The following is a 60,948-nucleotide window of genomic DNA, read 5'->3' as shown; positions in this document are numbered from 1 at the left end:
AAAGGACGTATTAGAAGGGTCCACGCGGCGGAAGTACGAATTTGGAGATTTGATCCAAAATTCCAATTTACTGGTCCTCGCATATACATGACTTCCAAGCGTAGTCGCGAGAGCACACGGACAGCCGCTCTCACCACTACGCATTCATAACAAGATAACATACCATTTCCCTTTAATAAAATAACATGACATGATGAAAAGTTAATGTTTATGTTAAATGGTTTTACTTTTTTTTTTTTTTAGAATAAAATGATTTTTTTTTAGTTATTATAAAAGTGATGTCCCAGTCTCTCATTAAACTATTTTACTGTTTGTTTATGAAACATACACCTTAAAAACCTTATAAATTATGATGGATAAAATTTACAAACTAGAATTTTATAACACGCTTTTCAAATTTATTAAGCCCATTACTCTTAAAAAAACCTTTGAAATATCACATGAACTGTATATTTCAATCCAAAGTTTAAAATAAGGGAAAAAAAAAATCAAATAAATTGTAAATTACACCCCTAAAATTTGGGAGTGATTGAATTTTACATTCTGAAATTTCAAAATTTGAATTTTACCTCCTGAAATTTGAAGTGTTTGAATTTTACACACTGATATTTCAGAAATTAGATTTTACTCACTAAAGTTTAGAAGTGTTTGAATTTTACACTCACAAATTTTGAAATTTTGGGGTGTGAAATTTAAATTGCTTTAAATTTTAGGAAGTAAAATCCAAATATTTCTAAAATATAGGGGTAAAATCCAAAATTTGAAACATCAGGTGTAAAATTCAAACACCCCAAACGATAGGGGGTAAAATAAAAAATTTGAAATTTCAGAGTGTAAAATCTAATCATCTCCAAACTCTAGATTGTTTAATTTGCAATTTATAAAAAAAAAAAAAAAAGTAAGCAAAAACATAAAATGAACCCAGAGGAGCAGGATAGAAGATATGTATTCACTAATAATCTAATAAACAATTAAGGTAAACAATCCAAAGCGATTAAGATTTATTGTGAATGTTCTTTCCAGTTGTCATACGCTTTGACTTTTCATGAAGTCAATCTAAGAGAAAGTCAGAATTGGTTAGGATGAAAGGAAGAGACTCCAAGGCAGATCTTTTAAACTCTCTCCAATATATAACCAAACCCTGCTTCCAATATTCTCAGAAATCTGTTTGCAACTCTCTCACAAGCTAAAGCCAGCCCGTTCTTCTTCTTCTTCTTCTTCTTCTTCTCTCTCTCTCTGCTCTATCAAACTCGTTTTTTCTGCAAAACAACAAGTTCTTGATGAGTGATTTTGCGTGCATGGAAGACTGGGGTTTGCAAGCAGTAGTAAGAGGGTACATAAATGAAGCCCCTACCACAACCTTGGCCAACCCAAAGTCTTGTTTTGCTCCTTTGAGTGGTGTAGAAGATGACCCTTTTAGCTTTCCTGAAATCAGTGAAACCACAACAGTTTTAGATGAACTGGAAAAACTCTACAACCCTGTGTTGCACCCTCTTTCCTCCCAATCCATGCCTGTGAGTTCCATTTCTGTACCAAAAGAGGCCAAAGAACCAGAAAAGCAGCCAAGTAGAAAAGAAACAGCAACTACATATAAAAGAAGGTCAGTTATTTGGTGTAAAGTCAATAGAGTTCTGTTTAGCAAAAAAAAAAAAAAAAGTCAATAGAGTTCTGCCCTGAGCTTTTCTTTTAGCTTTTTAGCTTAATTATTTTTTTCTCACTAAAGTAAAATTGCTTCTCACATAGGTCAGTGTTCATATATGCAGTTGAAATTTTGTTAACCTATCTTTTTCTATATGTAGCAGGAAGAACCAGCACAAAAGGGTAGTGCAACATGTGACAGCGGAGGGACTTTGTTCAGATATGTGGGCATGGCGTAAATATGGTCAGAAACCCATCAAGGGGTCGCCTTATCCAAGGAGCTACTACAAGTGCAGTAGCTCAAAAGGGTGTCCAGCAAGAAAACAAGTTGAACGGAGCTATTTGGACCCTGAGGTATTCATTATAAATTACAGTTCAGAACACAACCATAGCCACCCGACTCGGCGAAACTCCCTAGCTGGTAGCACCAGGAGCAAGTTCCCAACATCTGGAAAGAAAGGAAAAAGTAGTACTTCTCCAACAACCCCTTTGATGTCATCCTCCATTGAAAATGAGTTTGTGGCAAGTACAAGCATTAAGATCGAGGAATTAGAGCAAACAACGGTGCAAGACAATGAAGGTAAAGATATTGTTATGCCGGATTTGGACAAAGAATTATTTCCATGCCTAGAGGATTTTGATGAACTTAATGAAGAACCTGCCTTGGATGTTTGCTTTTTGGACCAATTATTGGAAATATGTCCACCTTGGTTCATTGATAATTCCATTTCCACAACCACAAGCCATGGTTGCTAACACGAAGAGGGCATGTGGGAAATACATAATTTTTGATTTCTCAATTCTCAACACGAAAGAGTAAACTGTAATTTCTAATTTTTCCACAACCATTTTTGTTTTGTAATTTAGCGTCCGAGTTGTCTGAAATGGTTTCCTGGTATTGGACCAACAAGATACATATGTTGTATGTTAATATCAGTGAAAATATTTGGTGAATTTGGTCTAAGATCCGACTTATTAAAACATTTTAGACCTCATTTTTCTATGATCATTAAATATAATAAGGATTAGGATCACATCATCTCTACTTTTCTATAAGTGGTATTATTATATGAAAATCAATTTGGATTTTCTGAGAGTTTTTTATATGAAGTGGGACATTTATCCACAGCCCGCCCACCGCCCTAACTGTAACTGAAAAGGACAACCAATTAACTTATTTTTTATTTGAACAGGATAAGCTTCATTTAGGACCTTACTTAATGCACAATCTCTAGCTAGCTAGCTACGTATAAGCATTGAAATATACTTTTAAATCATTATTTTTTGTTATTAGGTTTTAGGGCCTGTTAGATCTTTTATTTCCACGTCAAGGGATTGCAGTTTTAATATTTGGAATGGATGGGCTTTCCACTCGTAGAACATACAGTTGAGGACAGGGAATAGCAACTAAGCTCAAGAGTTTGTTTTGTTTTTAGAAAGGTAAATAATTGAAGGTGAGTTTCAAATCAAAGACCCGAGGCATTATAAATTATGCTATTAGCATTATATTATTGCTTGAATCCCTCAACTAAGCTCGAGTTTACGATGAATAAAACTATGAATTCTTCCTACTTCTTGTGATTGGTAATAAAACTAACTAGACGTATTAATTTATAGGACTTATGTAGTAAAACTTGTAATATACTAGTATAACTCTAAATTTTTTGGATATATATAATTTAAAAAAAAAAAAAAAACCTTATTGCTCTCATATTTGGGCCTTTCTATGTAAGGGGGTCTTAGTCCATGATCTAAATGGCCCATACTGATGGCGGGTTTAGTCAAACAATAACACAACAACATTCAAATCCCAAAGTTTTAAGTTGTTTAATTTAAGTCCTAAAAAAATAGCTAAATTGTTAAGCACACAGTTCTTCTAAATAAATAAAAAAATCAAATGAAGTATTTGTTTGAGAACAGCTTATTTAATTTTTTACTTTTTTACTGAAAGTATATTAAAATATAATTGTACTTTGAAATTTTTTTTTAAAAAAGAAAAAGAAAAAATGAGGTATTAAAACGTTGTACATAAAAATTAAAAAGCAAAAAACTAGCTTATAATATAGTGCCAAACACACACAAAAATGATAAACAAATTGATATAGGTAACACTTAAGAATTTGTTACGTAAAACTGGTTTTTTATTTTGTCATTAGTTACAGAAATAGGCTAAATGACCATTTTATTTTTTGAATTTATTGGACAATAATGAATTTTGGGGGAATAGAGCCTAGAAGAATTTTTCACATGGTCCTGACCACGCATAGAATGATACAAAAAGGTCCAATTATTTATGACGCAATTTCTTTGTCTGGAAGACAGGTTTGCAAAATTTGTATTGTTAGAAGTTAGAACAGTATGTTTCAATGTTGGTGAGCTAGACCTTAATAGAAATGGCACAACAATATAATTTGAATCTTTATACTTCTTTTAATTAATTAATTTCATGAACTCGTGCAAGTTACAAAGATCAGACTCTAGATCATTTGAGTCCTCAAGTGTTATTTCTGGTTGAACTCTTTTTCAATATATTTAACTTTTTACTGAAAGTATATTAAAGTATGCTTGTACTTTGAAATTTTTTTTTTAAATAGTAAAAGAAAAAAAAAATGAAGTATTAAAACGTTATACACAAAAACTAAAAAGCAAAAAACTAGGTTATAATTTAGTACCAAACACACACAAAAATGATAAACAAATTGATATGGGTAACACTTAAGAATTTGTTACATAAAACTAGTTTTATTTTGTCATCAGTTACCGAAATAGGCTAAATGACCATTTTATTTTTTGAATTTATTGGACAATATTGAATTTTGGGGGGCTAGAGCCTAGAAGAATTTTTCACATGGTCCTGTCCACGCATAGCATGATACAAAGGCCCAGTTATTTATGACGCAATTTCTTTATCTGGAAGACGTGTTTGCAAAAATTTGTATTGTTAGAAGTTAGAACAGTTTGTTTCAATGTTGGTACAACAATATAATTTGAATCTTTGTACTTCTTAATTAATTTCATGAACCCGTGCAAGTTACAAAGATCAGATTCTAGATCAATTGAGCCCTCAAGTGTTATTTCTGGTTGAACTCTTTTTTAGTATATTTAACTTTTTACTGAAAGTATATTAAAATATACTTGTACTTTGAATTTTTTTTTTAAAGTAAAAAAAAAAAAGAGAAAGTATTAAAACATTGTACATAAAAACTAAAAAGTAAAAAACTAACTTATAATTTAGTGTCAAATACACACAAAAATGATAAACAAATTGATACAGGTATGAGGTAACACCTAAGAATTTGTTACGTAAAACTAGTTTTTATTTCGTCATCAGTTACTAGGATAGGCTAAATGACCATTTTATTTTTTGAATTTATTGGACAATATTGAATTTTGGGGGGCTAGAGCCTAGAAGAATTTTTCACATGGTCCTGTCCACGCATAGAATGATACAAAAAGGTCCAATTATTTATGACGCAATTTCTTTGTCTGGAAGACATGTTTGCAAAATTTGTATTGTTAGAAGTTAGAACAGTATGTTTCAATGTTGGTGAGCTAGACCTTAATAGAAATGGCACAACAATATAATTTGAATCTTTGTACTTCTTAATTAATTTCATGAACTCGTGCAAGTTACAAAGATCAGATTCTAGATCATTTGAGCCCTCAAGTGTTATTTCTAGTTGAACTCTTTTTTAGTATCTATCACACTTTTTTTTTGGATAGAAGTATATATCACACTTCGCTAGCCATATTAGCAGGTTTATTAATCTGTGGCAATTGTAAGCACTCTTCTTTGCTTTCAGCTAGCAGAGCAGCCACTGAACCCACAAAAGCCGCATTAATGTAGGTTGCAGGTTCAGCGTGAGAATAGTCGGATCTCACATCGTTGAAGTGGTCATTTAAATCGGGACCTCCAACTATTGCACCCACATGAGTATTTGGATTTGGTTCGCTGGAAGAGTAATACTTTGAGAAGCCCTCGTTGCAATCCACCTCTGCAGGGTGAACTTTGATTGAGGGGATGGATGAACCTCTATGGTGTAATTGCTTAGGGTATTTGCTGCCAAAGCCCACCATGTAGGACATATTCATGGGGTTATTTCCCAGTATATAGTCCACCTGAAACACACATTACAAATGTGATATCTTCATAATTTACGCAATAACATGATTGACCCTCAGGCTTAAAATTTAAGTTTGTTGCAATACATTGGTTCATTGGATGAAATCAGATATATAAAAAAAGAAAACATTTGATCTTTGATTCTGTCAAAGATATCAAGGCCCAACACTATTCAAGATTTAAGTCTATTCTATAACTCTAATCCAGATTCATTGTATCTAATCTTACTTGAAGCGTAAGTAAAGTAATCTTAATCCTAATTGTAGTGTAAGTATTGTAACATTGAGTTAGTCCATAATTAGTTTAGGATTTAGCCTACTATAAATATCATTCAATAAGATGATTTGCCAAATAGATCATTTGGGTGGTATTTCTTCTTAAATTCTTAAGAAGAAATGGTGGTGCAAACCTGTGATTTTGCGAACTTTTTGATTTTAGAGGCAGAGAAATGCACGGAACCACATTGCACTCCATTAACATGAGATGAAATTAAGGTTTTGGTGTAGATGAATAGCACCGTGGAAGAGCTTAATACATACTGTAGATTACTACTATCTCTAATATACAATAGCCCACCTGCAAACAAAATAGGAATCAGCCTGTCTCAAAAACTTCTCAGCCCCATTGTAGTCAATTATATATAGAATACCCTGGTTCATGTAATAAAATTATTCTTGGATTGTAATAATTGTGTGTACCAGGCGTTGTTCGAATTTGTACAGAGCTACTCCTTGGCATCACTGCACATATAAATGACTCTGCATCACTCTTGAACTTGGTCAAATTTTTCTTCCCACCATAAAATTCCTGAACAAAATCTTAATTATTTCCCCTCTTTGAAGAAAAAATTGCAAATTTGTACCACTAGTTATACCTTTGCTAGTAACGTCTGTGCTCCAACAAATTTGTTATCCCAACTGAACTCAGAGACAGCCTGACTCCACCCTTGGTTGCTTAAGACATAGCTCAAGTACTTCTTTTCTCTACTTGCCCTGTGTAGCCAAGCAGCAGCCCACAGCAGTTCATCCTTGTTGACAAGTTTGAAACCATGAGCTTATTAAATGAATAACAAGTAAGGACCAATCTTTTTTTTAGCCAGATTCACTTATTTACTACCTGATAGCCTGAATATGAGCAATAGAAAGGGCAAGAATCACTGTAAGATTTTCTATACTTGTCTGCAAATTCAAACAGCTGCAAAACATATTTAATGAGTTCGATGGACTTGTGTTAGAGAACTGATTTCAACATGAATTGAAGTTGAATTATGATATTTACTGATTGTGATTGGTTTAGTAGCCTTGTTGAATAATTGGAATTAACCCGTTTGAAGACAATTGAAGCTGCAGAAAGAGCAGCAGCAGCCTCAGCTGCTGCCTCAGTGCCTGGAGATTCTGAGGTGATCTTGTAGAGAGTTCGAGGAGTGTCCATGTCTTCAGGACGCTCCCAACACTGGTGGTCTGAATTACCATCTCCCACCTATGATGAAACCAATATCAATGAGAGAAAATGAGCACAAAAGCCTGAGTGTGCGTTTGGAACCGATTAAAAATTAAAATTATTTTACTATTCAGCTTATTTTTACAATTATTTATGGGCTCTACTACACTTTTTGATACTATTTATGAGTCGTACTGTATCATTTCAATTAACTTTTACCTTTATCTATAGTACTTTCAGCAATAAGTTTTCAGTTTTAACAAAATAAACGGTATCTAAACACACCCTAAATGTTTGAAAGAGTTCATTTTTATTGGTTTATTGTTCTTCAAAAAATAAACTCGATAACAATAAATCAGACACAATCTTTAAAAACTTGAATATAAGTCAAATAATAACAGGATAGTATAATTTAAATGCTCTCCCACCCCTGTTGGGGGAATATGTCTCAGTTCAATCCCTTACATGCACCATTCTTTTACATAAAGTGTAGATGCTCTTGAAAAATGAGGATAAATCTGAAAAATGTGAACATTGTTTGAAGTAGTATAGATTACGGAATGTGGAACAATAATTTCCCCTATTAAATGCCATTCCATGAACACAATCAATGACTTCCCCAAGTTCACGAAATGTCCTTTTAAAGTGGACTAGATACAGGCCCACGCAATACGTGAGACAGTTACAATTTTTTGAGTTTATATATATATATATATATATATATAATTTTTGTTCAGTAAAAAGTTTGGTGTTTCTTCTAACCACACAACAAAGTCTTCAACATAAAAAATTTGCTTTGTGTGGCTTTGTTTTGTCATATTAACTATTTTGAGTGACTGTATGAAAATATATATGATTATTCTTGTTAGAGAATGAAAAGAACAATAAATTTATTTATAAATGAATTCCTACCATGTTATGTTGAACAACTTATACATTGCTAGATGAGCTTCACATGTCAATAGAAAAAAAATTTCATGCGCTCATGGTGAATTATTTAAAAGCTTAAGAGAACCATTGTTATAGCAATATCCTAATTTCTATATGATTTATACTTGTTTACTCATTTTAAGAAGTCAATTAGTGAATCATTGACTATATTTATGAAAAACGCGAAAATAAAATGATATGTAATTGAATAAAATTAGGAACTTCAAAATTTTGAGAACTCCATGCATTCAAATATGCAAATCATACTTTAAATTTTTCAATCATATCCATTATTTTCATGGTCTTTACAATTATATGCAAATCATCCTATTATCATCACTTTTTGAAATAATATAAAAGATGTTGCTAAACTTTTGTGCCTACTTTCTATTTGTTGATATTAAGCAAGGTAAAACACTAAAATTGTGTAATTCACTCAAAAACTAAAATATTAATATCAGCTAAGTGGAAAAAAAAATTAATTAATTCTACAAATAATTAAATTAAAAATAATAATATTACTTTTTGTCACCTTGGACCGAATGAATCAAAGTGGACCGAATTGGACTAAAATAAACTGAAGTAGATGAAAGTAGAAAAATAGACTGAAATAGACCGAATAAACTGAAGTAGACCGAACTAGACCAAATTGGACCGACTTGGAATGATTTCTATTATACAAATCTGTAACTTTAAAGCTGACAATTACTCGATAAACATATGACTAAATGGTTGTGATTTTAGTAGCAGCTAGGTCACACTCTTTGCGCGTATACAAGAAAGAAAAAGCACCTGTGTATACAGCGTGGTGGGTGAAGAGTGAGCTCTCAATATGAGGTCAGTGCCCCAACGAATCGCAGTGCGGAGGTGGTGAAGTTGGTTAGCAGAAGATATCTCTTTCTTATACTCAATTGCAGCCCAACTCAACAAGCTCACACTAAATGCCATCGGCCATCCAAACTTAACGTTGTCACCAGCATCGTAGTATCCTCCGATTAAATTCACCTGTCAAATTCAAAAACACTCACCAAAGTATCAAACACCATGAGCCAGGCACCATATAATTAAACATGAATACCAAGATTAAACACCCTCATGCATAGACACATATATACATGATCATATAATTTTTTTTTTGGCAATATTAAGCATTAAATTTAGATATGTTTGCATTTGCTTTCTTCCTTTTTCCATGCTAACTACTCCATCCAAGTTTCTTGGTTAAATTTCTTTAAAATTATAATATATACTAGTTAATTACCTTCTAATACAAGTTCTAAAATATGAAAAAGCATGTTTTACATTATTTAATCATGTAAGTGTATATGAGCTTCATACTTTTTCAGTGTGCCCATCAGAGAGTGCGGAGTCTCCCCTCCACTTCACTCTCTGCCTTGATGGCAATTTTCCTGAGCGTTGCCCTTCGAAGAATAAGATGGCTTTGCCAAGTGCATCACCATAGTCATAAGCAGAAGAGCTGCACAGCCCTTCTTCCTCCATGGCCAGCCCATTGTGTATAGACAAGACACATCCCAACAATACCAGTACCCTTAACACTACTACACAATGCTTCATTGTGACTCTGGATCTTGTTGCTTGGTTGTTATTGAGCTTGGTATTTATAGAGCCAGTTGCTATAGGAATGCGCACAATAGGGTATGAAAAAAAGGATATTAAGTATATTTTACTAACTGACCTATCATCAATCAGAAAAGTAATTCAATCAAGAATTTATTTTTTATATTTTAAAATCCATCAATCACGTTTATTACCACATAAATATCTTTTGCATTTTTTATAAAAGTCACATGACTTTTAAGTGTTTGGAGTGATGTTAGGATACAAAATTTTACCATATAAATCTTACAAACTAACACATTGTCAATCACAAAAAAAGAAATTACATTGATTATATTGTTAGAAGTGATGCTAGAATTATTTATTATTAAAAAAAATTAGTGATGCTAGAGATATTAGAAAATTTACTATCTTCTAAAAAAAAATAAAAAATAAATACTACATAGGCCTTACAAATTATTGTGTCACTAATTACCAAAAATCAAAAATCAAACATCCCTTTATTATGAAGTGTCACCAATTACATTTCTTAACGCATTAATTTGTATTTTCCCATTTTTGCAGCAGTGGCACTAATCACTTCAATTACCATGTCAATTTATAAATTCTTTTCAAATACATGTTCAAGCATCATTGAACAACTCCTTATCAATTTCGATTCATTTTAAGATAAAAACAATTTAATGAACTCAATTAATTAGAATATCAAAAAGTATGGAACAAGGGAATATTTTAGTACTGGTAATAGATCGAATAAAAGAATTTCATTTCTAGACAAAAAATCTTCAAAGAAAACGGAAGTGAGGGGGAATTGATGTGGTAACATAGAAAAAAGTTTAATTTATACTTTTCTTATTATATTAATAATTCGAAAGATTTATTATTGATAAGGCACGGAGTTCAAATCTTTTGTTTCACTTTCTCTATCCCACTCGATGTTCCATGAATAAAAACTTGACACATGTTAATCTAATTTTATTAATTGCTAATTTTCTGTTTTATTTCAATTACCTAAATTAAATTAAATGAAGAGTAAAAAAGACACAACAGTCAACAAATCTGCACCGTTGGCACGACCACCGTCTCAACACCGCCAAACACAACCATCCATTGCCGCCATTAGGGGTGTTCACCAAACCGCATAAACCGCACAAACCGAAAAAACCGCACCAAAACCGCCCACAAAATGGCATAACAACACCGCACTGCAAGTAATAGTGCACTGTACTGCACCGCATGGTGCAGTGCGGTTTGCGGTTTTATAATAAGAAAACCGCACAAACCGCACCGCACCACACCCTCTCTATATATTAATATATTTATTTATTTTTAATATTAAATATATTATTAATAGTTTAATAACCCTAGTTTTCCCAAAAAAAAAAAAAAATTTAATAACCCTAGCAAGTGTTGACTAGCTAGAAAAGTCAACCCAAAATAAAGAAAAACTAGCTTAATAATTTAAAACTTGGCCCAAAAAAAGGGAAAAATAGTTTTGGGCTGAGTAGGAAAAGCCCAAAATTTGAAAAATATATTGACTTCAAATCGCATCTTATACATTAATACATAGTATCGTACATGTGACCGCAAAAATGAGGTGCGGTGCGGTTATGATTTTGGCTAAACTCTAGACCACACTACACCGCCCATGTGACCGCAAAAATAAAGTGCGGTGCAGTTATGATTTTAGCTAAACCGCACCGCAAAGTGCAGTGTTAAAAATGGCCCAAAACCGCACCGCACCGCACTGTGAACACCCCTAGCCGCCATTACTAGGTATTGGTATTTTTTATAGTTGGTGGATGCCATCATCTCATTATCATCAAAACCTTTCTAGAGATTTGAAGAAGACAAGGGAGTGGTGGGTACCCATCATAGATTTGAAGAAGAAACTTGTTTTTTAGAATATATGAATTTTATTCTCCAATGTCTTTTCCATCGGTAGTGGATGGTATGCAAACTATCGGTTAAGAACGAATAAAGACTTAGAAAATAAAGAATAAAGAAGAAACAAGAGACAAATATTGTTGCTAGTAAGGATTTTTTTTCTCAAGGATTTCTTTGTTCTGCTTCTCTAGCGACCTGTTGCTGGTGACAAGTGGTAGGGGCAAAAGATGGTGGTGGTGCTGGTGGTGGGGTTGTGTTGATTGTTGTCTTTTTTATGTTTCATTTTATTTAATTTAGGTAACTGAAATAACAAAGGCAGAAAATTAGCAATTAATAAAATAAATTGACATGTGTCAAGTTTTTATTTGTAAAACATATAGTGAGATAGAGAGATTGAGATAGAAGATTTGAACTCGTAACTGCGAAGATGGATGGATAGTAACAATACAAGTTTCTCACTTTCAAGTCATAATTGAGGTTGGCACTGCAGTGTGGAGATTGTGTGAGGAGTATAAAGGTGTAGGAAAGTCCAAATAAGTTGTCACAAGTTTCTCACTTTCAAGTCATAAACGAGGTTGGCACTGCAGTGTGGAGATTGTGTGAGGAGTATAAAGGTGTAGGAAAGTCCAAATAAGTTGTCACAGATGATTGCAATAATCGTAACAATAAGATACTAATACCCACTTCTCAACGTCATTACTTATTAGCTTGCAACATTCTCATTTTTAGGTTATTTTATATTTGATACCTTGTACGCGGCTTTTCTTTTTAATAATAATTTTGATAGTTATAAAGGGAAGAGGATTTCAATCTTTGATGTTTCTGCTAGAAATATTAGGGGGTGCTGGTTAAGTTACAAAATTTTTAACGATATTTTGTACAATTAAGTATTTAAGTATAATTACTTTCAAAATGCACACCCTAATCTCCATATTGTTATGATCTTACATCATATATTCAACGGTTTGCCAATTTGGACACGTCAAAGTTAATTTTAAAATAATTGTTTGATTAGAAAAATGATGAAAGAGTAAATCACTTATCTTTTTGAACTTTTTACCTAAGTCTAATTATTTGAATAAGTTTGGTTTGCGTCTAATATTTCGATACATGGACACAACATATGTTCAAAAATGACCACTTATCATTTCCGTGTCTCATGCAATAGACTAGATGGAAGCTTTTCTCTTTTGAATAGTGTATAAAAAATAAAATGATGGCCACAAGATTTGACATGCTAATCTAATACATGGCCGTAAGTACAACCTAACGGTGGGTCTTGAGTAATTTTATGATAAACACCCTCCCCTACAATTCCAAACGAAGATGCCATACATTCCCATTTGTCCATATTGGGAATGGGCACATATATTCTTGATAGCGACTTAGCTTTACGGTTCTTGATGAGTCTATTTACTGATGCCATGATTATTCTCCATCGTGCATATCCCACCCCTACATTTCCAAAAGAAGATGTAAATTCACTCCATTCTTCCACATTGATATTATATCCCATCCTCTAAATTTAGGTCTTGGGAATGGGTATATATATTCTTGTTAGGGTCTTCTTTAGCTACTGCTCTTTTCAGTTTTCACATGGAACCAATACTCGATCTCGATCGTAATCAATGTCTTTCACATGGATCACATTCACATTTCCTTTCCATGGTGCCAAATTCAGTTCATGAAACAATGATTGCTACCTTTCTCTCTTCATAAATTCCTACTTTGCAAATCAAATTAGGTAACTTATTAGATTGGATCGATGGAGACTAGCGGGGAGAGAGAATATCTGCCGTCATGTGCATGTGCATGTGAACAAGCTAAAATAGCCACACACTCTTCTAATAAATATAAAGCAATATAAAGCATACCCTAAATTATCACCTTGCTTCTAAAACTAAAATTCATTTTCAAACCATGCTTCTTTCTTCTTTCATTCTTTATTTATTTTTATTTTAAAGCTTTTGTCTATTGCAATAAGTTAATTATTGTTTTCCACTCTCAGAAATAATATATTTCACATAATGTCCACACTTTCACATTAGTTATTTACATTTTACTCATCTATATATATATAAAACCAAAACCTTTGAATCTCCCACAATTTTCCACGTCATCATTATTTTATTTTTCTTTTTATTTTAGGTTTTATATATTATATATTTATTATTTTTCTTCAACGTGTATTATCCTATCAAGTGTTACAATAGTTTAGTTTAAGTAAAACTCTATTAAATATATGTTTCAAGAGCTTGAAATTCTACTTCAACTAAAATTCTATAAGGACTCACGTTTACAATTTTTCACACCCATAATTACACGGCTTCTGCAAAGAGTAATTTAGATCACATAAACAAATTGAAACACGCCTTTCCCCCCTTGGTTCCTTATTTAATCCGAATTCATTATTCACCACCACACGCTGAAATTTTTAGAACTTAAATCGAAGCAGAAAAATCTAAAACCCACAAACCCAAATCCTTAAACAAAGTTTGTTAGAGAAAATTTCTCAAAAACCAAATGGCTCTCGCTGTTACTTCTTCTTCATCTACTGTAATTTCTAAAGGTAGTTTCTTTTCATAGTTTGAATGGAATTGTTGTTTTTTTTTAAGGATGTTTGGTTGTTCTAATGATGATTGTTTGGCTTTTTAGATAAACTCAATAAATTTATTTATAGTCTTTTATATTGTGATGCATTTATTCTTTATTTAGTATGTTTTCACGTTTTAATATTTGATGAATTTTCTATGTTTGTGTTTTGCAATTCGTATTGTTTTGCAATGTATTGTTATGTGGTAATCAATATGGTTGTATGTTTGACTTCTAGCCAAATACAATAACACACTCCCACCATCCACTACTTCTTTTCTTAGTCTCTTCATATGGTGCATGTCCTCTTCCTCTTTGCTCACATTGGTAAGGTATTGCATTGATTTGGTTTTTGGAGTGCCTTCAAAACTTGGGTTTTGGATTTATTTTGTCAAAAAGGTATATAAGTTTTTTATTAGGTTTAATGTTAATAGAATTAAAGAACTCACAATCTAGAAAAAAAAAAAATAGAAAAGTGATTGTATTAGATTTTTTTTTAATATTTTATTTATTAATTTTTTTTTTTGTGTATGTTTGAAGTCATCACCATAGAATAGTGAAAATGTTGTGAGCCACGCCGATATGTGTTATGTGGAACCAATAATTTGAAAGAAAAAGAATTTTCTAAACCTTTATTTTGAATAAGATTACTTATTTTCATTCAATTTCAATCATTTTCAAGTCATACCTCTTTTAAGCCAAGACATAAACCTTTAAGCAAAATAAATATTTTTAATTTTTGCTCCAAAAAAATAATAACTATTTTTAATTTTTATTTACTTACCCCGTGCATCGCACGGGTTAGGGACTAGTTATATAAAAGAGTGAGGACAATATTATATGTAAAACAATCAAAGCCGGTAGAACACAATAACCAAAGATCAAATGTCAATTTACACACGCATCTATAAGAAAAAAAAAATCTATAATACAATATTATCCACCAGCTATATATGATCCGGAAATTAAGTCCAAATTTTGGTCGAACACCTTTAGCAAGAACTAAGAAATGAATTCCAAATATTAGACAAGTTCATGGGACACACGAAAAGAAGACTTAATGGACATAATACAAATAGTGTTCCAACTTCCAACTACATGCATTATTCAATTACTTTATTTTCCTTAGTTAATTTAATACGAGTTTGGGTGCAGAATTTATTGTTGCTTGTTCTATCTTATATTTATTTATTTTTCTTTTTCTTTTTCTTTTTTTCGTTTTTTGTGTGTGTAAGCTATCCCTTGTACTTTAATAATTATTATATTGGATAAATAATAAATAATTTTCCAATTTGTATTGTATCATTAAAAGACATGATCTTAAAATATCCTATGATTAAATTTACTATTTCTTAATAGTTTAAACTTTTGAAAATAATTAGAAGCTTATAAATGAGAGGGTAAATTTTTTTTTTTTTTTTTAAATTTGGTAGGTTTTGTGTTTTGGAAACTCACATTAACCTGGAAAATAATAACATTCACAAAAAAAAAAAAATAAATAAAACTTTTAGAGTAATAAAGAGGTGTTATATCTCATCAAAAAAAGAAGAAGGGGTGTTGTAATGCATAATAAAGAGTGGCAATCCCACATTTCTAGGTAAAGAAGTAGAGATGTGTGATATTTCTTATAAATAAAGTGGAGCTGTAGATCTTGTGCTGTGACTATTGTGAGAGCCTAGAGCTTATAGCGCCAGTATTGGATTAGTCACCCGGCTAATCCAGCTAAAATTTGGCTAAAAAAACGTAGCATTGGGCTAACCTTGTAACTAACGTCCCAAGCCGAAGTGCATATAGCAAGTTTGGCTAGCACTGTTACTCAGCAAAATGAATATTTTTTGGGCATGGCCATGGTCATGTAACTGTGGTGGACATTTCACAGCCCCTAGCAAGTTTAGGTGACAGCAATGGTCTAACGAGTTTGGCAATGGATTCTCTCATTAATTATCAAGGCGGCCAAATTTGATGGTGGTGAAGGTATTAGTGTTTAAGAATGAGATTGTTGGCTTTGCAACGATGCTCGAATTTTTTTTTTTTTTTTTAAATTTCAATTGGTAGTGAGGTGAGGGTATTAATGTTTAAGAATGAGATTTTTTACTTTGCAGTGATTTTGGCTTGAGATTTTGTTTGTTTTTATTTTAAGTGAAGGTGTGGGTTTTTGGTTAAGAAAGAAAGAGAAAGGGGAATAGAGAATGATTAAATAAATAAGAAATAGTATTTTAATATAATGGAGAAAAGAAAATAGATAGTTAGATATAGGGTGTATTGGTTCTCAAAAAAAAAAATATATATATATATATTTATATAAATATATATATATATATATATATTTGAAAACCATCATTCTAGAGAATCTTGACATCATCATTAACAAAATAAATAGTATAAAAAAAAAATTCAAAATCAAATACATACATAAGGCTGATCACCTACGTAAAATTTTTACAAAAAAGGTTTAATGGATGAGTTGGTCACTTGGTCAGCCAATTGATGGACCAGATTCTGAACTACCACAACAACATTTGATTAGTCTTAACAACACCAAAATCCTGTACTTCAACCCATTCAGAAGCCAATCACATACTATCTTGCACGCATGTGTGTGTATGACTTTGTGAGAGAGAGAGAGAGATTGAGTTCCATCCATTTCTCATTTCTTGCAGGTCTTTTTGCAAACGGACAGTTGAACAGAAGTAGGTGAAGTATAGTTGGCTATATCATTCTCTTAAGCCAGGGTTTCCTAGAAAAGTAAAAGATCTCTAAGACTCTAATAACCCTGAAATGCAAGGGACTGTCCGGCCAACCCCTTTTAACCTTCCATTATCTTTGAGGTCCAAACATATATTATATAAATCCTTAAAACATTCTTAGATTTCATTTCACATACCTAGCTGAGCTGACTTCATGGACGAAGTCCCACTTGTACCACTGACTCTAAACGACATTCAGGCCCTCACATACTCACTTCCATCAACCTCATTGCATCAACCCGGACAAGAAACTATTGATCAAATAGCTTCAGACATTGACTGGGTTAGCTTCCTCTCTGCTTCTCCATTCATATTTGGCAACCAAAAGCCCTCATCAACAAGCGAGTCCCTAACAGCTGAGAATGGAGGAAGAGGTGAAAATAGAACTAGAGACAAAGGAAAAGCTAGCAGGACCAAGAAAGTTAAAACATCAAGGATTGCCTTCCATACTAGGAGCATCGACGATATTCTAGACGATGGATACAGGTGGCGGAAGTACGGGCAGAAGGCTGTGAAGAACAGCAACCATCCCAGGTACTAATTTCATGACCACTGAGTTATTTAGCTGAATAATTTGTGTCCAGCTTTCACTTCTTCCCAATCATATTCTTATTGTATTTGACGAACATATATATATATATATATATATGTATGTATAGGAGCTACTATCGCTGCACGCAACTTACATGCAACGTGAAGAAACAGATCCAACGACTCTCAAAAGATTCAAGCATCGTAGTTACAACATATGAGGGCATCCATAACCATCCTAGTGAAAAATTAATGGAGAGCTTAAGCCCACTGCTGAGACAACTGCAATTCCTCTCAAGAATCTAGACCTGGTCGCTTTATGCATGCATAGGGAAAATTCTTGTGTATATGTAGTCACAGGGGCGGAGCCAGCGGGGTCTAGGGGGGGCTGCCCCACCGGCCCACCCAAAAAAAATCCCTTAGTTTATTACTAATACTTATTAAAAACTCCAATCTAATTTCTTCTTTTGATAGAAATAGTAATTTAGATCAAAGTAATACATCAATTTGGCCTATCTTCCTTATCTTGTGAGGAATTTCATCTAGCCAATAGCTCTACTCACTCACACTTAATGATAATTTACCCAAACAAAACTCTATTCTATTTCTTTAATCTTGAAACAGAGCATAACTCTACCTAAATAAACTAATAAGTAACCACAAGTCCTCCACCAACGTGCCTTCCACATGAGTTTTAGTGTTTTCAATATTATATATTCACATGATCATGTGCATAAAGTGCTTATATCTTATACAAGTTTTGCTCCTCCTCTCAACTCAAATCTTGACTCCGCCACTGTATAGTCAAATTGCACTTCCAAGTTCCATCACTGGTTTATGGCATTAATTGTAAAGAAAGGCAGAGGCGTAAAAGAAAACTTAAAAATAAAAATAAATAAATAAATAAAATAAAGTCAGAACTTTGTAGCTCTATGGCATGGTGCGGGGTCAGAAAATTTAAAAAAGGCCTCATACATCAGCTTTCTTGCTCCTGTTCTTTGCACCAACACCTTGTTTGTTTCAGTGAGCAACTCTTAGCATCGGCTTTATCTGAGGGGATCTTATCATTACAACTCTTTTAAGTAATTGATTTGATTTTACTAGTTCAGGAACTAAAGCCTTCAATTTCAATTGAATTTTATATTTAGAACTCGACTTGGATCTAGTGTATTAGGCCTGTTGCAATGCCCGAGATATTAAACTAGTCCCATTCAAACAAAAAAAAAAAAAAAAAAAAAAACAAAGTTTAGTTACAATTTACAATCTTACTTAATATCTTTTTATTAGGATTGAATTTTGACAAATTCACTATTGGATTATATCTTCTTGTTATATCCTCCATGCTTGCAAAATTTCTAAAAAATTAAAAATCAATAGCTATGTTATCAATAAGTTGTTTAAATTGAAAATTTTTGTAATTTAAAATTATGTATAAAATATAAGCTTATAGATTATATAATAAATAATATCCGATGGACACAAAATTTGACATGTGTTTTATCAGAGTAAAGAACATTCATTGGTTAGATTTTCAGATTTTATAGTTATATTTATTTTATTAAGTAAGGTTGTAATCTTGAGTTACAAGCAATTTTGAAGCTAAACTTTGTCCAACCAAAAAATTTAACATAAAAATCCCCAAATCTCCATTAGGCTAAAAACACCCACCACCAAAGAGGAGTCACACATGTCCAAAAAAGCAACACCCACAACAAAGGAAGCACTGCTTACAACAAAAGGAAGGTGGTGGGTGCTGATTTGGTTAGAGAGGGAGATGGAGAGTGAAGAGTGTGTTTTAGTCTGAAATGCTACTGTCGTTGGTGTATCAGAAACTACCCGAAACTCCTGAAATTAACTAGTATAGTCCGTTATTTTAGGCAACAAGAAACATAAGGTTGAGGTATACTGGTTTTGTTTTTGGCGTTAAAAATATTGGTAAAACGGCTGAATTATCTAAATTAGATATCTTGGCACATGGATTCTCATGACTTTAGTGTTAAAGAAAGATATTGCTTGATAGAGGACAGAGTGCTTGTTGGATAGAAAGTTAAACATGGGAAAATAAGGTGTTAGACCACATGAAAACAGAAAACAATCTAAACAGACAAAGTGAGTATCCATTGATTACCATCCAAGAAAAAAAATTCAATTCTGGGAGATTGTTTTCTGCAATGTCAGCAGAGATAAAGGAAAAAAATTTCCATATACTTTTAAGAGAATTGGAACAAATTTGTTTCACTAATTTGCACTGAATCATATAAATTCATTCATGTGTTGGATGGAGGACTGAAATATAAACTGAAGATAAAATATACAAGACTGTTCAAGTGGGGGAACATTTTGGGATAAACCAAAAAACGGAAAATAAAAAATCTAAGAAGTGAGTATTGGCAAATTGCATTGATTACAGTCCAATAATATTCAGCCCCATCAGCAAAAAGTGGGAAATAAGAGTTCCATGTAAATGAATTAGCATGAATTTATTCCAGTAATATGCATGAAGGATATAATTCAAGCAACAACTTGTATGATCACGAGCCCATTAATGTATTTCTCTTGGTCAGAATCCGATGGTACATGAAATCAAAATCTTTTGATTCATAAGTAAATAACTTGAGCGTTAACTAATAACAAAATATATACAAAAGGAATGGTGCAAATGACTATAACCAACTTTAAATAGCTAGGAGTAAAACTGTGGACTTCTCCACAAATTTAAGCTTGCTGTTACAGGTAAAAATTAAACACTGAAGGAGCTGGTGCACACTTCCCACAACTTTTCCATGCAAACCTCAATTATCGACAATGCCACTGCTATAGAACTTCTGTGTTATGATTGCTCAAATCTTTCACGAATGCCAATTCAGCAGCCAAGGCAATATGATCACTACCCCATTTCTGAAGAACACAGCAAAATACACCTTAAAAGTAGAAGATTAACTACAATACTGTAAACCTATATGCCAAAGTGCACCTATTTGCTGGGATTAACCAATCTGTTATTTATTATAGCAATACTCTTTTAAGTATATAATTCTAAGCTGGGATGGGATAAGGGGACGAACAAACAAGAAAAGCTTAATCTCCCCAGCCAAAGAAAAAGGGACAGTTTTGTCTGAGGAACCACTTCATCTTCCACAATCACTTGATTTACTGTAAAATAGCATACAGGCTTTAAGGTGCAAATTATTAGAATGTTTGTTATTACTATAGTTAATACTTGAACTATCTAATTGACTAATTCCCTTGATCTTTGCTGAATTTCATTGTTCGCATAGCCTTCCACACCTCCAAAGTGAACTCAAATTTAAATGCCAATTACCTTTGTTGGGAATCCTGGAGTCCATTGCATAGCCTGTTTTTGCATTGGAGCAAGCACCCTGACTGTTTGGAGACCTTCAGAGCACCTGGATATCAAATCAAAGTGATTATATGTTTCAATCTATTCAACCTCGTCCAAAAAAAAGAAAAAGAACATAATCTAGTCACAAATTCACATTATGTACCGATAATACTGCTAGACATAACATAAAAGACAGTTATTGTGTGAGCAAATCAGAAAAATAGAAAATATGTTCATCATGTGTGATTAGTCATCTAAATTCCAATTTATAAGCAGCATTTGACAGAAGACAAGACCAGGGACAGCAGAAGACTTGCCATATGTAATCAACTGTGCCAAAAAAACACCTATTGTAACTGGTAACTAAGGGCTCTCCATTTGAGTCTCTGGTTCCCGAACAATCCTGCAAAAATGCAGAAATGTAACCAATTGCAGATCAGTATTGTATAATCAAGAATACATAATATCTAAGAGCTGCAATTTTTCAAACAATATATTTCCCTATCAAAGTTAAGCACTTCAAACAGAGTTCCCAGAGGAAGAGAAAAGGTAAAAGTGTGATCTACCTTAACTTCAACATATGTGCTACTAAGCATTAAAGGGTGTTCCAAAAGGGTGCAGTCTGGACTGCCTGTTGCCGTTTCTATTTCCATTGGAGTCCACAATGATGGATCATACCCATATTTCTCCATGGCTACAGGCTCAGAATCCAAGCCTTGAGATAAATCATCCTCAACTTCATTGCTTAGTGAATTCAAAAGGGACTTGGAAGGAACAGACTCAAGCTCCTTCGAGTGACCTGACACCTCGAGATCTGATTTTAATTGACCAAATTCAGATGGACAGGCATCTCCAATCTCATGCAATGCAGATAAAAATGTACTTTCATCTTCACCGACGTTTCCACCTACCACAGCTTTATCAAGCTCATTTAGAGATAAATTCTCCAGTTTCTCATCTACCAAAAAGTTGACACTAGTAGATGGATCTGAAGCATTGGCTTGATATGGGCTTGAAGAGCTAGCATCATCATCATTCACAATTTGATGGGCTGATAGACTTCCTGAGTCCCCTTGAGGAATGACTTCAACAGCTTTGGAGGAGGTCTGGCAGGATGGCTCAGATGATGAAATTTCAGAATTAAAAGGATCAACACATTCTGAATCAATCTTGGCCCTGGTTGACTGATGATTTCCCAGAAAGGAGATTGTGGGATTATCATGGTTCACACTTTCATTTTCTACATAGTCATTGGACTCGGCATGTCCACTTAATGATCCATTATTAGAATGAGAGGGGGCATTTTCCCCTTCACTGTATCCAGTGTGAGTTGCATTGGAGTAAACCTCTTCAGGATGGGAAGCTACAGGAGCAAATTTATTGATCTCATTATGCACATGCTCAATAGGAAACCCACCTTCAGCGTAAGAAGTACTTGAGTCTCCCTTACATCCATCAACTGGAACAAAATTTGATTCATGTAACTCCCTAAAGCCATCTACAGAATTCTGCTGAGTTTCCTTTTTCACTTCATTAAGCAGTGTGCCATCATCTGTAAAACTTTGCCTATCACTACAAGATTCATCAGACACATCCGGCATAGTGTTTGCACATTGAGGCTGAGTGTTGTTCATTGCAGGAAGACTTTTCATATTGCTGTCTGGATTATTCAATTTCTGCATATGTGAGACAGAATCGCTCAACTTGATGTCAATTTCCTTTCCATCTACCAATGATGGATCTTGAATTGGATTATTTATAGACCCATTCCTGCAATATTTTGAAAGCTTCAACATTCAGGGGCAGGCAATAAACCTACTTGAGCTCACCAAATGAATATTTGATGTGCATGAACCCTACCTGGAATTAGAATTATACGGCCTTGATGAAGGGATTTCTGCAGTAGCTTGTCCAGATACCTTATCTCTACCCACTTCAGACAAATCTAGCTGCAACAGACTATAACATATATTATATATGTAATCCATAGACCATCAATGATCAAACAAAGGAAAGAAAAGGCTTACCTTCTGTTCTGAGATAAAGTTGTATAATGGACTCTGATAACAAAACAATAATGTAATTGTAATGAGACATTATAAAAGAGAGTAAATTCAAACATCACACTACACTAAAACTGAAACTTGGAAGTCCAAATGTGAGAGAAGCTATAACCTTTGGGGTACAATTGAAATCCCCACAAAGAATAACTGGAGCATCATCCCAAAGCTTTGAAACAGAATGAGCCCTATTTAGGAGCATCCTGACCTGTATGAAGGAAGCACATAGCAAGAAGGCAATTACAGGTAGAATTGAAGTAAGTCAAGAATTTAGGATGGGCTTCACAACCAATTAAATCTTTATTTGATTTTTTATACAAATTGGCATGAAACAAGTTTACATGCAATGCGGTGAGTTGCATCTAAGGCAGCACACCTAATAATAACAACAATCAATGATCGTATGCAATAGGGTGCTCTAGTCTCCCAGTGCCCAATTGATCCCGAATGAAAACTATTGACATGACAAAAACTTTTGCTTTTTTGTTATTACACCATTTCCATGATGAATGACAGATACAAGGTTTTTTTTTTTTTTTTTTTGTTGGGGAGGGGGGGGGGGGGTTAAAAATACCAACGGAGAAATATATTAGTCAAAATTATTATGGACTACCTGTGAGGATGGTAGCACAACCATTCAAGAAAAATACTAATCAATAAAGTTGCAAAAATGTCAGTTTCCTTGACAGAACTGCAAGTTTCTTGGTACTTAAAAAAATAAAAATGCAAGTTTCTTGATGAGTAGCTGCAATAACACACATATGAGAGTATGAACCAGGTAATATGAAACATTGTGACAAATTTTGAATAGATGGAGGTAGAGAATGAACAGGGATCAGTGCAGTGATGGTAGTTGTGCATTCTGAAATAATGGCATTAGACGAGTAGAAGGGTGGAAAAATAAATAAACAACGTATAAACAAGTTGTTTCCAGAACACAATTAACAATGTGTCACCAAATATCAACATTTGGGAAACAACCTTTCTATAACAACATTAGGTAGTGATGCAGCAGAATCAAAACAGTATCAACCAAACAAACAGCATCAAAATTTATATGTAAAGTGATTCAATGTCACATGACAAACTAATAATAGTAAAGCATTTTTTATAGGTATAATACAAAAGAAAAAAAAATGGTACATCTGAAAATGAAATTTGGGTTTTATTCTTGTCAGACTGCTCTATGTTTACATCAAGCAGTTACAAATTAAGATTTATGCACAAAGCAGTATGAACATCGCATAAGAAAGAAAAATCTGTATTGGCTGCACCTGAGTCCATAAATACCTGGCCAATCTTAATTTCTCCCCTTTTAGGATTGTAAAGCACATGAATGTTACATATGACAACCTTGCTGGAACCTATTGAGCTGCAGGTACTGATATTAAATACATATTTTGAGCATAATTATTTTTTTTAAGTTTATCTACTACAAAAATTAAAATCACATAATACAAAGAACAAGGGAACAGAAAACCAGCCATTTAAATTGCATACTGTATTACTTATCAAAAAAAATTGCATACAGTATCATTCAGGGAAATATGCTGTAAACATCTAATTACAAATGAAAAAATGTTCACATAGAATTAGAGGATTCAATTTTGTTACTTCAACATCATATTTTATACTTGTCTTTTCTCAAATGAACTTCAAACTGTGGAGATTTTAACATACGACCTTACTTATAATATTAACTTATTCCTATTTCCATTCCAGTAATTCAAGTGAATTGAGTCCTTTTTCTTATTTGTTCTTGGGGCCTGAGAGGTTAGTATTCCAATCCACATAACAAGCAGTGCCATCTAGCATATCTTGATTTCCTTACATATATTAAGCTATAAAGGAAAAGGCAAACACCAAAACAAAAAACCCACAAATGCACTCATAATAACAATTTGTGCAGGAGTTGCCATATGATTGCCTCAAGGTTGCAATCTTTTATACACACACACACACACACAAACGTAATAAAAAATTCATTGAAACAGAAAATCATAGGATGTATTTAGGAAGCACAGGTGCGGATTCGGGTTCGGGTGCAGGTGCGGGTGCGAGTCGCTCGGAAATTTTTGAAAAAGTAAGGTGCAGGTGCAGTGGGATACCGTGTGCTTGTTGAAGTTAGTGGATACTTGGTTTCTTAACAATATGAGGGCCTTGAGGAGAAATAAGACAAGGGTAACACTCCAGCATCTCAATCAGAGTCTTGGGAAACACCCAAGATAACACTGGCAATACAAACACAAAAGGATGTTACTGTTTCCCAAGACTCTGATTGAGATACTGGAGCGTTGGCAAGGCAGATTTCATCATCATAGAGTTTCAAAAATTGGGAAGGCCACCCCTTTGTGTGTTATGTGGACAATTTGGCAAGAGAGAAAAACAGCCCTAACCCATGCTCTCTAGAACAAGTACAATCACTGGTGTTGAAATTTCATTTTAGCCACAGAATTATTATAATCATTATTATAAAAAAGGACTGGAAGAAAAACATAAACTTAAATAACATTAAAAAGCTTCACCATCCATAAAATCAATGTTTTTTTAGTTCATAAGTAGATTAATAATGTCTAATCTAGAAGATACTCAAAATCAAAATTATTATAAATATACATTTTATTGACAACTTAACTATAAATTACCTTGTTGGTAGAGTTGCAGTCTCTTCAGTGCAATTTTGATTCATTAACTGCAACAAAATAGTAATCTTATAATAATTGGCTAGAATGCATGTCAATCAGCGGGTGGGAAGTCAAGATAGAAAAATTCAAAACCATTGTGGGTTAGTGCTTCTATGCAACTCTCTTAGATACAAAGATTTGATGTACCTCCAGCACACATATCTGAGCAACATTATCCCGAAGTCCAAGCTTATTGAACTCAATGCATTCTTCATGGAGCAACTTGAATCTAATATAGAGATTATAATATTAAGTTTTATACATTAACAAGACAAATTTGCTTGAAGGTAATACATGATAGCATGAATATTAAAACAAAGAGACAAAAAAGACAATCCAACTCTAGGCAACACTAGCAACCAAGGAAATAAAACAAATCAATGTTGCTTCTTAAGCACTTAAAACCTTGATTATGCACCAGCACAGAAAAGAAAAAAAAAAAAACTAATACAAAAAATAAATTCAAAATTAGTTACTACAATGAAATCAAGTGGGAGAAGAATCCTCAGAATGTGAAACCACTGCAAGCGCAAGGTAGGACTACTTAAAACAAATTAAGGAATTTTGATATGCTGCATGATTTCCACTTGTTAAACAAATGCCACCACTGGTCTTTCAGTGCACCAAAATGTAGGGATTTCTGCTGTTAATGAACTAATGCACAATCATTTTTTCTTTCTTCAGAAAGAATACAAATTGAGGAAAAATATTGCTTTTTTGCACACTTAAAGACCACCAAACATTACATGACATTCTAAGTACCGGCTGCTTATTTGGAGGTTGGGTAGAATGTGAACATCTGTTTGGTCATTTGAAAGATAGGCATACTATTATCATGATCTAACCTACAACCTACAAGGCACACTCATGGTGCCAAGAAAGTTGAGAGGAGGAAAACCAAACAAAGTGTACAAAAGCAATTTTAGTACTACAATAATGAACTGGACAACCAACTACTTGTTTAAAACTAGCATCTTACAGGAACAGTCATTTCTGGATGAGTACAGGAACAAACACATATATTGATTCATGAGTACACAGTAAATAAGACCTCTTGTGTGCAAATGTGCATGCCCATGCACATAATTTCACATTAAATCTGACCCATTAATGCATACTTATAGGGGATTGCAAAAGCTGTAGATATAATTTACCTTGATGTTCGCCAAAAGATTGCACAGCCATCAACAGAAATGCCAGTACGCATCTATATTTCAACCAACACATTGTTAGACTTGTCTTATCCATAAGAACTTACTTCTTTTTTTCTTTTCTTCTTTTGATAAATAACGTAAGAACTTCTTATTAAAGAATAGCCAACCCATTAGAACTTACTTCTATTTTATAATTAAATAAATAAGGAAGCAAGACAATAACTGTCATGAATCAAAAATAAGTTGGTCGATATCGTAAGTTTGCAACCAGAACCTCAAATTCTGTATATACAAGTATAGACATAAATAAAAATGATCATGTATAATGTTAAAGCATCAAACCCAAAAGCTTAAGCTTGTAGATTGAGAGATCTAACAGATTAATAAACCCACAATAATTGTTGTTTTTTTTTTTTTTTAAATATATAAAATACGTTATTAAAATAAAGAACTAGTTGGATTACACAGGGTGTGTACCAACTAGCCAAACCAATTACAATTTGAAATTCAAAGTATCTAGGAAATCTAAAAAGGACATAGTAGGGCTGTTGCCCAATGCATTTATCCATTAGTACAAGGAACATAGCAAGGATTGTTTAATAATGTGAATAGGATGTTCAACTCACCATATAGTCCACAAGATACTTATATATATTAGTCCACAAGATACATAGAGGAGCAGCCTGCCTTCCAAAAATTTAATGCCCCTGTGATCATGGAACCTTTCTCACCAACAAGCCAGCATCTATACTACCGTCTTTGGCATAAAACCCAAGATACTCCAAATAAAGCAAACTCAAGCAACCACAGATCTCCAGACACAGAACAATGAAGCAAAAGGTGCTCCACCATATCTCCACTGTTCTTACACATGCAAAGTCACAACTATTGTTGTCAAAATTTCAATCTAGATCATAGGATCATACAATCTTATGATTTGAAAGTTGCAGATCAATCCAGATTGGGCAAAAAATTAGTTCTAGGTTCATTGTGGGAATGCTTCTGAGTCATAGGAACATGGGAAATTCCAATCCAGCAACAATTCACGGTAACAGTTGGAGCTTCTGCTGGTGAACAGATTATGCTCTTTATGGGATGCCAGGACTGTTAATTGAGGTCTCTCTATTTCTTCCCAAAACCACAGAGCTGTACCATGTAACATAGAAAATCCTAATTAACATGGTCATAGGCCTTTTCCACATCAAGAATACACAATTCCTCCGAAATGAGAAAAAAGAAATTTAAAATAGAATTGATATCACTAGGACCCAAAACACAAGACCATTCAGACAATGATCCAGTTAAATACGTCTTCAATCAAACCACCGAGTTTTCCACATCTTCAAATCTCCAACAATTCTTCTCCCTCCACAATATCCACAGCCAAAAAGCATAAGGGGCCTAGATTCCAAACAAAAGAAGCATTTTTGCCACATCAATTCCTCGAAGCAGATAGGTCTACAATACTCTTTGGCAAACCCACTAACCCCAAACACAAAGAAAACACAGTCCACAATGCGTATGCAATATTACAATGCAACAGAAAATCTGATCTTACAACTTGATCATACAGTCCAATCCTTTTATTTTTTATTTTTTTTTGATAAGTAAGAAGAAAATATTATTAATAAAGGAATAGCAAGAAAAATACAAAGAGTTCATGGTAGTGAACAAAGAAAAATAAGGAACAAAAGGACACAAGCAGCCACTAAGCTATTCTAATAGATGAAAGAAAATCCAGAAGGATAGAACAATCCGAGAGACCCCAACACCGAGACCAATCAAAGAGGATCCGTTGGCATAAATCTAATAACTGAACCAAAGTTTTCCCATTATCCTCAAAAGAACGCCGATTCTGTTCAATCCAAATAGTCCACATTAAACAGCCTAGAACCAAATTCCAAATATCAGAACTATGTTTCCCAAGCCAATGATACCAACAAAATAATAAGTCCACAACTGAACTTGTCATGACCCAATCGATCCCAAACAACCGAAGCATATACGTCCACAAAGAATGAGCTACGGGACAAAAAACTAACACGTGATCCACAGATTCCGCATTACAACAGCACATACAACAACGATTCGCCAAAGTGCGACCACAAAGCATAAGATTATCCAAAATTAGAATCTGCTAGGTAGGATCCCCAATTTAACCGCTTCACTCACAACTCACAAGCTAAAATCCAACCTATATTGCATTCGCTAACATCCCTTCTTATGTCCAAGTCCAACCAAAACCAAAGCCAAAATAAGTAGGCCAATAACCCAACCAAACCAAAGCAGGCAAACAAGCCTGCATGCAGGTGGACTCCAAACAAATCCAAAACAAATAAAAAGGCTGGACTCCAAACAAATCCAAAACAAATAAAAAGGCTTTGGTACCATGTGAGAGCATCTTACCCAAAAGCTTAAGCTATTATGTAAAGAGGCCCACAAGAACATAAGCCCACAACCAAATTCAATCCCCAATTAATATACGACTTACCAACATATAAGAGATGGAAATTTCCCTTTTGAAAGAAAGAAACTTGTTGTTGATGAAGTTTTGGACATGCACAAATTTGCTAGTCTATCCAAAATATAGATCAATACAGCCTAATAATTTTTTTATTAAATAGGATTGAACTTCAACTTTTGGTGTTCGCTCTATGATGATTGCTTATTATCAGGCTAAGACACAAATTAGTTTTTGGTGTAGGCAGAGTTTGAACTCTATATTTCTTATTCGACAATAAGAGACTTTATCAATTGTACAAACTAGAACCCACAACAACAACAATACACACCCAAAAAAAATAAAATTTATAGATACCTAATAAAAAAAGAAAGAAGAGAAAAACTTAAACCCTCTTTTCTTTTAACAAGCAAATAAATTCAACAAGTATTTATTTAGAATGTTATTGAGTTGATGATGGTATTCCACTTCAAAAAGATAAGTAATCTTAATGAAAATGAAAATTGGTGTTTAAAACACAGATATAAATACATGCCTTTTTGATAACCATGTCTAGAGAGCAGGAATCTGATGTCCTTGTTACATAATCGCAAGAAAACTCACCTTCCAAATACCACTGTATCCCCTAAGCTTCAACTGCTCTTCTAATTCCAGAAATCTATCAACCTCCTGAAAAGATGTTACAAAAGCACAAACAGTTTCAAGATTATATATATATATAGAGAGAGAGAGAGAGTAAAGTGTTAACACACCCTAAAGTAAAAGCAAGAAGTGGGAAATTTGACTTTGAGAAAGAAATGATAACAAGTAAATAGATTGAAGGTTACAACAAAGCACATAAATGTCAAGCAATCTAATATGGCAACTTACAAACAGCGAAGGGAGCTGATGAGCATAACCGAAATGACCTTAAATACATGACCGCAACTTACTAGAAATTTGAACACACAAAAAAAAAAAAAAAAACCTCATGCACAATTCATAGATAAATGAATCCATTTTTTAAATACTTGACTCGAACGCAGAGAAAAAAAAAATTCCTTAGAAACAACAGGTAGTATGCAACATTTTCAGTCAGGTATCATACATATTATAAGTGGAGGCAATTCATCTGTCTACGTAGTTATGGGCAACTAACTTCACCTATATTCTTATACTTCATATTACAACCCACAAATTAGTCGAAAAGTTTCATGACAAGCATTCAAAATATTCAACTTAGGAACAAAGTTAGGGGATTATGTGAGATGAAGCGCGCGCACACAAACAAACAAACATGATGGTGTATGTATGAGATGTAGCCGAGTGATTAACCTGTAAGCACATAATATCAGCTGACCATAATCCAAGCTCAAAGAGTATACTTTTCTTTCTCCATTCCCAGTCCAACATATGACGGGGTATGTGATAGTAAAGCTTGCTCCGGTGGCTATTAGCAAGGTAATCAGCCAGTATATTATATGATACCACTATAAAACGCTCTGCAAAATTACAATTCAACAAGGCTAAAGTATGTAATTGAACGAGAAAACAAGAGAGAAAGAAATGAAAAAAGGCCACAAAATCGATTACCAGAATTAGGAGGCGGAGGCTGCGCGGCGAGTTCCCAATTCCGATAATCCAACGGCTTGGGGCGAAAATGGTGAGGCGGACGAACCGACTGGTTTGGATCGAACGGCCGAAACCGTTGGGCTTGATTATTGTAAGGATTGGGAGGTGGTGGGCGATGGCGAGGGCGGAAGGCAGTTTGGTTGGAGAAGCGTCCGCCGGAGTCTCCTTGGCGGAACCCTAGGTTGGCGTCGCGGACTGACCGGAAATGCGAGTCTCCGCTCACAAACTGAGCTTGGCCTTGGGTTTGGGTTTGGGTTTGGGTTTGGACTTGGGCTCTTCCACCGGTGTAGGGACGATCGGAGAAGCCTCTCCGCCATTGGCCGCGGCCACCACGGTACTGCAACCAAAAAAGGAAATTTGAGAAAAATGAAGCAAAACTGGAAGGCTATAAATAGATAGAGAGAATGAGAGGAAGAGAGAGTACGGGAGGGCGAGAAGACATGGTAGTGGAGGAGGAGGAGACGTCGGTAGCGGCTGAGGCGAGGAGTTGAAGAGGACGCCGCCGCATTGAGAGACGATTCCAGTGACTGCCTGAGTGAGCCTGTTGCCCACGCTCTTTCTATTTCTTTTTTTAACAAAGTTCCCTCCAAACGGAGCGACACACCGGGTAATTAGATTCCCGATTACTATTTTATTTTTATTTTTTTATAACTTGATTATTGGGATATGAATTATTAAGAGATAAAAGCCATTAGAACTCGTTCTTCTAAAGAATTTTTATTGATTTTATCTTTATTTTATCCAAATAGATAAAGTCTAATTACAAAATTGGTTATAATTTAAAATTACAACTTCCTTTATAAAAATTAATATTACTACGTATTTTAAAATTTTAACCATTGAATTACATGTTCTTGAAACTCTTAATACACACATGTCAAATTTTGTGTCAATTGGATATTATTTTTTATATGATCTATAAGGTTATATCTTATATATAATTTAAAATTACAAAAACTTACAATTTAGATAATTTATTGATGATATAGTTATTAATTTTTAATTTTTAAAAAATTTTGCAAGCATTGATATTGGAGGATATAAGAAGAAAAGCAATCTAATGATAGATTTGTCAAAATTCACCTCCAATAAAAAGATATTGAGTAATGTTGTAGCCTTAAGTTTCAACCAATTTTATAACTAAATTTTGCCCCATCCAAATTATGAGAGATCAAAATATACACACTGCTTTGTTTAATAATATTTTCATTGTTTCTATGAATAAAAAAAAAAATGTAACAATTTAGAACTTTTTTTTTTTATGAACCAATTTAGAACCGTTTTATCTCTTTGTACACTTGCTCATGTCATCAATAATGTTATAAGTAAAATACTTTAAGGTTTTCTAATTAAATTTAAATGAGTTTTATTAATATGTTGACATACATTAATAAACTATTTTTAAAATAAAATTATGAAAAAATGAAAAAAAAATTATTAACTTTTTAAATATTATTTTCAATTTCTTATAAAAAATTTATTAAAATGGATATATATATTGTAGGGCCCAAATGATTTATGGGCCAGGCCCATCTACCCGGGGAGAATCCAAAGGCCCAAGCCGAGGAAGGCTATGGCCTAAGCTCGACAAAATAGCCTATGGATACCGCCGAGGGCAGCTCAGTCCTCGGCAAACCCAAAGTCCCCCAGAAAAAATGGTAAAAACGGTATAGGACAGAAACTTGGAAGAAAGATCTAAAATATCCAGGGAAAGCTGCCTTTACTGTCATTTAATACTCTTAACCTGACATAGCCGCATTCTTTGGCTTTTACAACCATCCCCAACGACTTTGGGTATGGGCAGATGGGACAAATATCAGCCTTGAAAATGTTGACCCTATATGTGGACGAAGGACAGTGAACATAGGCGGGTATAAAAAAGAAAAATCAGTAACCTAGAGGAGGCTGGGAAAAATGGCCAAAAACCAGAGCCTCCCAGCCCACCTCCAGGAGAAAGACTCCAGGGTTGAAGGAAAACTTAATCTTGTATGAACACCACGAAAAACCCACCGCCTGTCGATCAAGGCCTAGCCTTCCAAACCCAAGCTCTACAAATGATATTGTTTGGGCCTTTTTACGTGCGAATCCGACACCGTTACGGTCCGCCACGAATCGTGTCCTTACATATATTAACTAAAAGTGTTCAAATTTAATTAATTAGGAAACTATGGTAGGAAACTTGCAATACTAATTTAGAAATTTTTTTTTTTTTAAATCAAAATCAAAATCAAAATCAACCCTGGTCAACGCCATTCGAACGGCCTGGATCTAAATTAAACATCATAGTCTGTTACCTGCGCCATCAAACCTCATCCTCGCCATTAGTGTTATCTCTCCATTTCCACCATTATTTCAACTCCAACTAAAGAAACAGTTCCTTCTCAAAAAAAAAAGAAAACTAAAGAAACAGTATACTTACAAATCGAGGTGGAAAAAAAAATAATAAAAAAAAAAAACGATGTCGTTGTGTTCATCTTTATCTCTATCTTTATCTTTATCGTCTCCCAAATCTTTCTCTTTCTTATCGAAAACCAAACCCTTGAGCTTCAATGGTGTCTCAGGCTCACCTGTTACATATCGCTTCAGAGCCTCCGCTGATGTTCCCGATTTTCTCTCTGCCGATTGGTACGCTTTTGATTCTGCGTATTGAATTGTTTGATTTTTTATTTTTAGCTTTCTAAGTTGGACTTTTTTAAGATTATGTTACCAGTTACTAGAATTCTTAAGCCTCGTAAAACAATGATAGGACTTAGGTGAAACTGAATTCGTGCCAATCCCCACTTAATAATACTATGTAGCATTGAAGTTAAAATGGTCGATCTTAGTTGCTAACAACCTTAAAATTGATAAATTTTAGTCCCTAACAAACTTAAAAAGTGATCACTTTTAATCTCTACTATGTCTAACGTAGTTTTGACCTGTCTGTATTCAGTTTGGCCATGTTGTCTAAGGGACTAAAAGCGATCACTTTAAATTTCAAGGACTAAAATCGCTCATGTTGAATCAATGTTTCAACCAATAAGATTAGCACCAACCATCTTGGTTAAAGTGTTTGGTATGGTAATGGTGGTTCTGGAAAACTCTCTAGGCTTAGCCTGACCCCGAATCAATTTGTTCTAGTTTATATAATTTGTACTAATTAGTATTTTGCTTTGTTGTATTGCAGGCTTGAATCTCGCAAGAAGAGACCTTTTGGCCCTAGATTAAATGTAACTCCAACTTTGCACATTAGTACAAGGCATCAACATTGTTGCTCTACAGTTAGTCAATCTATGTTAACCCTTGCTATAGTTTAGTGCAGAAGAAGCTGTCCAGCACCAGCTTGATGCATTGAAGTACAATGACCAGCCCCGTCAAGATTATGGAATCGAGGTTATGTACAGGGTAATTTACAAATACTGGAACTCTTTTTTCCTTTGGCTGGTTTATATTGCTTGGAGATTAGTGTTCAATGTTAATAATGTTATCTTTTTCCATGACAGTTTGCTGGATTTGATCCTTTTCAAAGGTCCACCTATTTTGGGCCCTTCTTTGATTTGGGACAGGTAAGAAGTTATAAATTTTGAGTAATTTTGCCACTAATACTATATTTGCTGATATCTTTTCTTGGTTTGCTGCTTCACTGTCAGTGCAGTTTGAACGGTTTAGGCGGATTTTTCACCATTCAACATATCGAGTTTTACTTGGTCATAAGGATAGAAAGATTCTTAGCGGCTTGTTTGTGAAGGAGGTATAAATGGCTTCTTATTTACATGGTAAATAAATGAATATATAATTTACCTGTGATGAGCTTTGAGTGATGCCACTTTCTGATATATAAGCCATGTACCATTCATCTGGCATAAAATTTTCAATTCTTTATGCTGTTCTCAGTAATTTTTCCCCTCACTAATCAACTGTTACTGGTGTATGAGCTGAAAAACAGAACCGATTCAAGCAGAGGGTTTGGATACGAGGAAGTCGCCCAGGGGAAGAAGAAATATTCCAGATTACCATGGCTCAGGTTTGCTCATTGTACCTTTTGTTTATGATAGTCATATTTTGCCATGTGTCACACAAGGAATCCAGTTGGCACTTTATCGCTACTTCGTTTCTGTTTTAGGTTCTGTGTTCTATCATCAGAATATGGTCTTCTGAAAATTTTTTCCAGTCATTATTATGTAGCCATATCCCATTTAGTTGAGCCTTTAGCTTTTCCCAGTGTATCACTAGTCATGGTAAATAGGTAGTGTAGCACTGAGTCCATTGCATTGTTATGAAGCCAATGCATGTTCTTGTACGTTATGTGTCATAGATCCAAACCTGAGAAGTGGAACTGTGGTTTTGGATCTAACTGTCGTGCTCTAGGGCTATGCTGGTTTCAGGTTGTCAGCAGGGTGATTGCTGACCTGTTAATTTGATTTGGTTTAAGGCTTCAATCTCAAGGAATTCTTTTATTAGCTGGCTGGCAATAAGGAATAGACTCTCAAACCAAGGCAGAATTAGCTCAATGGGGGCCATGAGGGAGACTTTTAATATGTTTTCCGTAGAAGCTAGTTGGAGAGTTGTGATCATTTGTTCTTTGAGTGTTCTTTCTCTTGAAGAATTTGGAAGCATATGATGTTTTTGAATCTAGAAGACCAGTTTGTGTCTTGCTGGGATGCTGTGAATCACTTTAAAAGCTTAAAGAGAAGAGTTTCAACTTTCAAGACAACTCTTAGCAAGCTGGCTTGGTGGACGTATATTATATTTGGTTAAAAGAAATGCTTGTGTGCATAAAGGGAAAATTATCACAAGGGAAGGGATCCTTTGGTTGATCGGGAATGATGTGAGGCATAGATTTTTTTTTTTTTGGATAAGTAATGTGAGGCATAGATGGAAGTGAAGAAGTCTTTACTAATTAGAACCCTCTACAGCAGATGGAACATTTCTTTTTCTATTTAGGTGTAGTTTACTTTTTGGTTTTGCTGGTTGATTAGCCTGCTGTTTCCTATGTTTTAGCCAGTTTGGTTTGGTTTTTTTAAATTTTTTGGTTGTTTGTCATGTAGTATTGCAGCTTCTGCTGTGTTTTGTTAGGTGGCTTATTTTGCACTTTGGTTGCTGCCTGTTTAGCGGTCTGGTTGCAGTTTTGCTGCTGGTTTGGTCTGTGCTGCACTCGCTTGTAATTCCATGATTGTTTACTTGAATGTGCATTTCGTTTGGCTTTTTTTTTTTGGTTTTTTTTTTTTTTGGGGGGGGGGGGGGGGGGTGGGTGGGAAGCTTATTTGTTAATCTATAGCTTTTTAAAGCCTCAATTTTTGTAGGTAGAACTGTATTTTTGTGGTTTTTAAGCAAATAAGCAAATCCCCCTGCAACAAGAAAAAAGTGCATGTGGATAGGATCTAATGAGGGAGGTAATATTTATATAAATGCAACTGCCCAAGTTATTACATGAGTTACACAAATGTTTTGGGCTATGTATCTATATCTATATATAAAATCAGAATAGAATTCTCTAGTGTCTACATTTCTATATTTCCAAAAATAACCCTATTATATTATTGAATATTGTTTAATAATAATTAAGACTATAAGCGTAAATTGAGAAATTTAAAGTTCAAATTCAAATTCCATAAAATTAGAACACACATTGTATACTTAATATATAGCTGCTTGCAGTTACAACTTAAAAATGTTTTTAAAAAAAATTTAAAAGAGTCTTTACATGCGCATAGCTCGTGTGAAGAGACTAGTTATAATTATGGTTAAAATCGTTTTTACTTGATAATAGACTATGTAATGTCAATTTTTTTTTTTTTTTTTTTTACATAAATTCTCTGCTGCGTACCTTTACTGATCCATGGCGTGTTGAAGGCAGAGAGTTGGTGGTTTGTGGGATGGTTATTGGCTAACAGAAAGTCTACTTCACGACGGAGATGCTTTTGCTGGTGGTTTGGCTTATTGAACATGCAATGCAGCCATCATAATGTGGACCCCTGCAAATGAATACTGCCCTGTTGTCAAAGCAGAAATTGTTTACCTAAACCTCAGAATTTGTACATAAGGAATAGTTTGAACTATTGTCACGTCTATGATGAGCTTTGAACAACCAATGCCACCCACATGGAACGACCAAAATTTTTACATATGGATATAATATTATGTATAGAACAATTTAAGCATTTCACTAAGTAAAAATGAAATGATGGAATTTACAAGTGTAATCTCAAGCCAGCCTCAATAAGAAATACACCAACTTTGCAATGAGAACTTTTAAAATCACATTCGTTCACATTATTCTCATTCCTGAATGATGCGATACCAATGTCACAGGCTCGAAGGTTGTAACACCTTTTGGTAAGTAAGAAGGAAGAGAGTTTGGTAAACTCTCATCTATTTGCACCGTTGTCATGTTGCATATACTCTCCTATATCTTTGTTCCTGCTTGTATATTTGAGCTATTCTCCCCCTACCTCCAACCCCCTTGTTCTTTTTTTATTGGGGCAATTATACTTAGTACTACTTTAAACTAAACCGCTGTTTACACCCTTGAAGTGGATCAAAATGGACCGAAGTAGACCAATCACACTTTTAACTTTACTGTAACTTTTAAATATATATTTTTTTTTTTTCTGTTGAAATTGCAAACTTTAAATTCCATTTTTTTTTCCATCTAAGACCTTGCGTCCTTTGATTTTAAGAATTAGTCAAAACTTCTTCTTTTTTTTAATATTTAAAAAAAAAAAAAAAAGAACTTCTTATCTAAGGATTTGGTAAACAAATGTGTTATACCTGGTATTATGTAATGAATGTCTATCTTTAATGTTATACGTCTTAGAATGTTGTCCAGTTGTCCTTAACACATGGTTTTAAGCACTTGAGCTTAGTGAAAAGCATGTTTATGTAATTTAACATGGCTAATGTTGACATGCTGTGGTTCGACACCTGATCCTGAGGTCATGGTGGTTCCTTCCTTTGCATTTATAATTTCAGTAATGTTAGGGGCACAACTTTTTTTTTGCAAACTTATTGAGGTTGGAAGTTGTGATCATTATGATGTTACCCTGGCTCATTGTGGACTTTAGCTGTGTATCTAATTCCCAAACACGGCTCTACGGTGGCAAAATAAATTTTTTTAGTTGTTACTAATAGGAATGCGTTTTGTCCTGGTCATGGCAAAATAAATTCTTGAACTACGGGAAAAGTTGGACTTCGATAAAATAAAATGCTTCCCTACTCACAGCACTTGAGCAGCAAGAGAAACAACTTCCAACAGTTGCAAATTCTACCACATCATCATCTTCATCATAATAATCCTCTTTTATTTGTATCGTCTTTGGAGTCAATACAATTCTCCACTTCAGTCGACTTGGTCTAATTCAGTCTACTTTGGTCTATTAAGTTCTTTTTGGTTCATTTCAGTCCTCGGTCCATTCGGTAAGCTTCAATCTATTCGGTCCACTTCAGGGGCAACTATATTTTAGCAACCTAAACTATAGCCCCGTTTACACTAAAGTCCACTTTAGTCCATGTCTAAAACAAATATTATGTGGCACCACAAGGGTTAAATTTGTTAAATAATTTTGTTTTAAAGGATTGAAGAAAGACAATTCAGTATTTTCATGTGATATCATGTATACAAAGATCACGTGAGTCACATGTAACATGCTTTTCCGGTCAAGTTAACAAACTAATTGATGATATGGTGCAAAGAGAAACGCAAGGTATAATTTAAGATGATAATTGTGCTTTCTGAAAGTTCAGGATGGTAAGTATAAATAAGAATATAATTTAAGGTAGTAAAATGTAATTTCTTTTTATTATTATTATTATTATTATTTCCTTCCATTGAATCTGTTGGTTGTTGTAGCATTCTATTGACATGGGTTATGGTGAATTTGTGATTGAAACATAACAAAACCGATGTTAGTGACGTACCAAAATGAAAGTAATATTAATTCAATCACATCAGGCAATGTCATAAGTTATGAAAAATCTTGTGTCAGTCTTAACTTAATTATAGTTTTTGCTGAGAAAATGTCTTATCTAATAGGCAACATATCAGGGCCATGTACAAACAATAGTCTAGAAAGAAATCAAATCCAAATGCCGTATCACAATATTCAATACTGCCTAACTTATCTTAAGTCAGGAAACCCCTCTGGCCTCTGGTCCCAGGACACAAAATTTTCAAATGTTTTGCCAAAGCATCATTCACTACATCAGGAAATAGCCAAAGTATATCAAATAGCTCTAAGTCACCGAAGCCCTTTGCATGTTAAGAACCTCAAAGTTAAGACACTAAATTCGGGTATATTTGATGCAAGGTAAAATTCAATTAATAATATGCCGCAACAACCAATGACTCCACCACTGAGAACTAGCTTTGAGACACTATTTCTTTGATTGAGTAATATACTTTGTAACAACATAGCAGTCTGGTGGAGTAATGTTGGTGTAGTAGTTCTTGATGGTGTCTGTGATTTCGAACCCAAATTTCTTGTAAAAATTTATAGCATCTTCGTTGTTTGTCTGCACATGCAAGTAAGTCTCAGAAATGTTTTGCTTGGAGCAGAGCTCAAGAACATGGTTCAACAGCCTCGTACCTGCCAAATCCCCAGGATTAAATTACTAAATCAGTCAGTAACAGAACTTTTAGAATTCCAGCCAAATGTATGTGGATCTATTCTTATTTCTTTTTTAATCTCCCCAAATTAGTCTTCATTTAACAGGTTTTCGGATCATTAAACAATGACTCAATTGTTTGACAAGCAGCAAAATCTAGTGCTTGTCAAAAAGTTGACCACAATATTAATCTTTTGAATTTGTAAAAAAATGCTCATACATTGCTGTAATCTGTGTGGATGCTATGCTACCTGCAGGAAACCAATATATGGGGGAACACTGTAAATCTACATTAATCAATTTTTATATTGTGTATTAAATTATAACAAAGGAAACAAATATCCAAAACCAATTAATTCTTATCAATATTCAACAAAAATTTCAAGAACTACAACAAAAAAAAAAGTGTTTGTTCTTAACTAGTTTTCATTTCACAGGACTTAAGATCATTAAACAGTGACTGTGCTGTTTAGCAAGTTGTAAAACCTAAATGGCCATGTCAATGAAAAATCATTTTCATTTACATATTTGGACCAAGTCATATCAACAAGCACGATTATTTTGGCTTCTCAAACAAACTCTATACAAAAGCTCATCAAAAGGAAGATAAGTTGCATGCTCACCAATGCCTAGCCCACGATATGGTGCTAAGACACCCAATGTCATGATATAAACACGAACAGCTCCAGCTTCCTTCTTCTCAAGCCGGCATGCGATTGAACCAACACAGATATCACCATAGTATGCTGAGGAAAAATCAAAAGAGTGCCGCTTTAGGATGACCAACAAATTTATCAATGTGGACTACATTATTACACTCCAAAATAAATGGTGGATGTTGGATGTGAGAAAATTATAGAAGTCATAATTGTGGGTACACAGCTATACATAAAAGAATAAATTCTTGTAATTTTGCTTTGCATACACCATTTTTCTGCCCATTTTTTTTGGATATGTTGTGTTTTACATATAACATGTAAATTCATCTAGATAGCCTTCTTTGTACATGGATCCTATCATTAAGGATCTGTGTAACTGACCCCAATTAGTTTGAACTAAAGCATAATTGAGTTGAGTTGTACTCTTCCTTGTGCACATGTGCATCCCCATGGAGGATCTATAGAAAATTCTCTTTGATAGACACTGTAGGCATTTGCCATAAATATGTGCTCAACACACAACTGCCCCATAAACTATGAGCTAATGAAGAAAGTAATAACCTACAATGAGTCCACGTGTATGCAGTTCAAATTGAAGAATTGTCTACATGTGCTTGTGGTGAGTTGAATTCAGGAGGATTTGTAGATCAAAGTTAAGAGTTGTAGAAGAACTCAAAATGGCTAGAGTTTGATGAGGATTATATATATAAAACTTTTATGGCTATTTGGTAGAGAAAGTACCTGGGGCGTTACAGTTTTGATAGGCAAGAGGAAGGGCATGGCTTGGGGTTTTAAGGTGGAAGGAAAAGAGAGAAATTTATGGTGTCTTGCGCTGGATGAACAACACCCATGAACAGAACCACAAGAAAGAGAAGAAGAAAACAGAGGAGAAATAGAGAAAAAGAACAATACAAACAACATGCCTTAATACTAAAAATGCTCAATATTTTTATTCATAAATACCATCTATACTTCAAGTAAATTGAGAATACATATATATAAGAACTTTTTCTTGTACTAGTAGCATTAGGACTTAATAGTTTGACTAAAGAGGTTGTATCCAGTGCACATCTTTCACTTTTGCAAAGTCTGGGGCTGATTGGTAGCTAGCCTTAACCCCCCAATTTTTTATTTTATTTTATTTTATTTGGGAGAAGCAAATTCGTTCTTTTTCTTCAGTCCATGGTTTCATGGACTTTTGTACTTTATGCACTTGATTTGTTTTTTTTCCCTGATGTATACTTCTTATATACTTAGGTGACACCCTTCTTCTTTTTAATATATTTTTATTACCTATCAAAAAAAAAAAAAAAAATCACGAACTCAAATTCGAAACATATTGCTTCTAATAAGGTAATAACCAGTTAAAAAACTAACTAGGTCTCAAAGAAAATAAAACCCAAGATACTTCTAATCTCCTGGACAATTTTGGACTGAAGTAACTATCAAAATACCCTCAATTCACAGGGGTTGCAAAAAATAGTTTTTTTGTTCGAATTTAAAATTGATCATAACTTGTAGTCCAATAAAAACCCAAATTAAATTTTTTTTAACCCTAAGACATATAACTAGCCTTCAAAGGCCTTTGCCCTTCCACATGACGTTCAATTGGACTTCACACTTGGGCCCCATAAAATAAAGCTTGAATAGATGAATTTGCTTAGTACCAAATTAATGGATGCATCAGAAACACATCATAGATAAATCTATTGTCTATGCAGTTTAGAAGTAGATAAAGATAGGCACCTCTTACAGTGCTTGAATTGTCATTCAATACATTGTTGAATGTAGTTTTGATAAGTGTAGAATTAGGAAGTAATTACTGAATTTATGAAGAAATAATAACTACCATAAGAGGCATCATAACCTGAAAGAATAGAACATAAAATGCAAGTACTTTGGAAATTAAGAAGTATATAAAGGAGAGCAGGTGAGGGATTTATATTGCATAAATCGAAGATGGGCACATTAGGACATGTTGTACACTCAAGCATAGCAACAATTCAGGGAAGTTCGAGACTGAATTACTGAAAAGTGATGTTAAGTGTCTTGACATCCAAGAATTCTTTCAAGGATATTCAAATATTACTTGTAGCAAAATTCAGGAATTATGAGGTTGTCTGATAAAATTAGAAATATATTAGCGTCTGTTCAGGAGCCCTGCTAGGAGCAGCATTCTTGCGGTAAAGTCTTACTATCAGGTTCTTAGTAAGGGGCTTTTCCCTTACTTTCCATAAATAAAAAAATCATTTGGAACTTGGAAGGTTACAATTCCTTCTGAGGTAGCATTTTTCTCATGGACAGCAGCTTGGGGAAATATCCTCACTGTGGAGAATCTTTGAAAGCAGAATATAAGCATTGTTGATTGGTGCTGTATGTCCAAACATGGTGGGTAGACCACCGACCACTTGTTACTTCATTGTGCCTGTGTATGACATATGGTCTATGGTGTTTTGTCTTTTTGGAGTGCAGTGGGTCATGCCGAGGAGGGTGGTGGAGTTGTTGGAAAGGGGGCTTTGGAAGACATTATGTTGCTGATATGTGGGGGGCCATGCCTCATTGTGTCATGTGGAGGCAGAAAAATCGTACTTTCAATGGGGTTGAGTGTTCATCAGTGGAGTTAAAAATGTCTCTTTTACGTGCCAAGTTTGATTGGTTGGCTGCCCTTAGTGGCCATTCCTTTTCTTCCAGGAATTTCTAGGTTTATGTAATTTTGTTGTACCCCAATTACAGTGCCTATGTACTTGGGGTTCTTTTTTCATCTTCTTTTTATTTTCAATGAAGCATTACTACTTATAAAAAAAAATAGAAATATATTAAGGGACTTCTTTTCTTTGTAAATTTTGGTTTGCTTTATGCTTTTCATGCATAGAGTAGCCTTTTGATTATACATCTTTCTTACTTATCAAATATATATATATATACACACACGCATATACTAAGGGACTTAAAATCACTGAAGTTCTGAAACAAACTAGATTACTGTAAACAAAGGGAAATACATAAAATAAAATTAAAAAACACAATCTTATGCAAAAGCAAGGTGTGTTGAGTCTTGGGTAGTGCTAAAACAAAAGGTCTTATGTCCAATAATTTGTCCATGGACATTCAAAAAATTCATTAGTAATTCAGGAATTATGGAATTGTTTGACAAAATTTTAGAAAAAAATTGGCTGTCTTAAGAATCATTGAAGATCTTTGTTACATAATAAATAATTGGCATAATGTTTTTTATAAGTAAATAATTGGCATAATGGTACATACAATGTAACACAATCTTTTTTCAAAAAGAACATGCGCTGAATATTTTCGGGTGGTATTCTTTAAAGGTACAAATCTGATCATTGTCAAGCAGGCTAAGTTTTTATTTTATTTTATTGGTAAGGTCTTGAACACATCTGAAATGAGGAATGTTAAAAAGTATCAACACCAATCAAAGAAAGCATAGCACAGAAAATGAATGCAACAAAAAGGGGCTAGAAGTACTATCAATGAAATAGAAAATGAGATCTAGTCATCTAATGTGAGCTAGTGGCAAGCAAAGAACAAATACAAGTGATGTGATTTTAAGGAGAGGGAACTACAACACCAAGAGGAAGACTAAAACGAAGATATATACTGCACTGACTAGAAAAACATGATGGCCTCTAATATAACAGAGGAAATGGCACTGAACAGATATGGATGTTGAAAAAGGACTCAAGCTGATAATTAAAAGTGGTTGGCATTAGGCCATACTCGGATTCTTCATTCACCCTCTTTTCCCCATTCCTAACATATTTAAACAACCTCGGCATATAACTTAAAAAGCTAATGACTTAGAAAACATGTTGTTTTTCACGTGAAAAGAAATGATTCATTTAGAATCAAAACTAACATACTAATTCTTCAACAAACAGGAAACGTTAGAGTGAAAAAAAAAAGCTACTCAAATTGGATTTAAATTAATTGTAATTTAAGATCTAAACGCAATGCTCCAAGGTTCGCAACAAATAAAAGTAAAATCTTCAGATAATAGCAATGGCAAAGGGTCTGATTTCCACAAACTTTTTCTTTTAGCTTTTTAGCTTATTTGCTTATGAACAGCTTTTAAAGGCCTCATTTTTTCTAGGTACAACCATACTTACGCCAACTTTCAGCACATAAGCAATCAACAAAAACCTGCATCCAAAAGTTCCAAACGCACAAGTGCATTGTATATTTCCTACACTTTAATACAATAATTTTAACCATGGGCAATAACAATTTTAGAAGATGACCCTATTAGCAAGAGCACACACAAAATATTTTCAATCACGCTTTACTTTAATATACACATAAAACTCTCTTGGCTCTTTGAGGATATGATGAATTTGGTAAATAACGTCTGATTCACATGAAATTTGGCATGCATATTGGGAGCAATAAAAACATGTAATCTAATGGTCGGATTGCCAAAATATTAATCCTACAAAAAGTTATGAACTGGTGCAACATTGCAAAGATTCCCTATGAAAAAGGAAAGAAGAAAGGTTGATTCACTTTTTTTTTTTAAAAGGGGGTTAATTCACTTTAAATCCAAATGTATCAAATATAATACAGAATAACATGTAATAATCCACAGCAAAAAGAAACAATTAACAACTGCTACACCATGAAAACAAGAAAACTAGGAAAACCCAGTAAAGAAAACCCATCAAAGATAGACTACGAGGATTAAAAACTATCACGAGCCTAATAAACCAATATAACAAGAACCCATCAAAGATAAGAGTAAAAAGAAGCAAAACCCATAAAAGATAAATGATATGAGGCAGTGAAAAAAAGATAAACGGAACTGACCGAGCTTCGTAAAGTCACCGGAAGCGAGGGCATCGGCGTAGTACTTGTCGTTGTAGCGGACAGGGAAGAGGGCTGTGTTGAGTTTCTTCAGCTGCATCAAGTTTTTGTCCCTCAAACCTTCCAGCGATATTGGCACCTCTCGCCCACCTCCCATTGTTTTTTTTTTTTCTCTTTTCTTTCTCTTGGTGGTGTTGTGGTGGGCAAAGATGGATTGAAAGAAAGGAATTAATCCACAGTGGAAGGAGAGGGAAGAGAGGGAAGTGGTTTTTGTCAGAGCAGAGCAGACTGGTGAGGTGACCCCTTTTTTTTACTGCTTTCAGACCACTCTAATGGGCTGGGTCAGCTTGGGCTTCTGATTTTTCTGACTCTATTTGTGCCCAGTCCAACCCTCTTTTCTGTTTTTAGAAACCCAATCATAACGTTAAAGCTCCAATGAAGGAATGCAATCTAAATGCATTTTTTATATAATTTTTTTTTAAAAGAAGAAGAACAATTTTGGGGTTTTACAATTTTTTTATTACAAATGTGGATATCCTAATCTCTTTGAATATTTGACTATTGCATCAGGTGTATAAAGTACCCTCCTCCCATACACACACTAAAGTGCAAACAAAAGGTTTTGAACCTATCTTGTAGAGTATAAAGTCCCCCCTCTCACTAGGGATGACAATTTAAATCCGACCAGCGGATACCCGGTCCGACCTGATTCTAATGGGCCGGATTTTACCCGACTCGATAAAGAATAGGGTCAGGTTCGGATTTTATCAAAAAAACCCGAAACCCGGTTATATATATAGTTACTAAAATACCCTCATATATATACATAGTTATAAACCCTAACATTTCCTATTCCTCATTTCATTTCAGCATTCAGCTCACACCTCCGCCTCTCTTCTCTTCAGCTCACAATCTCACTCACTCCCAATCTCAACGTCAGCCCAACTGCCCTACCTTTCACCGCTGCCCTCGCTCTCATTGCCGTCCCAAGCTGTCTTAGCTCTCTCACTCATTGTCTCACACGACCGCTTCTCCCTCTTCATCTCTCAGCTCTCTCACTCACACGGCCATAAGCCCACAAGCAGTCAAGCACAGGCACAGCTCCATTTCGTCCTCATCGTCGCTGATCTCACTCCACCTTGTTCTTCATTTTTTTTTTCTCTGGGTTTAGTTCGTCTCAAATTCTCAATCATGTGAGTTTGTGTTTGTGATTTTGAAAGGGAAAATCATAGATCTAAAATTTGTGTTTGGTTTGTGATTTTGAAAGGGAAAATCATAGATCTGACATTTGTGTTTGTGATTTCTGTGTTTATGTTTGTGATAGTGTTTGGATTTGTGTATGTGTTTGTGATTTTGGGCCGAAAAATCATAAATCAAAATTTGTGTTTCTGATTTTTGGCTTGGCTGGGCATGAGGGGATGGGGCCTGCGGGGGCCCGACGGAGCGGGTTTGAGGTTGAGAAAAAAATCCGTTTAATAAACGGACCGGGTCCGAGTTTCCAGGGCAGACCCGAGGGTCGAGTCCGGGTATGAAAAAACCCGACCCGAACTTGACCCATTGCCATTCCTACCTCCCACACACACCAAGGTGCTAATAAAAGATTTTGAACCTATCTTGTAGATATCATGAGGTTTTAAGAACCACTAAACTAATCCATTAAGGTTGATTTTACAACTTTCTAGTAGTGAAATGTTTTAGTAACGAAGAGTCTTGTTGTTTAGTGACATTAACTATTATTTTTTATGAGAAAAATTAGGATTCAAATTTTCTCTCTTTTAACTATTGAATTATATGTAGAAATATATGTATGTATGTATGTATGTATTTTGCAAACTTCTGTTGTGTTTGGCAAGTTTTTTGAATTCCGTCAAATGTATTTTCTAAAGAATACATTTTGCATTTATGATTTAATAGAGCCAAAATGAGAATCTCTAGAACCAAGAATTTTTATTATGCTCTTAGCTAAAGTTGATGGAAAACTCTAGGAACACACCCAAATCTAAATCTAAAATCCACAACATGCAACATGTTTAAGCAAGGCCGGCTCCATGCATTTGTGTAAGGAATATACACGAAATTTTCAGATCTATGAGATGCAAAAATAGAGAAAAATATGCACCAAAGAAAAACAATCATATAAGACAATATTTACGTGGTTTGAAAATTTAATTATGTCCACAGAGTTGCAGGAATTTCACTATTCACAAAGAAACATACAAGATGCAGTAGTACAGTTTTTTTTTCCCCTAAAAAAAACAACACCCAAAAATCTAATCTCCAAAACTACAGTTTTTTCTATCATGTGCATAGGATTCACAATGGGCTACAAAACGGGCCAAAAAATTTTCTCCATGGACTAAGCCTAAAAAATATCTCACATTAAAAACCGTAGTAATTTTATTTCAGATCGAGTCCTAATCTAGATCAAATACAACTAAGCTCTACAAAACCCAATATTTTTAGGTCTAACACGACAACTAAAATGAGTTTTACTTAAATATTTATTAAATAATATTTATTTGAATTTTAATCATAATATTTTTCACTTAAAATTTGTTCTTCTTACCTTTTGAGATGCAAAATTTTAATAATTATTTGCTAATATGTGTGATGCATGAGAAAACTATTGAGTGTGAGATTTTATGAATATTATATTAACTTTTTATGTTTTTTTGTGCGTGATAGTGTAAGTGATTTTTTGACATTATCAAATAAAATGAATATTGATCGGTCAATCTTCAACCTTCAATGGAATTTTATACCTGAAAAGATAAGTGACATTTAGTGGCGGAGCCAGGATATTTTCCAGGGGGGCCAAGCTAAAGAGTTTTTTTTTTTTTTTTTAATAATTTTTTTTTAATTTTAATTTTTTTTATAGAAAATTTTAACTTATGGCATTCGCTCTCAATGATAGCTCTTTATCATCAGACCAAGAAACTAAACAGTTTTTTGTGTAGGCGGAGATTGAACTCTAGATCTTTTATTTAACCATCAGAGACTATACCAGTTGAGCTAAAGAATAAATACAATAGAGTTCTTAAAGAAAAAAAAAATCAACAAAATTGTGCCCTATATTTTTCATTATACTAAACTTATTAAATTATTTAGTAATATACACTGTTAAAAAATTACTCAAAATCTCATTTTCCATCTTGTACACAAAGATAATCCCGTATTGGTTTAGTATGAACAATCAAGTATAAACTACTATACATAGTGAGATAAACAAACCATTTAGCAGAAATTTTCAAAACTAAATATAAATACATTAATACAATAGACGACACTATTATATATTAGATTACATTCACTTTCAAAACGTATATGTTAACTCAATCATTCTTGACTCAACGATACAATAATAGTAAATCAACAACACAGTAATATTAATATTAATATATTATATAAAGTTATAAACAAAAAAAGTAAAGAAATTACAGCCACAAATTTCTTTATTTTTTATGACATAGGCAGACCCATAAATGAAAGTCATCCAAGTTTAAATTGCTAAAGTACAACAATACAGCTTCTAACAAAAGCGATCTAGTTTAGTCTTTAGTAGTACATTACTTGTGTTCACAGCTTAAACACCGATTGAGAGAAAGAGAGTTTGAGAGAGATATACCTAGTGGTTGAGAGATATGAGAAGAGAGAGGATCTGTGTTTTATTTTTTGGGGGAATGCAGAAGGTGATCGGTAGTGTTGAGATATGAGAAGATTTTATTTTTATTTTTTATTTTTATTTTTTATGTTATCGGGATTTAGTTCTAGGAAGTATCGGTTTTGTTTTTTTTTTTGGGTAAAATAGTTTTTATTTATTTATTTATAATATGACTTATGTGGAAAAATGTGAGTCCAAATCCTACATCGCAAGCTCTAAGAAGTAAAATAAAAAAAGTCAAATATTGGTTAGAGACTCCAGTTTTATAACATACTAGTTGAAAACCCGTGCGTTGCACAGTTTTATGTTAAAACTTGTAGAATATATATAATTATTATAACCAAATAAGTAATCATTATAACGAAAGGAATATATTGCATTGGTATAACAACCATCAAATATAAAATGATAGTACCTTAATACAAAATTATCTTCTAACATACTAATTGTGCTATAGTATCATTTGTAGTTACATGTATCACACTATTTGCATACGAATTTTATATCTAATGAATCTACAATATAAGTGATTTGCAGTATTGTTAACAATAATATTAATGATTAAAATATTTAAACAAAGTAACATAAAATTGACCACTTTTTAAAGATAGAACTATTCGAGGAATAAAACCTTTGTTCTAATTAAAAAAAAATTGCAAAGTTCTACATCTAGATTACAAACCTTTCTTAGGATGCTTGAAATCTTTTTTGACAAACCTTAAAAAATAAAATCAAGAAGAAAATTAAACATAGTTAAAAAAAAAACAAAGTACCATATAGATTGCAAAATTGTATGTAAATTTAATAGTCTATGATTGGAATTTACTACGACAACTTACATATATATTGGACAACAAAATAATTAAATTGGATCAAACCATTAACATATGAATTAGATCAAACATAAGGAAATTACCCCCTCAAAAAAAGAAAAATATAAGGAAATTAGCTTAAACAAAAGACAACAAATACATAAAACGTATTTAATTGATTATAATAAAAAAATTAGAGTAAAAAATACATACTTACATGATTGTAGGTAAAAAAATGGAACCTTAAATAAAAAAAAACTGTACAATAAGTTGGAGAATGAAAAACTACACCAACTAACGGTGTATATATATACATACTCTACCTAGAAAAGGAGTCTAAGTAAAAATCAAATACTTTAAACTCCTTGAAGTTACCTAATTAAGAAGTTTAGGTTAATTACATATTAGTTTTTTTTTTTAATACTTTATCCCAAAAAAAAATAGTTAACGTTATTAGCTAGATTGTTATTAGATTTAAATTTTTTTTTTGTTAATACCAAAAAAAGAAAAAAAAAAAAAGAAAAGAAACTTACGGGAAGCAGTATTTTTTTTTTTTTTTTTAGAGATACACTTACTTAATGATAAAAATGAATTAGATTTTTGATTTTTTGAATTTGAGATATGAATGAATTAGAGTCCTGATTAATCTAATATTAATTTGCAGTTTTTATTTCATTTTTTTTTTAGAGATATGCTTACTTTATAATAACAATGAATTAGAGATAAGAATGAATTAGAATCCTGATTAATCTAATATTAATTTACCTACAATCTTACATGAAGCCGTTTTTATTTTACGCTTACTATATAATATTTTTTTGATTAATCTAATATTAATCTATACCTACAATCTTACATGAAGCAGACGTGAACCGGTTTTTTATTTCTTTATTTTTTTTAAAAGAGATAAACTGCTTGATGATAAAAATGAATTAGAATCCTGGTAGTATACTATTCCTTTTTAGTTCTTTAAAAATCTAAAAATTTAATAAATTTTTTACAATTTAGTGAAGTCTCGTGGCGTAACCACGGTGTCTACGCCCATCTTTTATTATATATAATATAATAATATGATATAGATTATAATAAAACGAAGTTTCAAGCATAGAGCAATAAAACCTAATTTATAAAAATTATTATTGCATCTGCACTTAACAATAGCACCTACTAGTCTCAACCTTCATAAATTATGACGGAGTCATTACATTATTCAATGAATTAGCATTAACAAAATCAAGATTAGTTTTGTGTAAAACAACAAAATATCATTGAATACGACAAATTTCATTGAAAGAGATCAATATTTAAAATTTTACTTATTTAATATTCATATAAAATTAGATATTATTATAAAATATAATTTTAGAGTTTGAAACAAAAAAATCTTCTTGATAATTCTGTTGGTCCATTAACTAAATCAAGTAATGACTGTGCTACCCAATAATTAGAATAAATTATATCAATAATCAATTAACAAACACAAAATAAAATTATTTCTGATTGCCAACAAAGCCTCAAAAGGACTACAACTATTATATACTAGACATTAGCATTACTACAATCATAGACTCATAGTACAATTACTTTTTTTTTTTTTTCAGTGAAATCAAGTGCTAACACATATTTATGTGATAATAAGTTTAGATATAATAATTTTTACAATTTTCTTCACAACTATGGAATTAAAAGATAGTGGTGGCTCTAGAATTTTTTTTTTTTTTTTTCTTTCTAGGGGTCAGTAAGAAGATTTATTTTGGGTAGAAGATAAATTTTGTGATCTACATAGTTTCCTTATTACAAATTTGTCCATAGTACTCACAAGAGAATAAAAGATAAACTATAAATTCATTAAGCATATTGTTTTTTAATACAATGAACATACTAATTATTGCTGTTAAAATTAAATCTTGAAAATCATCTATTTTTTCTAAATACAATAAACATATTAATTAATGTTGTTAGGTGAATTTTAATTATTACTGTTTAGAATATTTTTATTTATTAGTTTATATTTATACTGTTTTACAATTATATTATTTAACAATTTAACTTCACTTTGCTAACTATTGGTCTTTGTAATTGTATTAAGAAAATTTTTATTGTGCTAACATTTGCTTTTGTCTTCACTCAATCACTCCCATGTTTCACGCCCCTGGTCTAATTTATTTAAAGAAACATCCTCTATCTAATTGTTTAATTGTCTTTTAGTGTTAACATTTGCTACTTACTAACTGATTGACCCACTCTCCCAGATCCACTCAATAAATAACAAATTAAAAGAACATTCAAATTTAGCCACTCCACTCACATATTCAGTCAAACATATAAATTAATTGAGAAGTATTATGTTTACAACATTTTCATAATAAATCTTAAGTGGTAAGTTATTATCGATTCTAACTTGAAACCACTACTGAAATTACTTTTTTTTCCCAATAGTAAAAGCCAGTAACAACCTACCATTTAAGATTTTTTGTAAAAGTGATGCGAAAATGTTGTGGACCTAACATTTCTTAAATTAATTATAATTTTATTTGCAAGAATAAATTGTTAAGAAGATCATATTCAAACTTATATCAGTTGAACTTAAAAAAAAAAATTAGAGTTAAGTGTTCAAAGTTTTATCATAGGGGATCAAAAGTCGCTCAAAAAAAAAAAAATTGGCCATATCAGGGATTCATTTGACCCCTTGAACTAAAGGTGGCGCTGGCCCTATTAAAGTACCATATTGTGATTAGTGCTAATAAAAGTAATCAACAACTGTGAAACTTAATTATTGCATCCCGAGCACGATTGTTTATGCTATGAACTAGGAGAATGCCATGTGATAAGTAATAATTGACCCAAAAGATGCCCAAATTCATTTCCATTAACTTTTTTTTTTTTTGAGAAGAACATTTCTTTTTACTTGATTGTGAATATATATAAAACAAAACTGCTCCACTGAATTTATAGCGCTCCCTTCGTAACGAGGATATAAAACTCATCCTCCGTCGTCTGTCTAAGAAAACCAAACGGCTTGATCAAGACACTTTTGTTTTCTTATGTCAGGTCAAGACAATTTCGGTTAGTTTTAGTAACATTTTAAGCAATACCATAAGGAAATCACTATCATCAATGAAGCATCTTTTGTAGTTGTCAAACTATGAAAACAGCCAAACTAGAATCATTTTTTAACAAGGCATTGGAGCTCAATTAGTTAACACTTCCTAAAAATATTAAAGTTTTAAATCCCCACTCTGTTAACTATTAAATTATCAAAAAAAAAAAAAAAAAAAAAAACTTCATCGTTAACAAAGCAAATGAATGTTGCTTTATTGTGAAAGTAAAACAAGCGCCATCAAGTCATCAACTATCGAATTATAAAAATCGTCGTTGACAAAGCGAATGAGTACTGAGTAGTGTGAATGTAAGGCAAACGAGGCCTTAGCACCAAGTTGTTATTTGATGGATGATAGAAGCTGACTATTTGAGAGAGGACCATAGGCAATCTTAGAGGATGGAAAATTATAGTAGTGTAGCATGCAAATTCTGTTTTCCATTTTTGTTAAATTTATTTAATTGGTTCAATACGACATGATAAAAGCGATACATAGTATATAAGACTGGACTCGTTCCGTGCAACCATTAATTAGTTTTGATTATGGGTTTTGTTATTGACATATATATATATGGATAGTGCATGAAACCTCACAATTTATGTCTCTTCGTGGACCATAAACAAAGTCATTTGCTTGTTCTAATGTATATTCTTATTAATTATAACATTTTGAATGTCTAGCCACATTTCAAATGTTTGCGGTGACATCTTTTAGTTCAATATTCTATGACATGTGTGCATAGTTGATTGTGTGTAATTCCCATTCTTTAGTAGAAGATTCTTAGTTCATGACCTGAAAATTTTCCAATCACAGGCCACATACAATGGATTTCAAAGCTGCTTATGCTCTTTTGTTTTCTTTCTGTTTTTGAAAATTTCTTTTTTTAGTAATTTTTGTATAGTTTTTGATGTGCCCTTTCCCCAAACAATGAACAAATGTGGATTTTTTCACCAACCAATATGATGTTTACAGTTAGAGGCAGAAGGGAAATTTTTGGTTCACTGAAAAAAAACAGAGGAATATTTTGGAAGATTTAAAATTTTGAATAACATCACAATAGGAGCGACCTCTTACTCGTTGGACTGACATCAATATGGAATAAACCTTCTTCTGCCTTTATTTTCTTGCTTAGATTCCTATTACTTTGATTAATTTGGTAATATATTCTTGAAAATAAAATAATAGTATGATTAAGACACAAAATTTTTGATTAAGACACAAAATTTTTCATAATTGTTGCAACTTGCAAGTATATGTTGTAATTTTTTTTTTTTTTTTTTTTGAGGAAAAGACGCAAGCTATTATTAAGAAATGTTGGCTAAATCAGCTTGGAAAACAAGAAATAATTGCAGAGGAACATCCTCTATCCAAACTAAAAAATTTGGAAACAATCCTCAAATGATGGGAACAATCCTATTTTCATGATTATATGCATGGAGAATTCAAGCCTAGTTGTTAACTAGATCTAAAAATTAAGCAGAATCACCTATGTGGGGTCCAATAATATGTGGTCCTGACCCATTTTTACATTGGGCCCCAAGGCCTGAGTCGAGGAAGGTTAGAGCCGAGGATAGGTAATAAGAGTCCAAATAGTTTTGAGAAACAGCCGAGGATGATTCTGTTCTCGGCATATCCGAGATCCCCTTGGAAGGAAGGACAAAAATGGTATAGGAACAGTTTGGGAAAAAATCTAAAATATCTATGTCAATAGGGAAGGATACGCTGGATAGTTGAACGACCAAGGACAAAGGGAAAGCTGCCCTTACTGCTATTCAATACTCTGCACCTGACAGAGCCATACTCTTCAGCTTTTACAACCACCCCCAACCACTCTGGGTATGGGCTGATGGGATAAGTATCAGTCTTGGAAAAGTCGATCCTACACGTGGACGAAGGATAAGGAATACTGGCTAATATAAAAAGAGGAACAAGCAATCCGGTGGAGGGGGCTGGGAAAAATGGCAAAAAACCAGAGCCTTCCAGCCCGCCTCCAGGAGAAAGATTTCTAGGGCGAACACGATTTAATTACGTATGAACACCACGGAAAACTACGGTCTTGTGACCAAGGCCTAACCTTTCAAATTCACGCTCTATAAATGATATTGTTTGGGCCTTTTTACGTCCGAACCCAACATTATTACGGGTCGTTACAAATCGTGTCCTTACAATTGGCGCCGTCTGTGGGAAAGGCTTGTGTGTTGGCATAGACGGTAGGTCGAGACAGTCCCCTTATCATTTCTAACAGCCGGTTGTAGTGTTCTAAGCGTAAAGTTCCACTAGGGGCTACGTTTCCTCGCTAGGGGCTACGTTTCTTCACTAGGGGCTGCGCTTCGTAGCGTCAGCAGCACGGATAGTTCTAGGGGCTTGGCCGAGGAGCTAGTTCCCCTTAAACCAAGGTCCCATGCCATAGCCAAGGGGTTAATTCCCCCAACTACTTAAATATCAAGTTTTGGACAGAACCAAGGTATTGCATGGTTCTCGGACTCAAACCTATGGGGAAACCAACTACTTAAATATCAAGTTTTGGACAGAACCAAGGTATTGCATGGTCCTCGGACTCAAACCTATGGGGAAACCAACTACTTAAATATCAAGTTTTGGACAGAACCAAGGTATTGTATGGTCCTCGGATTCAAACCTATGGGGAAACCAACTACTTATAAATATCGAGTTTTGGACAGAACCAAGGTACTGCATGGTCCTCGGACTCAAACCTATGAAAAAGTCAGCTACTTAAGAAGAATTCTAAATCGCTCAGTCCTCGGACCAAATACCAGAAAGGGTTAAGGCTAGGAAAGTTATTAGGAAGAGGGCGAAACGCCTTACTACTCAGCAACTCGCAGGGGCTGTTCATTTTTGGGTTATATATCCTTAGATGATTACTTCCTACAAGACATCGAGCATTCAGCCATCATCTCGTTCAAGTTTAGGCTATACAACCCATTTTCAAGTCAGTCTTATTGTACGCGATACCTCCAATAAGTTCATAATAATGTCTTTTTTCTTAGTAAGGGACTTCGGCCCTAGGAATTGTTTTCTCAGGTCGGTGTTATTATGCCAGACAGCTATAATAGGCTCATCATAATATCTTTTTCTTTTCTTCTTAGTAAGGATTTCTGCCCTAAGTATCATCTGTTCGAATCAGCATTATTATGTCGGATAGTTTCAATAAGCACAGAACAAGGTCTTTTTATTAACTGGGATTTCGGCCCTAAGTGTCGTTCATAGTATAAAAATAAAAAAGAATTCACAGGGTAGTACGTCTATTCACGGCATAACCATTTCAAAAAGAAAAGATAGAATATGCGAAATAAAGCAATGATGACTTTTTATTATAAAGAGGTATTACAGCGTACAATGAAGGGCTTAAACAAGCCTATATAGAAAACGAATTACAAAAGCAATAAAAAGCAAAACAAACAAACAACTAAAAATCTTTTTAGGCTTTGCTCCCAAATCTTTCCAAATTTTGCCCCAGTGGCACCCATATTGAGAAGAGGAGAAGAAGAGGAAGAAGGAAAAACACCAAGATGGATCTGGTGATGGGAAAGAAGAAGAAGGGGAGGCAAAAGGAGGAACTAGTGAAGGAAGAGAGGAAGAAGCAGGGATACTTTGTCCCTGCGTCAGTCCTGACTCCTAACATGCTGGTTCCAGGTTAGATATGCTCATAAGAGAGCAGCTGGTACTGATAATGGGTGACCCCAGCTCAGTCACGCCAAAAGTTTGACGAGACGAGCCCCTGCTTCGGATTTTGGCTGAAAGGAGGATGAGAAGTATCTTGAGTCTTTGCCATCCCTGCCTTGACCGAGCCATTTTGAGCGTCATAAGAACATGGTATTTCTGGGAAGGATATGGTCTCTCCATTCCCGCTCCTATCTCGAACGTATCCCAATTCAAGGTGTAAAATAGCAGATAAAGTAAACACTGAAGGATGTTAAGGGTTTCAGACTTTGAAAGGATTGAAAGGTCTCTGTGTAAGAGAGGTAACCTCTTGCTTTCCTTCTTATATGAAGGGCAAAACGGGAGGCATTTAATCTGTCCAAATTTCCAAGAAAATCGGTAAACGAGAATATGCCCATTCCACTTCCCCACACCGTCAATAACCGTCGAATTTAAATGGTCTCGTAATGGGAAATCATTAAAGGCGTGTTTCGGATAATGAAGTGGCAGGAACGCATCATGAATGAATTCAAAAGAATGTCTAGTAGTCCGGTATGTTTCCTGGATAGATGAAGAGACGCCCACATTGATGAAGGGCAGATCTAAGCAGACCGCAATAAAGGCGTGGCATTACCAAAACCCTCCTCTCCGACCAAGAGGTCGGACAGCAGGATTTTGAGGGGCTATTGTGGGGTCCAATAATATGTGGCCCTGGCCCATTTTTACATTGGGGCCCAAGGCTCGAGCCGAGGAAGGTTAGAGTCGAGGATAGGTAATAAGAGTCCAAATAGTTTTGAGAAACAGCCGAGGATGATTTTGTCCTCGGCATATCTGAGGTCCCCCTGGAAGGAAGGACAAAAATGGTATAGGAACAGTTTGGAAAAAAATCTAAAATATCTATGTCAATAGGGAAGGATACGCTGGATAGTTGAACGACCAAGGACAAAAGGAAAGCTGCCCTTACTGCCATTCAATACTCTGCACCTGACAGAGCCATACTCTTCAGCTTTTACAACCACCCTCAACCAGTCTAGGTATGGGCTGATGGGATAAGTATCAGTCTTGGAAAAGTCAATCCTACACGTGGACGAAGGATAAGGAATACTAGCTAATATAAAAAGAGGAACAAGCAATCCGGGGGAGGGGGCTGGGAAAAATGGCCAAAAACCAGAGCCTCCCAGCCCGCCTCTAGAAGAAAGATTCCTAGGGCGAACACGATTTAATTACGTATGAACACCACGGAAAACTACGGTCTTGTGACCAAGACCTAGCCTTTCAAACCCACGCTCTATAAATGATATTGTTTGAGCCTTTCTACGTGCGAACCCAACATTATTACGGGTCATTACAAATCGTATCCTTACAATAAATATAATAATTTGTAACATAAAGACCTAAGAAATTGACTTACCTTAATAGTTAGCGTGTCAGACATCTGGTTTTTTGTAAACCCAATTAAGCTAGCTAGCCCGGTCGGTTATGAAAACTATTATTTTTATACAACATAAAGAGAGTTGTTTTTGTTTGTTTTCTTATTCTCAATTTTTTTTGCCAATACCTATTGGGTTGGATATGACTCATATGAGCTTTATAATGGCCTATTAGGGGCAAAATTTACTAAACAGTATATTTTCGGGAAAAAATTAGGCGGATGGTATGCGTTCAAACTTAATCAGTAAGTTGGACTCTTTTTGGAAGTAGATTTTAACAAACTCGACTTCCTACAAAAAATCAGTTCTGCAAAAGTGTAGAACACTTGAAAGTCGAGTTTAACAAACTCAACTTCCACTGAAAATCGAGTATGTTGAACTCGACTTCCAGGTGCAGTACAAATCAAACTTATTTACTTGCTGGATGAGGGGTTGAATTCGCCTGGAAGTCGAGTTTACTAAAATTGACTTCCAAAAAGAGTCCAACTTACTAAATAAGTTTGAACGCGTGCTATCCAGCTGAAATATTTCGGAAATTGTATTGTTTGGCAAATTTTGCCCCTATTAGGTTGTAAGGACACGATTTGTAACGACCCGTAATAATGTTGGGTTCGCACGTAAAAAGGCCCAAACAATATCATTTATAGAGCGTGGGTTTGAAAGGTTAGACCTTGGTCACAAGACCGTAGTTCTCCGTGGTGTTCATACGTAATTAAATCGTGTTCGCCCTAGGAATCTTTCTCTTGGAGGCGGGCTGGGAGGCTCTGGTTTTTGGCCATTTTTCCCAGCCCCCTCCCCCGGATTGCTTGTTCCTCTTTTTATATTAGCCAGTATTCCTTATCCTTCGTCCACGTGTAGGATCGACTTTTCCAAGACTGATACTTGTCTCATCAGCCCATACCTAGAGTGGTTGGGGGTGGTTGTAAAAGCTGAAGAGTATGGCTCTGTCAGGTGCAGAGTATTGAATGGCAGTAAGGGCAGCTTTCCCTTTGTCCTTGGTCGTTCAACTATCCAGCGTATCCTTCCCTATTGACATAGATATTTTAGATTTTTTCCCAAACTGTTCCTATACCATTTTTGTCATTCCTTCCAGGGGGACCTCGGATATGCTGAGGACAGAATCATCCTCGGCTGTTTCTCAAAACTATTTGGACTCTTATTACCTATCCTCGGCTCTAACCTTCTTCGGCTCGGGCCTTGGGCTCTAATGTAAAAATGGGCCAGGGCCACATATTATTGGACCCCACATTTATTATATATATTTGAATAATATTTTTTATTTTGTCAAGATTTGGCCTTGGTTAAATCTCGATTTAACCTTAAAAACCTTAAACCTCTTTATTTTTCTATTTTAAATAGTCGGAATTTCAAAACAAAGATAAAAATAAATTAATACAATTTTCATGATGCTATTCCACGGAGAATTGAGGCCTATCTGGACCTTATAAATTTAAAAAGACCACTTAATAAGTAGAGATTAAATTCTATAAGGATGGAGTGTAAAACCTATGTTTTACACCATCCAATAAGTGATTGCCACATCAGCATTTTACTTAAAATTTATTAAAATTCAATATATCCTACAACACCTAATAACATCTCAATAGATTCCCAATTTGGTTGGATTTATTTATGGGTATTAGAATTGATTGAGTGTGATTGTGTTTATTCTTAAATATGTGATAAGATGATGTGACATATTGGGATTGGAGGGGTAAAACATGGGTTTTACACCACGTCCTTATAGAATTTAATCTCTAATAAGTAATATCCTATGCTAATTACTTGGAAATCAATTATTTTAACCGTTGGACTACAATTCCATTTGAAAGAAGGGGGAAAAAAAAAAAACAGTTGGCTTACAAAAGAGACTATTTTGACACCATAATAAATTATCAATTTTCTAAAAACTTAATAAGAATGTTAGAAAAATGTGAATTTAATTATTTAACCACTATTTATTAGACTCTCTATTGCAACTTTTGCAAATATTTCGTTTGGCTTCCCACCGAGTGGCTTTATAACCTCTAGAATCCTTCTTGGCGAATCAACCCAAAACTTTAGAACTCAAAAATAATTATCCACTATTGGAGAAAAATGTCAATCACACAGTTGTTATATTGTTTAGGATCAAAGCACAAGATGGATTTGGACAATGATATGTTTATATTCACTATTCATGTAAAGTGTACACAAATAGTGTACAATATTGTATATGTTCATTTGCATGAACATATACAATATTGTATACAGTTGTTTAGTATACTATGTAAAGTATACATGAACAATGAATGTAAAAGCATAATTTCCTCAATCTTTATTCAAACTTGAATTTTAGATTATTACAATCTTGTTCGAGCGAGAATAGAGATAATGTCAAGTGAATCTAAATTTAGCTTAAGCAAAAATCCTTGAACTTCATATCTTCAGTCCTCAGCTTCTTAACAAGATTTGTAACCTAACTCAAATACATAAATTTAAACCATTTTAACCAACATCTGAAATCTAACACTTATCCTTTCAGATGTACGAATTGAGGTATACTTACGCACCTGAAGAAGTCAATGAAGGAAAATCATTCTATTTGGTTTGAGACTTGTAGTTCACGGTTTTTGCTAGTGGAATGTAAAAAATTCGATAGTTCTTGACATAGCTTAGTCAAAATCATATTCATAAAAAAAAGAACCTTGACTAACTCCAACAAGTACTAAAAACAATAACAAACCCACGGACAAGTACAATATTGGTTATTAAATCTAATCTTAATGTGTCATCCCTGATTTAAAGGCATTACTCCTTCATGACCATGGCTAGTTCATACTTTATATCATTGTCAGTCTTGTTACTGCATTTTGATTGGAATTTTCTTTGTGTGGAAATCATATCAGTTTCATGACTTCATCATAGATTATGTTCAAAAAAAAAATGGTGTATCCCATCGAGGGACCACTGACCAGTTCTCATGCAAAGCTTTTTTTTTTTTTTTTTTTTTTTTTTTTTTTTTTTTTTTTTTTTTTTTTTTTTTTAATATTGAATTTGGGACAATCTTCTATTTTCATGACACCAGCAATTCTTCACACTCCAAACATAAGAACAAAATTACAACTCCCATTGATAAGTAGCATGCTAAGAGCATTCACATTAAAGCTCTCAAATGCTATTTTTTTTAGCATTTTTGAGATAAAAACACCCTACATTAAAGCTGCAAAATCTTAAAATCTTTAAGATTCAGCTACAGTGCAATCTCATATTTGAGAATGCATTGTAGCTACAATTGTAAAAGAAAAATGATTTTTTATTCACCTTAACAACTATCTCTCTTCTATCTTTCTCTTTCCACTCTCACTTCTTTCTTCTCTCTTCTCTCTCTGTGCTTCAACGATGTGGTTCGCCGATGAGTGTGCTCCACCGATGATTGTGCTCCGGCGATGGTCGTGGGTCGTGG

General features: G+C 33.9%; 6 protein-coding genes across 12 annotated transcripts; 3 read left to right on the top strand and 3 right to left on the bottom strand.

Annotated features, from left to right (window-relative positions):
• Positions 1–1,177: 1,177 nt before the first annotated feature.
• Positions 1,178–2,626, top strand: LOC115972427 (probable WRKY transcription factor 29). 2 transcript variants are annotated; one of them, XM_031092714.1, is made up of 2 exons: positions 1,178–1,600; positions 1,803–2,626. In XM_031092714.1, the coding sequence occupies exons 1-2, from the start codon at positions 1,281–1,283 to the stop codon at positions 2,392–2,394; spliced, it is 912 nt and encodes a 303-aa protein (XP_030948574.1). In that variant the 5' UTR covers positions 1,178–1,280; the 3' UTR covers positions 2,395–2,626. The 2 variants fall into 2 exon arrangements, with proteins under 2 accessions (XP_030948574.1, XP_030948573.1); XM_031092713.1 differs by having other exon boundaries at positions 1,800–2,626.
• Positions 2,627–5,207: 2,581 nt separating this feature from the next.
• Positions 5,208–9,760, bottom strand: LOC115970771 (endoglucanase-like). Its single transcript, XM_031090373.1, has 8 exons — positions 9,470–9,760; positions 8,924–9,136; positions 7,040–7,240; positions 6,878–6,955; positions 6,636–6,788; positions 6,460–6,568; positions 6,171–6,337; positions 5,208–5,757 (listed from the first exon to the last, which is right to left on the bottom strand). The coding sequence occupies exons 1-8, from the start codon at positions 9,704–9,706 to the stop codon at positions 5,371–5,373; spliced, it is 1,545 nt and encodes a 514-aa protein (XP_030946233.1). The 5' UTR covers positions 9,707–9,760; the 3' UTR covers positions 5,208–5,370.
• Positions 9,761–16,752: 6,992 nt separating this feature from the next.
• Positions 16,753–17,919, top strand: LOC115972292 (probable WRKY transcription factor 43). The gene is made up of 2 exons (XM_031092516.1): positions 16,753–17,469; positions 17,595–17,919. The coding sequence occupies exons 1-2, from the start codon at positions 17,090–17,092 to the stop codon at positions 17,770–17,772; spliced, it is 558 nt and encodes a 185-aa protein (XP_030948376.1). The 5' UTR covers positions 16,753–17,089; the 3' UTR covers positions 17,773–17,919.
• Positions 17,920–19,853: 1,934 nt separating this feature from the next.
• LOC115970978 (carbon catabolite repressor protein 4 homolog 6) lies at positions 19,854–31,376 on the bottom strand. 3 transcript variants are annotated; one of them, XM_031090624.1, is made up of 15 exons: positions 31,204–31,375; positions 30,741–31,116; positions 30,483–30,649; positions 29,772–29,837; positions 26,708–26,760; positions 25,701–25,782; positions 25,515–25,561; positions 24,160–24,250; positions 22,985–23,077; positions 22,837–22,869; positions 22,670–22,758; positions 21,376–22,579; positions 21,127–21,212; positions 20,789–20,873; positions 19,928–20,364 (listed from the first exon to the last, which is right to left on the bottom strand). In XM_031090624.1, the coding sequence occupies exons 1-15, from the start codon at positions 31,285–31,287 to the stop codon at positions 20,281–20,283; spliced, it is 2,640 nt and encodes an 879-aa protein (XP_030946484.1). In that variant the 5' UTR covers positions 31,288–31,375; the 3' UTR covers positions 19,928–20,280. The 3 variants fall into 3 exon arrangements, with proteins under 3 accessions (XP_030946486.1, XP_030946484.1, XP_030946485.1); XM_031090625.1 differs by having other exon boundaries at positions 24,160–24,241; XM_031090626.1 differs by lacking the exon at positions 22,837–22,869 and having other exon boundaries at positions 19,854–20,364; positions 31,204–31,376.
• Positions 31,377–33,069: 1,693 nt separating this feature from the next.
• On the top strand, positions 33,070–37,007 carry LOC115972410. 4 transcript variants are annotated; one of them, XR_004087476.1, is made up of 8 exons: positions 33,070–33,404; positions 33,946–33,988; positions 34,071–34,163; positions 34,262–34,324; positions 34,414–34,509; positions 34,705–34,782; positions 36,062–36,151; positions 36,616–36,697. XR_004087476.1 is itself a non-coding variant. In XM_031092692.1 (7 exons), exons 1-7 carry the CDS (start codon positions 33,238–33,240, stop codon positions 36,741–36,743), a joined length of 672 nt encoding a protein of 223 aa, XP_030948552.1. In that variant the 5' UTR covers positions 33,074–33,237; the 3' UTR covers positions 36,744–37,007. The 4 variants fall into 4 exon arrangements, 2 of the variants coding, with proteins under 2 accessions (XP_030948552.1, XP_030948553.1); XR_004087477.1 differs by having other exon boundaries at positions 36,612–36,696; XM_031092692.1 differs by lacking the exon at positions 36,062–36,151 and having other exon boundaries at positions 33,074–33,404; positions 36,612–37,007.
• Positions 37,008–38,718: 1,711 nt separating this feature from the next.
• On the bottom strand, positions 38,719–45,155 carry LOC115972626 (N-alpha-acetyltransferase 50). Its single transcript, XM_031092959.1, has 3 exons — positions 44,843–45,155; positions 39,986–40,108; positions 38,719–39,343 (listed from the first exon to the last, which is right to left on the bottom strand). Exons 1-3 carry the CDS (start codon positions 44,994–44,996, stop codon positions 39,132–39,134), a joined length of 489 nt encoding a protein of 162 aa, XP_030948819.1. The 5' UTR covers positions 44,997–45,155; the 3' UTR covers positions 38,719–39,131.
• Between the last annotated feature and the right edge of the window lie 15,793 nt (positions 45,156–60,948).

Source organism: Quercus lobata, chromosome 12 (assembly GCF_001633185.2).
Source record: "Quercus lobata isolate SW786 chromosome 12, ValleyOak3.0 Primary Assembly, whole genome shotgun sequence".
NCBI classification, from domain to species: domain Eukaryota; kingdom Viridiplantae; phylum Streptophyta; class Magnoliopsida; order Fagales; family Fagaceae; genus Quercus; species Quercus lobata.
This window is presented reverse-complemented; position numbering and strand designations above follow the sequence as displayed.

What these genes read in the sequence shown, in the direction of transcription:
- LOC115972427 (XM_031092713.1), top strand. Translation starts at nt 1,281, where the DNA reads ATGAGTGATTTTGCGTGCATGGAAGACTGGGGTTTGCAAGCAGTAGTA. An exon ending in GCAACTACATATAAAAGAAG is followed by an intron (nt 1,601 to 1,799) that starts GTCAGTTATTTG and finishes TTCTATATGTAG; the next exon opens with CAGGAAGAACCAGCACAAAA.
- LOC115970771 (XM_031090373.1), bottom strand. Translation starts at nt 9,706, where the DNA reads ATGAAGCATTGTGTAGTAGTGTTAAGGGTACTGGTATTGTTGGGATGT. An exon ending in GCTCATATTCAGGCTATCAG is followed by an intron (nt 6,789 to 6,877) that starts GTAGTAAATAAG and finishes CTTGTCAACAAG; the next exon opens with GATGAACTGCTGTGGGCTGC. An exon ending in CACAGACGTTACTAGCAAAG is followed by an intron (nt 6,569 to 6,635) that starts GTATAACTAGTG and finishes GATTTTGTTCAG; the next exon opens with GAATTTTATGGTGGGAAGAA.
- LOC115972292 (XM_031092516.1), top strand. Translation starts at nt 17,090, where the DNA reads ATGGACGAAGTCCCACTTGTACCACTGACTCTAAACGACATTCAGGCC. An exon ending in AAGAACAGCAACCATCCCAG is followed by an intron (nt 17,470 to 17,594) that starts GTACTAATTTCA and finishes ATGTATGTATAG; the next exon opens with GAGCTACTATCGCTGCACGC.
- LOC115970978 (XM_031090624.1), bottom strand. Translation starts at nt 31,287, where the DNA reads ATGCGGCGGCGTCCTCTTCAACTCCTCGCCTCAGCCGCTACCGACGTC. An exon ending in CTGATATTATGTGCTTACAG is followed by an intron (nt 29,838 to 30,482) that starts GTTAATCACTCG and finishes ACATCTTTTCAG; the next exon opens with GAGGTTGATAGATTTCTGGA. An exon ending in GGCACAGTTGATTACATATG is followed by an intron (nt 20,874 to 21,126) that starts GCAAGTCTTCTG and finishes TTTGATATCCAG; the next exon opens with GTGCTCTGAAGGTCTCCAAA.
- LOC115972410 (XM_031092692.1), top strand. Translation starts at nt 33,238, where the DNA reads ATGTCGTTGTGTTCATCTTTATCTCTATCTTTATCTTTATCGTCTCCC. An exon ending in CTTTTGGCCCTAGATTAAAT is followed by an intron (nt 33,989 to 34,070) that starts GTAACTCCAACT and finishes CCCTTGCTATAG; the next exon opens with TTTAGTGCAGAAGAAGCTGT. An exon ending in GCGGCTTGTTTGTGAAGGAG is followed by an intron (nt 34,510 to 34,704) that starts GTATAAATGGCT and finishes GCTGAAAAACAG; the next exon opens with AACCGATTCAAGCAGAGGGT.
- LOC115972626 (XM_031092959.1), bottom strand. Translation starts at nt 44,996, where the DNA reads ATGGGAGGTGGGCGAGAGGTGCCAATATCGCTGGAAGGTTTGAGGGAC. An exon ending in CGGTGACTTTACGAAGCTCG is followed by an intron (nt 40,109 to 44,842) that starts GTCAGTTCCGTT and finishes ATTTTTCCTCAG; the next exon opens with CATACTATGGTGATATCTGT. An exon ending in ATATCGTGGGCTAGGCATTG is followed by an intron (nt 39,344 to 39,985) that starts GTGAGCATGCAA and finishes GGGATTTGGCAG; the next exon opens with GTACGAGGCTGTTGAACCAT.